Raw genomic sequence first — 70616 nt, 5'->3', positions numbered from 1 at the left:
GGATGGCTTTTGGCACGGGAGCCAAATCAATGAATGGAAACATCCTCCCTGCAAGCTGCAGTGACATCCTGCTATTGTTGGCACCCCTTGGCAGGTTTGTTCAGCTGCTTTGTACCAGTTGACATCTCCGGGCTTTCATCAGTGCATCGGTATTACCATAAGGCACATGGGCTTCCTGACCTAGTGCCCAAGGAAAGCCCTCTTCTCCTGTTTACGGTCAGGATGCGAAAGTAAAGGAAGTTGAAATGCTACTCAGGAATCCACTCCAGGCTTTAATCATGACTGTCACTGCTAAGAAGACGTGGGGAATGTTGAAAAATAATCACCGTGCTGTGTAATAGGATGCAGATGTTCAGGTTGCGATCTATCCAGACACCATGACCTCCTGGCTACTGGAAGACAAGCCCTAATCAAAACTCTGAAGCTGAAAAAAAATGCTCCCACAAGCCTCCAAGAAATCAGGAAGAGCTTTGTGTGTGAATAGTAGATGCACAGTGGCTCCAGCCAGGACTTTGGTTGGGGCAGGACAGATCTCCCTCTTGACAGCACAGGAGAGCTGTGGTGGCCTCTCCTTGTTGTGGCATCGCTGCCTGGGGGGACAGGAGTGAATCACTGCCCGGTGCTGGGGTTCACCCCTGATCTCAGCCATAAACATGCGCTGACGCTATTTAGGGGACAAAGGGGAATGTGTTTGCGTGCAGCTGGGGTGCCCCCAGTTGGAAACGAAGGGGTGGAGGTGACATACCCACAGTGGCAGCTCCTTTCTCCCCCAACCAGCCCACCTCCGGGCACAGCGTAGGGCAGCCCAGGTTAACGATGGATGGAGCTGTTTTGGAAAGGCTCCCAGCAAGACAAGAAAATTAAAATTATATGTGTCTTGTAAGCTGTAGGGTGTCAAGGTCCATACACACGCATGTAGGTGTTAAGGTACATACACACATAGGCATACACCCACATCTCCCCACGGAGGGGAGTGGGTTCCTTTCTGTGCGGTGGTGGCTGCGCTTGTCCCATCCTGCTCTTTCCCACGCTGGAGCCAGCTGTCCGAGAGTCACCAGGGCAGCTTTGGGAAGAGCAGAGGAGGAAACCGCCTTCTCCTACGGACCATTGCGGTCCTGCCATGCCCCTGGGAGGCAGAATTGTGCAGACCTCCTTCAGCTGCCGCAGTGACCCTTCCTGCAGCCACAAGAAAGCTGGGGTGGGGAGAGGAGGTCGGGAAGGCACCTCCACAGCCAGTCGTGCCATCTGACTCGGCCTCCTTCTCCCCTCTGCGTTAGCCCTTGGCATTCCCAATGGCATCTGCACCAGCTGGCTTGGCCGGCAACTGCTGAGCCATGGTGAGGAGGTGGGCAGGGCAGCGCTGATCTCCGAGGAGGAAGAGGAGGCAGAGACAGGGGATCAGGACTCCCCTCTGCATCTTCCCGCAGTGCCGGAGCCTCACTGACGCTCTGGGTAAAAACTGATGCACCGGCCAAAAATACCAGCAAAGCAGCAGAGACGCTCTCCCCTCCGTACGCACATCCTGGGCGCGCGCAGCTATGGCAAATCCAAAAATAGCAAAGTTAGATAAATACAGAGAAAAGAGTTTACAAATTTCTGAGAGGGTGACAAACAGCAGTGCTCGCTAAGGAGGGGAGCTTTTTTTAACCAGACGGCTTTTTCTTTCTGCAGATTCTTTCCCAGCACAGAATCAAAGATAATGTACTTTTAAAGCAAAATGACCTGAAACATGAAGACTGTTCGACTGACGGAAAGAGAGAAAAGAGAGAAAATTTGTGGCAAATACATGCCTACAAGACAGAGAACAGCCCGAGCCTCAAGTTTTCTTTTTCACCTCTCCATCGCTTTCTGCCTGCTGAAAGCCTGAGTGAGTAGCTATTTAGGAAGCATATAGGAAAAGAAACATGGAATCTCACTGGAACAGGGAACTGAGATGCCTGCTTATTCTCCCAGGTCTGCTGAAAGCTTTCTGCCTGTGCTGGACAAATCGCCTTGCTTTGACAGATCACACCACCAACTTCCCTGGAGTCAGCGAGGCACACGTTCACCTGCCCTTAAAAGTCATCAGCACCTGGAAAATCTTCACACACTGCAAACAGACTATTTTTAAATCATTATTTTTCGTCATGGCTGATCCTCATGCTGTATTTGATGAGCATGAAGGAAACGCAGGGCCATACGTTGCCTGCTGGGGATGCACCATCTTCTGCTGGTGCTCCCAGAAGGTGCAGGACTGCAGCTGAGGTCGGGCCGAAGGCGGGGAGAGGGGCAGGACCCCATCCTCGTTTTGCTGACAAACTGGGTGCTTGCGAACAACCCAGCGGAGAAGCCAAAACTCCTTCCGAGCTCCTGTGCTTTCGGTGCCGGGCCCACTGGGACAGCCAGCTGCTGCACCGGGTACAGGGCAGCCCTGGGGACACTCGCCCGGCTGAGCCGCGGCTCGGCTTTCAAACCAGACCGGGCGCACTGGGTGTACCGGAGACCCTGCCGGTGCCCCTTTCTGAAAGGAGCATTGTTATTTCACGGAAATGACCTTTGGAGTCCAAATGTCTTTATTTAAAATGAAACAAAACCAACCCTAACCGCTCTTTAAGCAAAAACAAATTAGCTGTTATTGCTGCACAGCTCTAAATATGCCGCGGTAATCTTCCACGCTTCCCTCGCTGACAGGTCGGTCAATACGTGGTGCTGCCTTAACTCATCGCTGCCGCCGCTCCCACGCAGGTGAGAATGGCAGGGAAACCGGCAGGTTTCCTCCCGCGCCTCGTATTTATTTCCCCCTCAGAAAAAAAAAAAAAAAAGATCTTAAAATGACCAGAAGAGGAGGAAAACAGTTGTGTTGGTTTCACACTGTTGAGCAGGAAGCAAAAAAAACACTGCGAGTCTGAAGTATATTATTTTATGTTTAAAAAAACCCCACTGCTGGCTCACTGGGTCTCTCCTCTTTCTTCTTTTCCTGCCATGAGTTTCTGGCTCCTTTCAAGCATCCCTTTTTGCTGTCACTCCCGCGGAAGGTTGTGGGAGCTCTGCTTCAACCACCTCTTGGCTGGGTGGTGAAAATGAACTGTAAAATTTGGAAATCAAACGGTTTGGCTGCGCTGCTTGTTCACTTGCTTTTTAGAGCATCTAACTCTTTGCTTGGACCTTTATGTCCAGAGAGAGCGAAGCACAAAGAGTTTCCCAGCCAAGCTTTGCGGTACCAAAAAAGGTGTGTGCTCCTGTTCCTTCTCTGCCTCCCGCCTGTTGTAGAGCCCTGGCCAAACACGGTTCGTGTTAAAAGTTTGTGACCCTTGCACAGTATTTTTTTGAGCCTTTCCAAGCCAAACCCCGAGACTTGTTTCCAAACAAAATCGAATTTTCCACTGGGGGCCGGATAATCGCAGTGCAGAGGAGGACACTAAAACCAGAGCTTGTGCCTCGGGATTGCGTATGTCTGCAGCATCCCTCATCCAGGAAAATCCCAAAAGCCTGACGAAGGGCGCATTGCCGGCCACCAGAGGCAAGCAGTCAAGTAACCCGCTTGCCTTGAAGACTTGGTATTTGAGCAGCTGTTTTGGGAGGGAGGAGGGGGCTGCCCAGGGCAGCCAGGAGAGGAGAGCTGACCTGGGGAGGGGGCTCTGGTGTGGCCATGCAGCCACAATGGTGGGCACGAAGCATCGCCGGGCACCTTGTCCCGGCGCTGGAGAGCAAAGCCCCCTGAACCTCGGAGGAAATCTCTGCTGGTACCACCAGCAACTGCCCTCGGCGCTGTTGGCCCCCTCAGGGTGTGAGGGGAAGAGGGTCTGTGCGGAGGGGCAGGGAGCAGGGGGCATGTTTCTGTACCAGCCCCTGCCTGAGCCTGCGTCCCCGGCAGAAGGAGACTTCCCAGCCCCGGCAGACACACTGTCTCCTCTCTCTAATTGCAGCCTTGCGCAGGGCTCATGTGTCCCGGAGCGGGAGACAGCTCCTTCCCCTCCATCGCATTGTCTCTTCCCACAGCCCGGCTCCCGCGGGGCTCACAGCTTTTCCTCTCCAACTCCCAGCCCGGCTCTGTGTCGCCCCTCGCTTCTCAGCGTCGTCTCCTCACCTTTCCCCTTCCTCTTCATTCGGATTTTCCTTTATTTACCTCCTACCCTAGTGTCCTCCCTTACACCGCCTTTTGCATCAAAGTCTAAAAAGCAGTGGGGCTGCGTCAGGGAGACGCAAAGGTGGGCTGCCCGCTCTGGAGGCTTTCCTCCATCGCCTTCACCATGTTGGCTGTGCTGCTGGGCCAACGAGGTCCCAACCGTGCCTGCCTGGTGGGGATGAGAGGTGCCTTGTGCGGCCCCAGAGCCCGGTCAGACAATAGCGGCACTGTGCTGGAGAAAGCAGCTCTGTCTGGCTGCCACCGCACTCCACATCCACCAAGCACGTGGGAGGGGAATGGCGTCCCTCTGCTCCCCTGCGCGCTGCTCACTGGGCAAAATCATGGAGAAGAGGGAGGGATCAAAGCCCATGACCAGCATCAACCCGCTCCTCCGTACGCTGCGAAGGTGCTTTGCAGGGGAGTAGGGTGGCTCTGCGTTTGCTGGGCACTGTCTGGGTCAGAGCTTGGACCTTGCTACAGGCTCCCCGGGGAACCTCGGGCAGGTTCCTTGTGCCACGCTGGTGCTTCATGATCCCTGCAAGATGTTGAGACTGCCTGGGCCAGCTGCACAGCTGTGTCCCTGCAGCTCTGCACCTGAGGTACAGGCAAGGGAGCCCCAGCACAGAGCCATGCCTGTGTGCCACAGCCCTGGGCTGTCACCGCACACAAGGCCATGAGATACACCAGCTTAGGGGTCTCTGAGGTAGCCCCATGCTGTGCAGGGCTGGGGGACCCACAGACTCTCCCTGTGTCCTTTGCCTGGGTGGCAGTGGAGGGGACAGCAGCACAGCCCCACTTCACGGGGGCCATCAGACAGACGTTCTCCAAATCCCGTCCGCGCTTCTGAGATGGTATAATGGGTAGCTTTCTTAGCCCTCTCCACATCCATTAGCACCTCACAAAGCAATGAGTTACCATAAAGGAGTGATTGCAGCCTCAAAATAACATTGCTGCCACTTGCAAAGCTGCAGTTGCACCCAGAGCCCCTGAAGAGGGCAGGAGGAGGGAGGCTCCTGCTGCAAGCCCAGGAGGAGAGCTGCCGGTGGAGACATGATGGCTGAGCTGGGTGGGCAGTAGGGGCTGGCTGCTTTGCTCCATGGCCTTTCAGCAGCTCTGGGAGGGACAGAAATCAGGAGTGATGTGGGGGCTTCCCCCCACACGTAGGCATTCCCAGCTGTGTACCTCACCTGGAGAAAGAAAAGGCAGCTTTTTCCAGGCTTGCTGGTGCTTTGCCTGCCATCGTCACGCAGAAGAAATCACAACTTGCTTCCTTCTGAGCTGTCCCTAAGATGTAGTTTGTGCTGAGGCAGAGGCAACCTTGAAAGGAGACTTTCCCATCAGAGCTATAAACTCCCTTTGAACCTTGACTCAGAAAACACTCAGATTTCTTTTCTTTCCCCTAAGGTTCCGACGGTAAAAAACGTTTGCAGAGCTCACTGCTTCACAGCTCAGGGCTGTAACACAGTACAGACGTTTTAGACCCGCGAGGGTTGGTGCCACGCTTTGCTAAGCTGGGGCCCTTCCTAAGTGCTGGCCCTCTCCTTTGGGTTGGCCAGGGAAGCAGTGGGCTGCTCTGGTGGTGCCTGGGAGAAGATATGCTGCTTGGTTATTGTAGGGCAGCTCGAGATCCTGCAGATGGCTAGGTGCAGGTTTATTATTGCAGGCTTGCTCTCAAGCATCGCTCTGTGCCCACTTGTTTAGTGCATGACGGTGATGGTCTGATGACGGCTGAATCACTGATGCTGATCTCCCACATCTTCCTCTTTTCTTCCCACCTCCTGAAGGCCACTGCAAGTGTCTTCTGGAGAAGGAGGAAACACAAGGGGCCCCGCAAGCCCACAGCAAGGAACAAAGGGTGTGTTTGGGTTTCCCTGCATGCCCCGACTTCTTCCATGCACATGTGTGCACATACATGCCAAGGGCACCATCCCTATTAAAAAGTCTCCTCTGCAAGCTTCCTTTTAGTTCTTAGAGAAAGAGAACATCTCCTGTGCTTCAGTTCGTGCGCTGAATTGAAACTGGGTCTTCCTGCTTCTCCCCTGTGGGGACTAGAAGACCAGGCTGGGAGTTAGGGACCAGGAGGAAGGGTGAGTCCCGGGTGTCCTGTCCCATCCCCAGGGCTGCGATGGAGCCACCCCCTTGCCACAGCAGGCATGCAGGGAAGCTCTCTCACATGGGGCCAGCACGGCTCATACTGGGACATCCCGGAGCCAGTCCTTCCTACATCCTCATCAGACAGATCCAAGTCCAGTTGTCTTCCCGGCAGCAGAGCTAGGAAGGGCCTGAGCCAGGCTGCAAGCCAGTCACTTTGTGACAATGTGATGCCGGCAAAGCCGGGTTCCTCAGCTCCAGCAAACCCTCTGTCTGGGACAAAAGCCCCAAAACAATGGCCCAGCTTCCCAGCGGCCAGAGTCCTGAAGGATGCCGCGTGCTGGGGCAGTCAAGCACGCAAGGATTAATGACAGCTAGAGGAAGCCGCTCTCCAGCTGCACCGCCGTGGGATTCAGCAATACAATAGCCAGAAGGAGTGCACGGGCTCCTCGGCGTTTTCTCAGAGCCTAGGTAAATAATCCCCTTCCACGGGAGCCGTATGGATTGCCATAAAGCTGAATAGCAAAAGCAGTTCCCAGGCTTATGGGTAGTTATCGTTGTTTCGCAGGCCACGTAATTATTATTTTGACTGTCAGGAACCCGAGAGAGAGCGGGAGACACAATATTTTCCCAATCAGCTCAGGGAGCGCAATTTAATTCCACTTAAAAGGAGCCAGCTGTGGAACAATAAGCACCCCTCGACCTTCGAGAGAGGAGAAGGGCCGGTGCCTGTGCCCAGTGCAGCCCCCACAGACCCCCTGCCCCCCGCACCAGCGAGGACTCGGGGTTAATGGCACGTGAGGGAAAACCACATCTCCACATCTCATGAATTTGTCTCCGGGTCTGGGATGCCACAAAAATGCTTTGGAAATCACTGCAGGGCAGAGCGAAGTGAGGAAGGAGGGAGGGAGGAAGGAATGTGCTCAACCCGGCAGCTTCTGTGCAAGGGTAAGGAAGGAGCAGGGTGCGGGGCTTTCTGCAGCCACGGCCCAAATATTTTGCATGGCTCCCGCAGCAGAAAGCAGCTGATGGGCGTTCATTTGTGGGCGAGCTGGCAGCATGGGAAGCCAGGTGTCTCCTGGCAGCTATGTGGATCTGGCAGCTCGGGGTTTTGAGCAGGAAGAAGAGGAGGACAGGAATCCCCATGTGTAGAAGGTGCAGAACACCGGTTAGATCACGCTTCTTGGTTACCGGCAAATTAATTTGCATGGCTGGAGAAAAAACGATGCTGTGGGCAAAATCCTGCCTCTACAGGTCATAGCAATTCCCCTGGCAGCAGGGGTGGGACCAGCCTCAAGGAGACTCCAGCCAGTACTGTCCCACCGCACAGCGATGCACATGCTGGCGAGCCCGTGCAAAGAAAGCGGATACATGCCCTGCTGCTCACGTGTGCCAGAGCCGGCCTGCTGCAGCCAAACCCTGCCCTTGGGAGCAGCAGGGATCCGGCTGGTGGAGGAGCCAGCTCTGCGGAACGGCATAGCAAAGCATGGCACAGGACACTTGCCGGAGCAGTGAGGTTTGCAGGCTGCCCATCTGCCCCGCACCTTTCTCCTCTGCATCTGCTCACTCCCCACAGCCGGGGTAGCATCAAAAGAGGGAAGACACGATACAATTTGGGGAACACAGGGCTGACTTGACAACTTTGGACACCAAAAAGGCGATGCTTGAAACATGTGCAGGGTGAACGGCGTCTGTGCAGGTCTCTGGTCCGGTGGCTTTTCAGACTGGCTTGCCCCATTTACGGGCTGTGCCATCACCCGGTTGTCCAGATCTGTCCACGCTTCGTGGCAGAGATGGTTCTGGAAACCAACAGCCAGGAGGGAGACAGTCGCTGGAGTGCATTCGTCCATCCCCTCCCTCCAGAGCTCCTCGGGGGGATGTGTGGGTGTTGGTCCCAGGGTTGGGAGCCTCCTGCCTGAATCTCCTTTCCAAAAGGCTTTCACCTCCCGGGTATTGTGTAACTGCTTTCCAGTGCCAGCACCAATTTTGGCTGCTCAGGTTACAGGAGGATTGCAAGAGCCATTTGAAATAAAGGAGCAGCATTTAAAGGGGCACGGCCACAGCCCCGAGGGTCTGTCTGCTTGTAGCAGCACAGCTGCAAAATCTGCCGTGCTGGGCTGGCAGGGGAATCCACGTTCTTGGACAGTTAAAGCAAGACCAGGGAAGGCTGCTTTTAGCAGGTTTGAGGCGTGGGCAACCCAGACAGTAATTTGCCTGAGGTTACAGGCAGCAGCAAGGTGCAAACACGGCCTCCTCCCCGGCGTTAGGACCAGTGTGCTTTTGGCTGCAGCCGGGTTTCAAGGCAGTTCGTGGTTACTGATGTTCTCAGAGCCATGCTACGGAGGGAAGAAATGCTGGCTTGTCTGCTTCCAGGTCTGGGTAAAGGGTTCTCAAGCTTCAAGACTTGTCTTGCAAGCAGGCACACGATTGCTCTGAGGCTTGTGGAAGCTGCGATTCCCTCAGCCTCTGCAGCTCTGCCAGCGAAGGGGGAGCCAAGTTCAGGGGTCCGCCTTGTGCCCGTTGCCCAGGCGGTAACACTGCCAGCCAAATGGAGCAAAATAAATGCCTTTTCCCTGAATCCAGTTCTAGGGCAGATGGGTCATCATGGGGCCCGTGGGTGAGATTCTGGCACAAAATGGGCAGTTGAAGTTGATGGACTGTTGGAGTGGAGCACAGATAACCCATGTGCTGTAGCTCTCCTGATGCGTGGGGATGGAGGGGGGCAGGGGGGCAGGGAAGGGCAAAGCAGGTTGCCTGATGGACCTATCATGTCCCTGTGCCCCACACTGCATGTGTAGCCCTCATGAAGGTAGGGCACAGTCTAGGTGGTGGCAAAGCAACCCTCCCCCATGCGTGCTCCTTTGCAAGACTGGACCTGTCTGGACCAATCGCTCTTTGGCCACTTAGCTGAGCGAGCCATAAGCGTCACGTTGGACCAGTTGGCAAGGGCTGGGTTTCTTTTGGGGAGGTGGATGCTGATGACATTCGGCTTCTGCCAAGGATGGTTTGGAGGTAGGTGCCACAGGAGACGGGCACCTTCTATATGGTTTGATCTTTGAGCAATGGGCTTGTCGATGCTCCACAAAGATGCCCACCCCCTCAGAGCAGCCAGAAGCTGCTCCCAGTAACACAGACGACAATAAAATTCCTGTTGCCTTCAATTGCTGTCGTATTTGAGCCATTGTATCTGTTGACAATACACTGTGGTGAGAGCTGAGACACTTCCAAAAATGTCTCTTCAGAGTCAGCTTGTGAGTGATATAATTCTTTGGTACCCTGTTGAGGCACCAGTGCAAACATCAGCTCAGCACCTGAGTGGCAGCAGCGGTGGGATGCTGGAGAGAAAGTGAGTCCAGGGGGGATGAAAGACAGAAGAGGGGGTGAGTGGAAGGATGGAGACTATAATCCAGACCTCTTGCTTTCTTCTCTCTGACAGTGCTCCCCTCCTGTAGTACTTACGGTGAGACAACCTGTTTACATTTTGTTTCTGTTCTGTTTCTCTCTTTGGGCTTGATAGAAAAAAAAAAAAAGCGGCGGATGCAATGGAAAAATGAAGTGAGAACAGCAATGCTCCTAGGTCACCCTCTTTTTCCTTTCCACTACGCTTGCCAAGCACAACCCATTTTGGTCTCCGCTAACAATGCTCCGTGCTGCACTACAGCCTGCTCCAGCCCCATGGGGCATGAGCTGAAGCAGAAACTCCTGGCAGCCCCCGGGGGAAATGCAGCAGTGAGGAACTCACCATGAGGCTTTTACCCTAGATTCAAAGCCGTGGGGTGTCGCCGCCATGAGATATGTGTGTCAGGGTACTCTGCGAGGGTTGCAAATGGCCCAGGAAGACACCACGTCCAGCATCTGAGCGAAGGGCCAGCTCCATCTCTGAGTGCGTGAGAAAAGGCATGGAAGTTATGATGAGGCTGTTGATGAGCCCCCGGGGGTTTATAGACCAGTCTGTTGTTGTTAATCAAAAAGATATTTTTTTTTTCCCCTCTGCCTGTCCACAGTCCTCTCGACTCTGAACAGCTTGGGTTTTGGTCTGTCCTGAAGAAGAGCTTCAAAATACAAATTGCTTCCTAGGAGAGTAATCCAAGGTAGAGCCCAGGCAATATCACATTCAGATGTCTGATCCCTTGCACTGGGTTTTAAAGAGCTTAAATCTTAACTTTCTTCACCAAAGTGACCTTTGGCCTGTGGTCTGCAGACCCCTTGTTTCTGAAAGGTCTGTGAAAGGTAATTAAGGAGAGCAAGCCTTTTGCTGCCAGTCTAAGTTCACTGTATGGGCTCTGTGTCTTTAAAGGGAGAAAATACTGTGAAGACCTACAATCAGAAAGATTCAAAGCCACCGGTCCAAGAAACTGGAGGCACTTACGGGAGAGACGGCTGTGCTGGCTGTGGTGTATCTTTTTGTTCCTGAAGAAGCTTTGCCTGCTTTTAGAAAGCACTGCAGGACCTGGTTCCTCTCACAGTCGTCCCTTAAACATTGGCTGCAGAGTAAATGGAGGATGTTTTCCTTCCCTGAATATCTATTTCCTTCCTAAATAAACCATGGGTGAGTCTGTTGGGGTTTTTTTTTATGGAAGGAACACAAACCAGTAGGGATCTTACAAAGCTTTTATTAGCTGCATTTGGTCCCTGGGTACTATGAGGACTGGTGAAATCACTGAACACAACAGGAAAGGGCCTTGGGATCAGCTAACTCATTCTCCTCTCCAAGGCAGGCTTAACTAAACCTAGCCCATGCCTGACAGATGTTTTTTTGACATGCCTTTAACAGCCCTCCAGCCTACTCAGGAAGTGATTCACTCACCTTATTATTTAGAGATGGTTCATGGTATTGACCTGGATCTTCTCACTGCGTTTTAGGCACGTGAGTTTGACTTTTCCCCTGTGGGCAAAGAGAACGGGTTATTCCCTTCCCTTCTGCAGTGACCTTTCACATGTTTGAAGCCTATTACTGTGGCTCCTCTCAGTCTCCCTGAAGATTGGATGAAAACACAAGCCGTGCTTTCTAGACCTCCCATCGCAGTTTGGGGGGGGTGTGATGGGAAAGCAGCTGGGCAACCCTTTGTGCAATTCTGCCACCGTCCGTGATGGTGATGATACAGAGGGAGTGGATAAAACTAGGATAGGTCGAATGCCACCCCTGCTCTGTGCTCCCGGAGCTCAGCTGAGAGCAATTCACGTGCATCAGCACCAAGGCGCCTTTTCGCAAACCATCCAAAGGCCTGGAGCTGTGATTCTGCAAAACTCCCCTTGTCCTCATGAGTCACAGAATAAAAGAGCTGCTGGATTTGGACTCTGTTACCTGGCCTGTACCCTCTACTGATATGAACCCTGTGATCTCTTCTGCTCTGACTCTTACCTCTTACACCACTAAGCTTCCAGGAGGGCTTGGACTGAGACTCAAACACCCGCTCTGCGTGGGCAAGTTCAGACACAGGTTTTTGCAAGCAGGTCTTTGCTTCACCTGTGGACATTTTTCATCAGGATGGTCTGTCTCCAGCCCCATCTGTTGTTGTGGGCTCACAGACACAGCTCATGGCTTGTTCTTGCCTCTTACTCCTTGGCCTGCTGAAGTCCCATCCTTGTTGCAAATACCATAGCCCTGAAGCAGCCAGGTACAGTGCTGCTTATCACAGAATCACACAGAATCACAGAATGGTTTGGGTTGGAAAGGACCTTAAAGATCATCTAGGTCCAACCCCCCTGCCCTAGGCAGGGACACCTTCCACTAGACCAGGCTGCTCAAAGCCCCATCCAGCCTGGCCTTGAACACTTCCAGGGATGGGGCATCCACAGCTTCCCTGGGCAGCCTGTTCCAGTCCCTCACCACCCTGACAGTAAAGAATTTCTTCCTGATATCCAATCTAAATCTACCCTCTTTCAGTTTGAAGCCATTACCCCTTGTCCTATCATTACACTCCCTGATAAAAAGTCCCTCCCCATCCTTCCTGTAGGCCCCCTTTAGGTACAGGATTATCATATTACAGGAAAATGGATCTTTTTCATCCACAGAGAACTAAAACTGCATTTAATTATTTTCTGAGTCAGCACCACTCTCGAAGCTAATGAAATGTTAGGATGTGGTCCATGGTTTCTGCAAGGCTGTGATATGGTAAACCTAGGTTGATCCCTTCTACATAGGTGAGGCCAAACTTTGTTTATGACAGGACATTGCTCCATATCTAACCTATTGCATGGACACACTTTCTATCTCTAGTGTTATTGTCTAGTCCTCCCACACTTAAGATGGTGTCATCCCCATCAATATTGCAGTGGGGTGCAATATAGTCTCGCTGTATTCAGCAAGACACAATCATGTTTGCAGGTAACATTTCAACAGCTCTCTTTAGCCAGGCTGAAGCACGGGGCATGTCCAAGGTGTTTGGCTGACTAAGTGCAGATTGGCACGCTGACAATCTTCATTGTGGCATGCTCACAGGACCTTACACTGTGGCCCTGTTCGCCAGAGGTTTCCCCTTAGCTGCAGTGCAGCATCACTGCATCCTTTCTGTGACCACACGGACATACCGAATGGCATGCCTTGTGCTGCTTCTGCAGCCAGGACTGTGGCCTGTATCACCTACGCGTGCTTGTACTGGTATCATCCTCTTCATGCACTCAGAAAGAGAAGCTTCTGACCCACCAACAGTGTGGTAATGAAATGGTGGGTTTGGTCATACGGGTGGCCTGGGAAATGCCCAGCTATAGGGTTCCCTCTGCCAGGTGTTCCTTGCCTCTACCAGAAAAGATTTTGCTGGTGCAGCTAGATATGGCACCCATGCTAGCATGGAATGCTACTGTCTGGGAGATTCTGTCTGTAGAAGGCCCTGAAAAGCCACTGTGAGGCCCCTGCACTGGGGCTTTTGCTGGGATACAGTTGTCATTGCACAGTGGACCTTTTAAATTCCCCCCAGTATGTACCCGTACAAGCTTTCAAGGGCAGGTAAGTGCTTTTCATAACCAATGCGAACAATTGCACGCTGCAAATCAGGGTGCACTCTGTGTTGGCGGTTGGGTGCCCCCTCACAATGTCAGTTTTTGGTTGGTCGCTGACACATGTGGGGACCACACCATGTCCTCAGCAAACGGCAGAGCAGTGCCTCTCTGTGCTCTGTCCTGAACAGCTTTGCCTCCATCGCCAGAGCAGCTGTTTCACTGGCCCTGGAGCTTTGGTCAACCTCACAGGTCCTTGCTCAGGTTGCATGGAAAAGAAACATCCTTGAAACCAGAAATGATGACATATTACTTCTATTGAGGGCACAACTGGGAGTCCCTGCCCTGAGATGAAAGTTTTCCAGTGGAGATCCGTGCAAGATCTGTGCAAACAGACATGCTCTGTGCAAACTCCCGTACCGGTCTGCTTTCCACTTGGGATCTGAACAAGTCACATCTCTACTGCGGAAATGCAGTTGCAAATACAAACTCTCCTCATGCATGCAGACCAAACACTGCCTGTCTTTTTGGGTTCCCAGCTCCAAATGATCGCTTTTAAAGTTTCTGGCAAAAATTATTGTGAATCAATATTCTAAAAGGGCAGAATTTCCTTGTTCCAGAAAAGGCAGAAAAGCTTTGATGACAACCTATCCTTTAGCATGCTGCTTTTGTTCAGAGGGTTTCTTGCTCTGAAAGCCAGGTCTGATGCTTGCTTAGCTGCTCTGAGCAGTGTGAAAATACCGTATTATGTGGTCATGAGAAAACCATGATGGGGCTTGTCCACTTGGGAAATTTTACTGACATAATTTCTTTGACTGTATGAATTATGCTGGCATAGCTAAACAGATGATAGATATGACCACATATTATATGTCATTCCTTAGCTAACAATACCGTGCAAAGAACATGTTGTGGGCAATACCCTGTTTTGATGTCTCTGGCCTGTGTAGACAGCGGCTTCCTCAGACTGCAATCAATTCCCAAGATTGCACAAAGGTTGTGGACTGCCTCCAAGCTTCCAGTTGGGGACCACTGGTGTGAATAAGGGTATAGTAATAACTAAACTATATAATTACTTCTGATCACATTCACATCAGGGACTTTAGGACAGGCCTTTGCTACATCTGCTATCAGTTAAGGATGCATGATCTTTTGCTTACTGAGCTTGTCAGCAAGTCTCTGCTGTCTTGTACGTGGAGGAGTTAAAATAAACGACAACTGGTAGGTAGCGTAAAGCCCTGCCTGTGTTGCTGCGCAATATAGCAGTGAGCTGCCTTGAGAAGGAGTTTCTTAAGAGAGTGGCCAGTCAAGAGAGTTTTGCATCTAGCAGCCTGCAATCAGCCTCACCAAGCACCTGCATGAAGAAAGGAGAAGGGTTTTGTGGTGTGAAGGGCAGCAGAGGCAGATCCCAAAGCAACCGAGTCCTGCAAAGTCCAAGCAGGGCTCAGACCCACGCAGTGAACTGTTTGACAGCAAAGCCTAACAACTCTTCGCGTCTTGCCCTGTCCTCCCTGCCCACGGACGCCTCGCCAGCTTCACCAGCTGATGGGAGAAGTGGGTTCCCAGTAAAGAGAACCCAGATAGCCCTCTTCCACACTGCTCTGTCCCAGGTCACTCAGCCTGACCAGCTCCATCTGGACACCGTCAGCTCCAGAGATGGGCAAGACACAAACACAACTAAAGTAGAAATGTAAGACATCTTTTTTTTTGGCTGAAGGGAACAAGTAGACTCTGGTCTTTTATGTGCCCTTATGCGAGAGGGCTGATTAGGAAAGGGCAAAGCGGGGAGGCTGAGCGTGTAACTGAGATCCGTGTTATGCTAACGAGGAGCTTTGCTACACACGGTGCCATTTGTTATGCCGCTGTTTGGCCAGGCTCCTGCTGCTCAGCCGGTCACACAACAACCTCTTGCTCTCATTAATGCCAGATTAGGTTCCTGCCGCCGCTCTCCCGCTGCTTTTAATCATGTGGCCACCGACCAAGGACTGCTGGGGAAAACCCTACCCCTTAGTTTGGGTGTCAGCTGATCCTAACTAAACCACGGAGCTCTTGGTATGGGGGGCCATAAAGGAAAACAGCTGAAATGGGGACAATTCACAAGGGAAAAAGAATGAAGGTCAGAAGGTTAAAAGTAGAAGAACAGGGAGCCAGGAGGGAACACAGAGAAGAACCCCACCATTCATGCCCACCTCTCCCTGCGGGTATCCAAAGTGTGGGGAGAGAAATAGTCACTGCGGTCCCCCCTCTTCATCCTCCTCCTCCTGAAGCTGCATATGATCAGCCTGACCAAGGCCAAGAGGAGGCTGCCAAGGTCTTGTGACATGGTGGGGCCGCAGGTGGAGATGGTGTGAGTAGAAAGGTGTGGAGAAAACCACCTAGCCCCTGGGGGAGCTGGGAGAGGGGCCAGGCCATGCCAAGTGCATGTGTGCCACGGTCTCTCTCATGCCGCAGAAGGGATTTGTGTCTGGGGACCCCATAAACCATGCTATGACTATGCCTGTGACTGCTGCTTCTGTGGGGTGTGGAGTTGGCTCATGGAGCAAGCAGTCCTGCTGGTGTCCTTCCACATCTTCTGAGGGCAAGGGCTGACTCCATTTAGGGACTGGGAAAAGGAAGCAAGTGGAGTCCAACCACTTGTAGTCCACAGAGGCTCTGATTTTGGTGACACCTGCCAGGACTGTCCTCTGGAGCACTAGGGTCTCTCCGTTATCTGCACACAAGAGGTGGAGGATACACAGTGGGGAGTCGCCAAGGACATCCCTCTCTGCCCCTTGGTGGTTGCAGGAGACCTGGTTGCTCTGAGGTGTTTGCTCTGGGCTGGAAAGGAATCAGTGGCAGAGGCAGACCCAGACAGAGCATGGAGCTGGCGTCCCTGGGGATGGCACAGAGCACAGGCGAAGGGACTCACGTGGCCAGCACTCTTGGCCCCACTAATGTGGGCAGGGGAGGCTGTCATGTAGGTGACCAGACAGTCTCCATCTGCACCAGGTCTTCTGGGTGAGGAGGAACGCTCTTCAGCATGTGCCATGAGAAACACCTACAAGACCCACTCTCAGCATGAGCCCCCTCGCCTCACTGCGCAGTGATACAAGGGTCCCTGCGATTCAGAAGGCAAAGCCAGTCCAGAGGTACTTGCTGTACGAGGGTACCGCTGTAGTGCTTCTACTGTGGTGGTATTTTTAGGGGCAATGACACTTGTGTTCCCAGGTGCACAGACACAAGGTCAGTCTCGCCCTGGTACTCCTTCCTATTCCCTGGCCCCAGGCAATTCCCCACGCAGGCCCTCTGAATTTCTCACCAGCCTCCTAAGTGTCCCTAACAATCCCCACTGTCTGCACACAGGGCCTCAGGAGGGACGCAGGCCACCTGAACAAAAGGATGGTGTGGTGGGTTGACCTTGGCTGGCTGCCAGACACCCACCCAGCGGCTCTCTCACTACCTCTGCCTCAACAGGACGGAGGGAGGAAATAAGGTGAAAAAATCCCCTTGTGGTCAAGATAGTGGCAGTTTAACAAGAAAAATAAAAGCTGCACACAGAAACAAAGCAAAAAGAGGAATTCATTCACTACTTCCCATCGACAGGCACATGTCCAGCCACGTCCTGGGAAGCAGGATCTCAGTACGCATATTGGTTGCTTGGGAAGACAAACACCATAACCACGAACACCCTCCTTCCTCCTTTTCCTGAACTTTTATTGCTGAGCAAGATATATGGTATAGTCATACAGAATACCCCTTTGGTCAGTTTGGGTCACCTGTCCCAGCTGTCCTCTTCCAACTTCTTGTCCACCCCCAGCCTACTTACTTGTGGGGTGCAGGGAGGAGACAAAGCCTCGACACTGTGCAAGCATCATTCAGCAGCAGCCAAAACACTGGTGTGTTATCAACGCTGTTTTAGTGACAAATGCAAAGCACGGCACCATAGGGGCTGCTGTGAAGAAAGTTAGCTTCCTAACTCCATCCCAGACAGACCCAGTACAGATAGTAGGCATGTCTTGTCTCTTTTGTACGCGTACTTGTAATTGCCCACCTTTTTTTTTTTGCACATTCTTGACATCTCACTTGGACCTGGGTCTGCCTCCCTAGTGATACCCATTTCTTAAATTCCATCATATCAGTTCTATCGTGGATACAATGAGCTGTTCTCTGATGTCCTCAACAACCTCACGAGTGCTCCCGCTCAGAGGCGTCCATCTCTTCACCCATGCTACCACGAACACCTGCAAATGAGCCATTACACACATTTGTACTCATACACACCCATTTATTCCTACCATAAATACAGCTCGAACATGATTTGAACCTCTGCACTGGCAAGCTACTTAGCAACCAGAACTCTTAATATAAACTAGACTGACTGCACTGGTGAGCAGCACTTACAATAAAAATCACGTTAGTTTCCCTTATGGCTTCCCATCCAGACAATGTGGCAGCCTGGGAGTCATGTTAGGTCAAGAGATGTAAAAGTCTGAACTAGCTGCGGCTGCCTGGAACAGCTCTGGAAGAATCTTTGTCTTTTTTCAGTTTTGATCCTGCTTTAATAGGCAAGAGTAACTGGTTTAAGGCAGCACGCAGAGTCCCTGGGAAACCACTGCTAGAGCAGACGCTTGGCTTTGTCCTGTGCCTGAGCACCTCATGCAGAATGGGGACTTTGTGTTTGCGTTTAGAAGATAACTAATTCATGTTGGACGTTCATGAATATTCAGCTTGTGCTTATGTTGAGGAGAAAAGTCCCTAAAACAAAGAGGCAAATTCTTTTACCCTTCATTTTGGGGGAATGCGGTTCTCAGCCTATGGGCTGCGAGTAGCCTGCGGTCCCTGTCTGTCACAGTAGGATCCATTAATGACCCGTGTTTTTCCAAGCCTGAGCATGCATTGCTTGTGAAAAAGGGATGCAGTCAGTGAGGGCTTGGAGTTAATGTTTCCGGATGAAGGAGAGTTTGGAGGTGAGTCCAGGAGCATAAGGAGCCAGGCTGAAGTCAGTCTATCTAGCTGTTGTACCCTCACTGGTTTTGTCCCCTTTCTGTGGCTGTACCTGTCTTGGCAAGCTGTAGCAGAGTAGTCTCACAGCAGCGTGGACATGGCTTTTTCTGCACGGCCACTGTAGCTATTCCTCCTTGCAGTGAAAAACAACTTTGTCTTCACCAAAGAGGTTTGTCAGTAACATGCTAGTCCCAAAGCTGTATATGGCCTCCCCCCCTACATTTCTTGCACAGCACACGTTTTAAAGCTTAGACAGACTGTCAAGGTATTGATGCTAACAAACTGCTACTAAATAATGATTGTGCCTTGTTTGTCTATGTTCAATGACCCTGCAAGTGCTGTGAACTCAGAATTCTTTCCCAGGCAATATGCAGCTGATGAGCAGGAGTTTGCTACGCCACAGCGACCTGGGTACATATCCAGGCTCTTGTATACATACTTCTCCATACACAGAAGTTGTTGACGTTGTTTGCAGGAATTCCCAAGTGAAATAAGGTTTCCTGGTAAAAGTGCTCTTTTGCAGCATAACTCTACCTACACTTGGGTTCTTACTATTCTGACAAAGTGCTGTCTTCCCTCCTCTTCCCAGCCCCCTTCCAAAATGATTACACTGGTAACACTTTTAAATACAGCCTTGTTTTCCTTGTCTTCTCCCTCACAGGAACTCTCCAGGCTCCTGTAACTGTTCAGTGTTGTCCTACCAAAGCAGTAGAACAAGTTGGGTGACGACTGTGTGACTGATTGCCACCCCGCAGCAGGGAAGGCAAACAGTCAGGGCTGGAGCTGGGTGAAGTGGGCACTGCTTGCGCGTTACTTTCGTGGAGCCAAATGAAAGCGGTGTTACTTTTGTGGAGCCAAATGAAAGCGGTGTTACTTTTGTGGATCTCTGGTCTGGCCCCAAAACTCTTCTCCAGTGGTGGCAGGTGAAGGTGTCAACGGTGCTACCTCCTGGGTGTGCAAGGCACCTGCCCGGAGATGCGTGTGCTGGGAAGGAGGCTCTATGTGACCTCTTGTCTCTGCAATATTTTCCCACTTGCCAGGAAACGTGTGCAACGCCAGCTCCCATCACTAGACACTCCTCCATACTCGCACCCATTGCCTTCCTTTTGCGAGGGTGTCTGTGTGCTCCTTTCTCCCCTTCCCTCTTTTACCCCAGGATCTCCACTTTCTCCTTCTGCTTAGCTCCAGCTTTTCCATCCCACCCCATGCTGCAGCCCACCATTCCCCCTGCCTTCCTCCAACCTTGTCTTCCCCCTCCACCACCATTCCTCTTTTTGTTTTCCAAGGAGAGGGGTCACTCAGGCTATCCACCTGCTGACCAAGGAAGAGGAACAGGGATGAAGGAGAGACGTGGTCGATTCCATGGGCAGCAGGACCTGGTGCAGCATAACCGCATGCTGCTTTTGCCCTGAGTGGTGATGGAGAGGGCTGTCACACCGCTATTGTGTTGGCATGGCAAAGGTGGGAGGCAGAAGGCAGGGGATGGAGGGGAAGGGACTTGAAACGTCAGCTGCCCCTTTGTTTTTTCACCTCCTCCAGTTTATCTAGTGCCCTGTGGAATTTATGATCCTCCCCCCTGCAAAGGGCTTTTGTATTTCAAGTCACATAAGTGCCTTCCAGCCGGGTGATAGACCCCACATCGTTTGGCCAGCTACTCTGCCTTTTAACAACCTCGAAAGGCTTAACAAGCAATAACAAACTTTCTCCCAGCAACAGATTTGGGAAGACTGATTATCTCTCTTTTACAAGTGGGGACACAGTGTCAATCCAGTCCAAGTCTCTGTGGCGGAGCGGAGTGATGGATACAGCCCATGATTTCTCATACATTACTCTGAGGCTGCTAACGATTCCTTGTCCTTTCTCCCTCTCCATTTTCAGCTGGATATTTGCCCGGCTTAGGGAGACTAAGGACATTAACTCTTGCCACTTGAAGAGGCAGAGAACAGGTAAAGCAGAGGAGAACGGGAGCGAGTCCAGCAGGAGTCAGGTGGAAAAATCCCATCTCAGCAGCAGGAGTTGTCATCTAGGTATTGCTTTTCAGGTAACCCAGGTGAAGGACCTTAGGAGTGTCAACCTTATCTGTTTCTCATGTCATTGCTATACTGTGTTGTGAAGGGGACAAGAGGCTTGGTTTGAGAGGATGTAGCCCCTGCAACCTGTAATTGGAAAACCACACCTTTCAGAGCAGTTCTGCTAGCACTGGTTTTGACAAACAGAGCAGCCCCTCAGTGAAGTCCCAACACCAGCAAGCACGAGGGGCAGCCCCCCACCCCACCATGCTGTGTCAGATCACTGACCAGGGTCCATCTTCCCCTCCCCAGGCAAGGTCACGCATGGGGTGGGCCCCAGCAGCACCAGGGCAGCCCTGGCAGCAGACTCTTCCCAAGCACCGTGCCTTTTTCTGATTAACAGGACACACCTGAGAGCCATTGGGAATTAGAGATCGGCCCTAGCACTGGGAGCATGTCTCCTGCCAGCCCTGTAGCATGGTGGGAGAGGCAAATGAATGTGAGAGATGTGGATTTTAAACCCTTTGTACAGTGTTTGAAGCATCGCCAGCTCCAGAGGAGGGACGTGAGCCCTGAGCACCTGGGGATGTGGCAGGCTGACCAGAAGCCCTCTGAGGACATGGGTAGGTGCTGATACAGCCACCTGCATGCTGGGTGAAGCACCACGTGCCCCAGCTCCTGAGGCAGGTGCAGGGCTGCAAGTGTTGCTGGTGGCTCTGTGCCCCTTGCCAGCTGAGCTGGGAGCTGGAAGGACACACAGACCTCAGGAGAGCACAGCTTCTGGAAGGTATGGCTGCGCATTACCAGCCCGGCCTGCTTTGCCTGGGGACCTGGGGTGGCTTTGCTGCGCTGGTACAAAATGCAGCTGCACCAGAGCACAGGGCATCACCCCGCAACCCACCCTTTCCCTATGTACACAGCAGCCTGAGGGCCTGTCAATCCACCCCTCCTCTCTGTCTAGGCAGGTACAGTGCCTTCAGGCTGCAGGAGGTAGCTGTGAGACTGTTAACTCCTTCCTCCCCTTCCCAAAAGGGAAATGCACAGATGCAGTCGTGACGGGCAGAGCTCCCGTGCAGCCAAGACCTGGGCTGTTGGCTTGAGAGGGGTGCCCTGCGCTGTGTACCACTCCAGATGTGCCAGTCTTCCCCCTGGATGTTGAGTTTCAGAGGTCAAGCTGATACCTGTGACATTCAGCTCTCTCGCCATCGCTTTCCTACACGTGCTTTCTCAGATTCTCAGTGCCTGAGACAGGGACACATAAGCTGCCAGCTTGTTGGGTTTGCATCTATTTTTATTTTTATATTAATAAAATGTGAAAGGCCTGTTCTTCAATAATCTCTGATACTGCTGTACTGACATCTTCTCAGTGGGATTTGCAACAGGATAGTTGGTGGGCTACACATTTCTTGGATCGATTTCAGCTTGCCTTCCTCATGGCTCTGCCGTGGCTTCTCTGGTTACCACATGTAGGGGTGCATGAAACCCCAGATCAGTAACACACACCGTGCCCTCTGCTGCCCGCGCTTGTGGGACAGTGAGAAGGAAAGCCACCTGCAAAGGCTCCTCCACCTCTGCCACCACAGAGGGGTCATGTAAGCCTTGGTGCGAAGAGCTGCAACTCAATCCATGCGCACGGCCTTTTTGGTAAATCAAGCCAAGTGTCCCAGGTTTCTAATTCTCCTGCATTATTAATGTTTTGCTCAGGAATTAATGTGGGTCGGGCTCTGTTTATGGGCCCATGTGCTCATTTCAAGTGTAAGCTTATCCAGAGTTTGGAGATGCTAAAGGCATGCTAAATCCTGCTAAAGGCAGGATTTTGGTTCAGTCTTTTAAAAAAAGACCATATGAAGTTATGTCCCAGGAACATGTATCCTCCACAAATGGATGGGACCCACGTTTCAGTTCTGTTTCTATTTCCATGCCAGGGAAATTGTTCACTTAGGGCCATGGGGAATTTTATATTGGGGTCAGAATCCAGACTAAGTTTGCATTACATCGGGTTAAAGACTCAGAGAGGTGAGCAAAAACTTTAAAAGAAAGCAGCAAGCTCAGAAAAGACGACCTCTGAGGAACACGTGATGGTGGTGTGTTTTTCTCCAGACATAACACCTGGTGAGAGACAAAAAAACACTGCCCTTTCATAAAAGTTGTGATGCATTATTCTCCATGTCCACAGAGGCAAGGGCAGGCATGGCTTGATTTACAATAGGGATGATTTATGGTAGGCATTGGGGAAATATTTTCAAGTTTTTGAGGGTCACTAGTCCTCCAATAAGTACCCACAGCTGCTTCTGCTCAGCTACCACCCATCAGTTCTTAAAAGTGTCCGCAGTTCGGGCAGGGTGGGGTAGGTATCCTTGATCCTGTCTCAGAGCAACGGGTGGGTTAGATCAGCATGAGCTAATCGGTGAGGCAATTGGGTACAGCCCACAGCCTTCCTTGGAAGAAGACTTTTGGGATATGCATTCAATCAGCACCCCTTTCATTCAGCTGTGTGGGGCTGGTTGATGAGAGCCAGAGATGTCCCCACTGTACCACTGTAGGAGAAAGTATGGGGGCACCTTGTGTACAAGCACATGGCCCAGTAAGGAACTACAGTTTTCCATTTATGTTGTACCTGGAGGTTCCTAGGCTCTGCGGCAAATCCTCACCAATTAGTATATCGTGTCTTAGACTTAAGTATGGCTAGAAGCAGGGCAATGCCTGTGCAGTGAAGCTTACAGCTTGATCTTCTTCATGGTTCAGCTCTAAACCCTACCTTTTAGATCAAATCTTTCTTTCTTTTTCAGCTTTAAGGTAGAAATGTAGTCTCACAGTCAGAGTGGTGTAAAGGTCTAGTAAGAGTGAGTAACATCTCAGCCACACAGTGCTAAGTGCAGAATTAGGTGCAGTGCTTTGATTACCTTTTTTATTACACTACAATCTTCCTTCAAGGCATTCCCTTTTATAATGGCAATGACCCAGTTCATACACATTAACTTGGGTGGACTGACAGCAAGGAGCTTGGCTTTCCTGCCCCAACCACATCAAACAAACAAAAAAAATCCTGCATCAACAGAGGCACAAGGACTACTTGCCAGCAGGAACCAGGGGTGTAACCTGCATCCACTTGCACGGTTGTTTTCCACCTCAGCCTTCTCTGACCATTACATTTGCTAATGGCCTTGCATCTGCAAGAGACCTTTCGCAGCCACTGTTCCTGCGTAGAGGAAATGAGGCTCCACATGGCACAACAGGAGAGTGGAAACTAAAAAAGTTAACAGCCCAAGGTGGAACATCAGATATGCCCAGGGCCCTCTGCAGTCCTGAAGACCTTCAGGTGAAGAAGAGGAACTGACATCTTTGTACTGCCCTCCAGCTTGCCACAGCTGCCTCATGGCACCCTGCCTGGAGTCCTCATCTCTGATCACACACCAGTGCTTGTTGTGCTGTGATTATTTCTCACCATCTTAGAAGCTGATTTCAGGATTGCTTGATGGCCTCGGATCATGAAGGTGCCCGTGTTTTGCTACAGGGGACTCAGGAAGTGGTGCCAGAATCTAGCCAGCTCCCAATACACTGCTACCTGTGTTGGCAACACAGACAAAAAGTATTTCCAAAACTGAAATGCAGAGCAGACTCCCTCTTTGGAAGAGCAGTAAACAAATTTCCCCTCCTCTTTTATGGAAACAACCCTTTCTTTTTTCTGTTCTATTTTTTTCCTCCTACTTCTCAGGGGGTTGTGCCCTTTTATCACCCTGTCTGTTCCCTGTTGCCTGGGAGAGGCAGAAAACCCAACATGACAGACCCATCTTTCTGAGGGTGGAAGCTCTCACAAAAGCCTCAGCATATTCATGAAACACAATACTTCAGAGAATCACCCACTACACTCATGCTAAAACCATTTCTTGAAAGATCGCATGAGACAGTTTGTTGCGCAATTCTCAGAACATCAAACAACCCCCATATTTATAGTATATACACTTACAACAATAAACCTCCCTTTTGAACTGCATTGGCCAATACAGATTTAAAAGGCTCTTTTCCTATTAATCAACATCTCAATTTGTTGTTTAAGCATTCAGTGCTTTGGCTTGAGAGGAGCTGGTCTCATGACTTCCCGTAGGACTAGTTGATTAGGTTTGCAAAACCGTCTGTTTCCTGCGCTGTGGTTCTCCAGGAGAAGACGGTACCACTCCAGTTTAGTAATGTCAGCTTCTTGCTCAATACACTTAGCTTGCATCAGGAAGCCTGTGTTTTGAGTTTGGAGGTATACCTGGGAAACGTTGCCCCAAAAATGAAGGAAGAGGGAAAGGATATTTCCTCAAGCTGTTAAGAAAGATTTGAAAATATCTATAAAATTTGACAGGCCCTTTCTGAAATAGTTCCAGCCTGTAAAGGCCAGCAGCAGAGCATCAGCCAGTTGCAAGTGGTCCCCTCCGTGCCCACCACAGCTCCTTTGGTCAGTCAGCTGAAATAACGTATTTCTGCCAGTGCCTGGGGCACTAAGTCAGGCCCCAGAAGACACATACTTCTCTTAGCTCCAAGCTGGTGGCCTTGGCCAAGGCCAGCTGTCCCTTGCCCAGATGAAGTCCCCTGTGATGGCCAAGAGAGCCAGGCTAACTCAGGTGGCAGGTCCTGGCCAGGCGGGGCACCTGAGCCACCCTGGTCCTGCCAGATCGGCAGCACCTTAAGCCCAGACGAGAGCCACAGCAGCTGATCAGCTCGGGGTGCACTGAGCCAGGAGGGCAGCCCTCTGTCCCACTCCCCGGTCCTGCTGGCCAGCATGGTGGGTTTGGCTTCCCCGTCACCCAGCTTCTTCCAGCTCCAGACCCCCTGTTATTTCAGCTAGAGAACAGCCGACCCCCTCCACTTCTTCCCCAGTCTTTTCCATCTCTCCATTGCAGGTGACTTCCTCAGGGCAAGGAAATAGTTTCTTTTACATGTTGGTACAGTACTTAGGGAATGATTTGCATGCTTCAATGGGAGGTGCGTGCCCTTGCCTGGAGATGCAGGAAAAGAGGATTGCATGGGCGTGACGTGCATTAGCTCTTCAGAACATACCTCGGGGAGGCCGCCTGGTGAGTTTGGCAATGCCCTTGGAGAGGCTTGTGCGCACACTGGGAGGGTAATAAGCTGCTAAGAATGAAGACAAGGCTGGTGGTGTTTGTTACTGCTGTCTTCCCACTCATCGGGGCGTAAATAACAGAGAGGAAGCTCCCACTGTTTATGTAGCAACCGAAAGCAAGGCACAGCTTTCTCACCTGCCCATTGGGGTAGACTGGAGATGACTCAGGCTGTTTTCCTCACTGGCTCTTTGCAATATATATATATATGTTTGTGCATCTTTACTTCAGCGAGGTCTTATTCTTAACATTACCAGGTGTAAGTGTTCCAGAAGAGCTATCCCAGCAAACATTCCTTGTGGGAGTACTGCTTTTGCTGTCACAAGAGAGCTCCATTGGTTTAGCTGATTTCGATAAGTGAAACAAAAATGACTATATATTAGCAAAAAGACTTATAAGTGGATTCAACAGCATTTGCACTAAGGTTTTTGCCATTATGGAAATTTCAACTCTGCTGCCAAAAAAAGGGTGGGGGAGGAAAAAAGATGTTCCTTAACAATATTGCTATTCTGGCACAAAAAAAAGACCTTTACAGACCTGCCTTAAAATTAATTTTCCTGGGTATTGACTCACCTCATGATTAGCCTCTCCCCGCTAAACACTTTCAATGTAACTAGAGACCAGGCTTGAAGCAAGCTAGCACATCCAGCAGTGCTCCGGAACACTAATGCATAGGAACAAGATCTGAACTCTGACACTGAGCCCTCAAACCAAAATAAAATCCTCAGGATCTTCAGAACTGGGAAAATTCAGCTTTGGAAATGCTGGGTCTGGTGGTTTTTTTGCTTTGATCTGCAACAGAGAAATCTGCTGGATTTCAGCATTAGATCAGAACATCTTGAGGCCTAAGGGCGGATCTCAATTATACAGCTCAGGTCTATCACTAACCACAATGGGCTTTCTGCATTGTTTCTTGAGGACATGCCCATGCAGACAATAGCTATGTGCTGGCAAGCCAAGGTCTAAACCTATCTAAACAGTATATAATCATTAAAAAAACCCCACACTGGGGGATAGGGAGCTGGGCTGCTGTACTGCATGTACTTGGCAAATACCTGTGCACTGTAATGTCATTGGAGGAGCAAAGCCTGCTCTCCTGGGACATGCTATTCCCACTGTCTCCACTGTAATTGCCTCTTGGAGTGCTAGATGTTAACGCTATGGCCCCAGGGAACACTGCTTTTTCAGCAGCCTGTGGGAAAGAACAAAGAGAGCGACAGGAGAGCGCCGGGAGCAAAGCACCTCGCTTTTCATCGGGAAAAACCCAAGCCACAAGTCAGCAGATTTACCACAATTTCAAGCACTGCTAAAATTTCATTACAGTCCTGATACAAGTATGTGTTGCATGAAAGTAAAGCTGCATTTGCCCCAGAACAGCCAAAACACTGGAAAGAACCATTAGTATCCTGGTGAAGAGCTAGTACCCACCTAAGCAGAGGCTGTGCTCTCAGGTTAACTTGGAAGTGGGATCCCAGCAGAATATGGGCAGCTCTTACCTCTGCTGTGAAATTTCCAAGAAGCTCAGGCAAGACAAATTTTGGTGCAATTCACTGCCCCTAACTTTAGTTTATTCAAAAGCTTAGGTCTTTGAGCAGGGCCAAAGGCAGTGGAGAAACATGGGGACTTCCACAGTGACTCACCTCGCCTTTGGTTTGGTGGTGGATGTCAGTAGAACAAATTGGTCTTCCGAGAGGTGCTCTCTAGTGAGTATGGAAACAACACAAATCCCACCCTTGCCCCTCTCTGCTGTGTTTCTTTCTCCCTCCTGTACAATGTAGATAATGGCACGATGAGGCTCTTATTGTGGGACTACACTTGGAGATACGGTTTGCCAGCTGGGAGAATCCACAAGTGGCTAACGCAAGTGCATCAAAGGGGCTATCAGAGCACAAGCGAGCTCTCAGAAGGGTGTACCACGCGCACCTCTTGGTACTCGTGGCAAATGGACATGGACGGCATCCTCCCCTTAGCAGGCATTGCCTTGGGCAGCCAAGGGAATTGATGCATTATAAATCCATGCGACCTTCCCCACCAATAACTTGTTCCCACAAGCATGGTCTGCGCTGCTCTCGGCTGCCAGCTGGTACTTCCGACTTTTGCTAATTTGATTAAACTCAGGACCACATTTTCTTAATCTGGGTGTAATCCCTCAGACAGCTGATCACAGCCTCTGGCCCATGTGCAACTTTTTTATCTTAGACAGCCAGAGGGGCTGCTCAAGAGTGTGATGGCTGCATGATAGTCTGCCTGGTACAGCAGGGTGGAGGCGGGCGGCCCCCATCGGGAGGAAAGGACCTGCCATCCTGTTCCCCTCAGCAGCATGGAGGGACTGCCGAGGTGCCTTGCTGGTACAGGGGAGTGCCTGGGGCAGCCCAGAAGTTATAACTCAGAAGCACATATGGACAGATAACTCAGAGCAGCCTTTTGGCCACCACAGAGCAGGCTGTAAATGCCCTCAGCCTGCAGAAGCCCAGGGTAAGAGAAGGTGGAGGAAGAAATGGAGCAGCACCGTCCCCAGAGCTTCTCCTTGGTGGCTGGCTCTGCCCTGCCAACAAGGACCGCGTGACTTGCATGCCTGGAGGAGACAACATGGGTCCTTCCCTGGTTTGAGTCTGAGCCACCACTGCTCTGCACTAACTTTCAGAAAGAGGATGAGCTCCCTGCTGCTGTGGTCTGACTGTGGCTATGCTCAGCATACAGTCTCGCAGGGGTGCGAGGCTGGCAGTGTCCAGGTGCGTTCCTGTGGGTATATTGTACGTCTGTGCCCACTCAGACCCTTTCTTTGCAACGCATGCTGAATCTGATTAAAGTACGAGAGCCTCCCTGTCCTCTGGTCTTTACACAGAGTAAGCAGCAATATAGATAACACTTGATAGGACTTCACTCTAATTTTCCCAGGTCTAACAAACTTCACCCACAGTAAAGGTGAAACTGCTTGTTTATGCAGGTTCTTTCTGAAGCTGTAGGGGAACTACATCTCATCCTGCCCATTGCAGCAAGCAGATATCCCCAGTTTATTTAAAAAATCAAGAAAACATATATGCATATATTAGTGTGAAACGCTGCTCGAAAAATCTCTGGGCTAGCACTCGTCCTTGGGGATACCAGAAACCCCAAGTAACGCCAGTGAAGGAGAGGGAGTTCAGCTGTGCTCTTGTGACAAAGGACAAAATGGATTTCTCAGCATTTGCCTTTAAAGAGATGCTATACCTCTCACCATGCAAAGGAACCCTTCTCGAGATCTCAATTACTGGTAGTCAAGGCTGGGTTTTAGGCTCTCATTTGGGTTCTGAACACATAGACACAAAACTTTTAAAAAATTACATTTTTGTGAAAGCCAGCAACCTTGTCGACTATGCCTGTTATCTGAGTTGTCTCTCTTCTCTCATCAGTCCTCTTCTTGTAATTAATTTCCTTACTTTTCCATTAGGTAATATTAGAGAGTGTTGATAAGCAGCTCTTTTCTTTTGCCCCAGAACAGTGATCAATGTGAACAGGTAGGTTTAAAAATCCTTGAAGATGTTCTGCAAACAGAACTTGTTACTGAATCAAAATTGTGTTGCAGATAAGGAGGACTCATGAACTTAAAGCAAAAATCTATAGCTGGTCAACGCTTTGCTTGCTTATGCCTATTTGAGTTGCTCTGGGCGGTAAACACTCTGGGAATACAACGCATCCTTGGGCTATAGCCCATCTGCATCGAACAATTTTGCTGCTGAATGTGCATTTCTTGCTAAGGGTAACTGCTCATCTCAAGGCTATAATGATACTGATGCACTCACGCCATGAACTGCAACCCACTGTTCTGGCAGTCCTCTTATTTCCCCGCCGCAAGAGCTGGAATGAATTGTATTTGTTGGTGAAGCTTATTTTTGCTGGCTTTCCGTCTCAGGCAGCGGAGGATTTTATGGAGCTATCCTGTCTGTTTCAAAACCTTTTTTTAATCACCCTTTTTCCCAGCAGTTGCATTGTCCTGAAATAGCCCCGTATATAAACACCAATCATGCGTATGTGCTTCAGCTTTCCCAGGGTACAAAACTCCCTCTACAAACACGGTTTAGGAGAACTACTGTGAACCTGCACCTTCTGGCCACCAGGCTGGCTGGCTGCAGCTGGTACAGATGACATCCTTGCTCTTTCCTAGACTTCTTTCGCATTGCAACTAAGATGATAAGCAATTTCTCTGCATGTAAACTCCAGGAGTCAGGAGTACTTCTGAGCATCAGGGATTTGCATCATACTCAGTCCCAAATCCAGACTGGAGTGAGACTGGGGTGTTTCCAAGCCCCTTCCCCAGCGCTGTCACTTCAGCAGGACCCCAGGGGCATCTTACTTGAGGCCCTACCTCCATGCCTCAGGGAGATGTGCATTTCCTTACTATTTGCAGGTAGGCAGGATGCTTTTCTGAACAGGTGTGAAGCATTTGGGCATTACAAGCTATGAGACCCATATAGGAACTCTACTTGATTACCAGCAAATCTGGGGGGTCCTGGCTCCACGCTGTGGTGGCAATGACAGTTTATGGCAATGCTGCCTTGTGCTGGCACTGCTGTTTGTGTGGACCTGATGTGAGAGCAGATCCCCAAATAAAAGTCTCCAAGGAAAAAAAAAAAGGGGATGTATGTTTGTTTCAAGGGGGATCAGTTCTCCAACCTGTTTCACAGTGCTTGTCCACAGCACTTGGGCCAAAACAGCTGCTGGGAGAGAGGGCAGTGGGAGGAAGGGACAGGGAATTATGGCAATGAGGCAAAGCTTTTGCCCTCCTAGTGCTGATACATGTTTTGGGACATCTAGGCATAGCCCCAGACTCCTGAATAATGAGATTACACTCTTTCATAGTGAGACATCCTTCAAATGTACCTGGGGGATATGCCTTTTTTCACTTTGGTTTCCTCTTTACCTCTCACTGCTTTTTAGACAAGTACATAAAGGAACTACTAAAATGTCCCCTCTGTAGTGCTTGCCTGATCACAATACCTGGTTTTGTTGCTTTTTGCAAAAATCTTCATGGGGGCTGGATTATCCCAAAAGTGAACCTGAACAATGACTGACTCCAATACCTTCAGTCTCTTCTCTATAGTCCTGAGGCTGTATAGAAGAATTTCCCTGGTTCAGGGCGAAAAAAAAAAAAAACAACCAAGAAATCAGTACCACTTCCAACCAACAACTATCTCCTTCCCAAAGCGCAAACACTCCCATGCCAGTTTGATAACCACCAGTTGAAAAATGCGTCTGGTGGAAGACCCAGAGTGAGAATCTGGGTGTTGAGAGCAGGGTCCTAATCCATAACCTATTACTGTGCACAGCACTTGCCAAGAGAGCCCACACAGTGAGGTAAGGTTGCACCATGCTCTCTCCTCTAATGAGAAGCAAGTCCCTGATTCAGCAAAGCACTTAAGTGTTTTGATGAACCAGGGCCAGATTGAACATCTTGTGCAGAACTCAGTTGTCTAGTGAACAATATCAAATATTTTATTGATGGATGCAGACTTAAATGAAAATTAAAGACGTGGCTATTTAAGGCTGTAGGTGCCCAAACTCATATTGTTCATTTTTTATTGTATTAAAGTAATCATTTGTACGGGAACAGAAGCAGCCACCTCCAGAAAATCCATCTTTGTCATGCTGGGAAGAATATTCTCAGTCCTCTCCCAGCGCCCTGTCCGTTTGATGGCTTATGTAGCTTGCCTAGAAACTCAGCACATTTGCACTATTTCAGATCAACAAGTTTCAGCCATATCTTCTCTTTTCCTACCAGGAACGCCCAGCCTTGGTACTTCTATTTGTTGCATAAGGTATGGGGAAGTGAGGCATGGCCTCCTGTAGGCCAGATCAGATATTAGAAGGTATGATCAACATGGTGGAGCACCACTAGACAGGTCTCCAGCCACCACCCTTACTTGGCCATCAGTCAACAGGCAGGGCGCTGAGCTCTGTGCTGACCTTGGCCTCTGAGGCTGCAGCCAGCAAAGGTCCCCATCAGCCTGCTCTCCTCTCCCTAACACCTCTTCCATCCTGCTAAAAAGGGCTCTCGAACTCAGAGAACGGTAATCTTGGAAAAATGAAGCACTACAGCAGGTGAAGAGAAATCTGGGTCTATTGAAGCTCGCTTCCTCTCATTCAATGTGCAGCGTTTCACCTGAAATGCTGAGTGCAGCAGCGCCTTGTAGCTGAAGGCCGCACCACAGTGCATGCAGGCAGGTGGAGAGAGCAGAGGTTGGACTTTGGCACATCCTGGCTTCGGGGTGTTTCTCTTTGAAAACGTATTTTTCTGACACAAAATGTTAATGCAAAGTTATCAATACCTTTGATTTGACCATATGTTTGAAAACATACCTGTAGCATAGTAAAATGTCACACAGAGCTCTTTCTCATACAGCAACACATAGGTTATTCTCTCTCCTTCTCCACCCTAGAGCAACAATCTTCAATTCCCTTTCCCTTATCAATAATACACCCATTCTCCCTCTCAGCTAGGTGAAAAAACAGTGGAGGTATGGATTAAAAAAAAAAAATCTGACACTTTTTCACCAGCTTGTATATATACTTAGATGCAATTACCTCGCTGCCACAGGATATAGGCAGGTGCAAATGGGAGGAAAAGGAAAAGAAAAAAGAGTACATGCAGACATTTATGGCTCAACTTTGTGCTCTTTTAAATAAATTCCCATACAGCCACCAACACTCAAACAATTTGCAGAGAAGGCGTTAAGTTACATGGCACTCGGTTTATCTGCTCCGGCATGGCAAAGTGCACACACAGATATAAACTGTGGTTCCAGGGAGTCTAGGGATTTCAAAGCTGCTTTATCTCCCAGATAACTCACTGGCATAGAAGGGTGAATTAAAAACGGCTTCGGTAACTAAAAATGGAACGTCAGATTATGATTATGGCCTTTAAAAAAGAAGTGTCACTTAAATGCATGTTACAGCCTTGTCCAGAGCAAGAGTTCAACATTTTTCCTGAAGACATGCAAATCCTTGAATAGTATATTTCAGCCTATTGGTGGTGGCTTTGCATTTCGTGCTCTCACAGCATTACCCCCCCCCGCCATTAGTCTTTGGGGATTTGTGAACCAGTGGTGAAAACCCGTCTCCCAGCAGTCAGACAGGAACCACGCTCTCCTAAATCCCACACATTGATCTGATTCACTACGTGGCTCTAGCAAGCCTCCACCTCCTCTCTGGTAAAACACAAAAAATCCACAGTTTTTTTTTTTTTTAAGTTCTTGGGCTAAGGCAGTTTGAGCTGACTATTGAGAAAGGCCGAGCAGCCAAAGTTCCCACCTACAGAAGTGCCAAGTGCCCAGGAATTTTGTACAGGCGTAACACCGAAGCACTTGAAATGACGGGAATGCTGCGTATTTCTGCCCTTCGCCTCTGCACCCTGCAACGCCAGCACTCTGAAGGAAGGTAATGCCATTTATGTGCAGTGGCAAAGGCTGCAGCCCTGATTTTCACAGCACCTTTGAGGACTCCTTGTCATGTTTTTGCAACAGTATTTGAATGACTGACTTGAAAGGCTTCAGAAAAATGCAAAATACTGTCAACAATGCAAAACGTTCGTATCCCTCAGCCAGGGGGAGGGAAAAAGTGCAGGAAGAAGCTTAGCCAAGCCTGACCGGGTGTAGTGGATCTTGATCTTTGCTCACCCGATGGTTAGATATTGTTTCCACCCCCCATTTAACGGATTCACAGCCTTATCTCTTAAAGTGATTTCGTTAAAGGCAAGGGACAAGCCAGCAGGGGGTGTGAGATCTGTAATTACAGCTGGAAGGTCGATAGAAATACAGTTACAGACAATCCCCTTGTCTTCTTTGGGTCCCCTCTTCAAGGAATTAATTACCCTTCAAAAAGCATGAACCCCTTTTGACCGCCTTTCTGAACCACACTGGTGGAGCACATCTCGCTTTATCTGCGCTGCTGCCGCTTCTGTTGCCTCCTTTAGTCTGCTGGAGGTAACCCCATCCTCTGGAGACTCTTGAGATAAGGTACAAGTGGATGATGGAAAATAGCTTCTTATTTGGGCCCAGCTCCGTTCTTTGTTTTGCTGAGTAAGTGGGAGCCTCTGCTGTGTGGGAGCCTCTGTACTCTCCGCAGGCAAACTGCCCCGATGTGTTTAATTGCCACTAATTGCCACTGAAGAAGCAGCTGTGGTTTTGAAGGTGAAGGCCAAAGCGTGGCTCTTGTTGCAACACATGCAAAACGCTGGTGAACACAGACGTCACAGAAAGAAAAACGAGGTGGGAGACAACATTCTTTCCTGTTCTGGGTAGTATCCACTGCTGGGATCCTAGTTTTCCCAGCAAATGCTGCCCTAGGCTGTGGCAGTTGCAAAGCAATAAAGAAGACTTTCTTCTCTCTGTTGAGCTACACACAGCCTGTCACTGGAAGCAGGAATATGTCTGAGCAGAAGCTGTTGTATCTCGCAGCAAGAGCAAAGGGCTTTCAGACCCTTGGACTCTTAACTAGAACCTGCTAAAGCTTTTCTGCATGCCTGCCTTCCCTCTCTGTGACTCAGTTTTCCCACCCCTAAAGTGGCCATAATAAAAAACCCTGCCGTAAAACACTCTCAGCTTCTTGAAGTGAAAAACGCTGCAGAAGGGCCATGTGATGTCCACAGTAGCACTCACATAACGCCCTGCACTGCTTACTTAAGACCACCCTTCTCCTTTCATCGTGATATCCCATGCTACCACCTACCCCTGGAATTCAACTGCTGTTCAGCAGCCTGCAACCGCATCGCAAACAGTGAGCAGTCCGAAGGGAAATGTGAGGTATTGCTGCAAATCTGCAAAATAATCATTCACGATTACTCCCAGAACAGGGACACACAAGCCAAAGGGCAGGAATTTTCAGGTATTAAAACTTGATTTGGATCTGACCCACTGGCAGGAGTGAAGTTCCCTGTATGTTATCTCCGCTTCTCTCAGTTGCCCTGCCAGGGTATCAAAAAGAGCTTGTAATTGCTTGTAGATACTGAAAACAAAGCCCTCCTGATATTTCTTGAGCTAATCTCCCTGGTACCTATTACTGTAGGAGAACACAAGTACTCTACCCTCCCTGCTTGTTTTGACATAATAAAATTTCCTTTGACCCGCGTGGATTTGCTCTCTGTTTAAATCACTGACAGTGACAGAACTGAGATGCATTTTTCTCCTGAAAGGGACACTGGGTCTGAGTGTGTGAGCTGGGTCTGTGAGCACCACAGCTGCAAGCTACAGTCTTAGGTCGTGAAGAAATGGCAAAGTGTCAGCTATCCCAAGGCAAAAGATGGATCAAATTGATAGTGTGCCAAATCAACTACACTGGTTAAGTGGCACTTCAAGGGGAAACGTGGCTCAGAAGTTGTCTGGAGGTCTTCTTTTAGTGTCCTATCGACGGTGCTCTGCTGCCACATTCAAAGAAACCTAAGGTTGGTACAGCGGATTGCTCTTAAGGAGTGAAATGCTGTTAAGGAGTGAAAATGAAATGAATAAGTGATTTCAGGCTCTGAAATTTCCACCCAGTTGCTAATGCCTACCCCCTTCTCCCCACCCACTGGCAAGAGCCAGGCCTTTCATGGGAAGTCTTAAAAGAAAACCTCAAAGATTGAGTAATGAGAGCAAAATGAGAGTGCTGCCTCAGGGTCAAGACAGTGCTGCTTGGAAGGGAGACGGTTGCCCAGGTGCCGTGTATTTTCTAGGTAAACTGAAAGTTCAGTCTCCAAGTCCGTCAACACAGCGCCAGACCAATAAAGACCATCAGAAGCATAAAATGGAGCTTATGCAGAAGACTAAGAAAGTGGGTCCGAAATGCTGGCCTGCTGTCTGAAATTGCATCTGATCTCACTGCTGGTTTTTACTTAACAGTTCACTATGTTCAGTCCCAGTAGCACCTCAATACTGAGCAAGTCAAGCGCTTTTTAAGTCCAGCTGGAATTGCAAAGACAAAGCATTCTGCACGTCCACAGGAGCCAGATCCATCCAAAGCTCTAAAAGCAGGTCTAGGGCACAAAGGACCACGCTCCACCAACAGTGTGATGCCTCCAGCTCCCTTGAAAAGGCTGTGATTGTTGTTGTGGCATCCCTTCCCCTTACATACACGAGTCTGTGACAGTTTGATAAGCAAGCTCTTTTGCAGGATGTTTAAGGCCTGAATTCAGTTCTCTCCTTCTACTGAGGGGAGTTTTGACCCCTGCTCACCAGGATAAGTGTGTTCTTGTGGAGCAAGAACATTCCTAATACCCCTATAGCTAATTCATGGGCCCTCGGTAAGTGAAGCCTCCTGTGGGGAAGAGGCTGTTGAAACACTTTCTCATGTCCAAGCTCATGCAGGGTCCAGGAGGTTCTTCTAAGCCGTCAAGAATGAAAAAGAGCAGGAGCCGACTTTATTTGCCAGCGCATCTAGACAGAAGTAAAAAGCAAAGTGATCAAACACAGAGTCACAACTTCTGCGTCCATCCTTCCCAGACATTGAAGCGTAAGGGAAGGATGATGGTCCCCTAGCCAGGCTCCCCGAGCAGCAGAGGGCAGAGAAAGACACCAAGTCCTTAATCACCGAGTGTAGCGACCACCTCGCTTTAAAGCGGTTTCTGGCAAGTATAAGCACACCTCCCAGCATACGGAGCGAGCTTTAGACTCGGAAGGTCTGAAGCACTGTGGGCGCCATGCCACCCACTGATGTCCCTCACAGCCCACCCATGTCCCCCTCAGAGCCCACCATCATCCCTCACAGCCCAATGTCCCCCTCACAGCCCACCAACGTCCCTCACAACCCACCAATGTCCCTCACAGCCCACCTATGCACCCCCCCACCCCCCCCAGTGGCACAGGCTCAGGTTTGGCTGTAAAGGCCCCTCCGCGGGTTTTGGGGAGGTGGGGGGGGGCAGTGCCGACAAAACCCGCGGGAAACCCACGGGGCACCCCGGGACTTCAAGCGGCCACGACGGCAGGGCTGTCTCCCCCCTCAGGGGGGCAGCGGAGGGAAAGCGCGGCCCGGCCCGGCATGGCGGCGGCGCTGCCACCCGGCCCGGCGCGGCGCCCCCCGGCGGCCTTACCCCGGGGAAGAGCGGGCGGAGCTTTGCCCGTCGCCGAAGGAACCCCCGCGCCCCGAGCCGCCTCTCCCCACCCCGACCAGGCGCGGCACGGCTGGGGCAGCCGAGGTGAGCCCCACGGTGCACCCGGGGGGGGGGCGGGGGGCGGACCCGCGGGCACCGCTACCGCCCACCGCCACCCCCAACCCCCCCGTGCCCCGGTCCCGTTCCGTCCCGTCCCCGCCGGCCCGCCGCCGGGGGAGGGGCGGGGCGGCGGGGCGGGGCGGAGCGGAGCGGTGGGGGCTCTTTATGCGGCGGGAAGCCGGCGGTTCTGCGAGCTGCGGGCGGCTGCGGCGGCAGAGAGGAGCGACCCGGACGGGGGCAGAGGCGGGGGGGCGGAGGAAGAAGAAAAGGAGGAGGAAGGAGAAGGCAAGCGGCAGCCGGGGTGCTGCCATTGTTCCGCACCTGCCGCCGGCCGGGACACGTGGCGCCGCTTGATCCCCGCTCCTCGCCCCCCGCCGCCTGACACCGCACGCAGCCGCCCGGCACCATGGGCAAGGGGGTGAGCGCCGGGGCGGAGCGCATGGGCTCGGGGTGATGTCGTGCGGCCGGGAGTGGGAAATTTAAGCAGCCGGTTACCCCGCTTTCTCCCCTCCGCTGGGGCGGGCGGGGCTCCGCTTTGTCTTGTGCCGGGCTGGGGCGGCCACGTCGTGTGTGAGGGGGCTGAGGCGGGTAACGGCCGTTGGAGGGCGGCGCCGGTGCCGCCTGCCCCCGAGCAACGTGCCCCGGCCGCCGCTGGGAGGGGAAGTAACGGGCTGAGGCGGCGGTGGGGCCGGCGGGAGACGGGCCACGGGCGGAGCGAGGCGCCGGCCGCCTCCCCACGCGTGGCCGGGCCGCCGACATGGCCGCGGCGGGACGGGGCGGGAGGGGACGGCCTGTGCCGGTGAGGCCGGGCGGGGATGGCGGCCCAAACTTTCTCCCCTCTTTGAGGCCGGGTCCCCCCCTCGAAAAGCGCCCTCCTCCGGGGCCGTGTGGGGCCCGCAGCCCCCGGGGCTGTTGTTATCTGATGCCCTTTTGGAGCTGAGCTGTGGAGCGCCGCTGCTCCCCCGTCTCCTAAGAGTACTTTAGACTTGAGACACGAGGGCCCGGGGGGAGGTTGGAAGGGGGGTTTGTTAGGATTATTAAGGCTTATTAAGGGCTAATTTGCCTGTTGGTAGCAGTGAGGGTGCGGTGGGGCTTGGTGGCAGGAGGGAGGTGATCGCCCCGACTCCATCCTCTTAATTGGGGTGATAAAAGCCTCCATCGTTGCTTTGCCCTGTACCGGCGTTGTTTCTACCTCAGAGCCCGCCAGGAGGAAAGGTCCTTAATTCAGATCCTGTCTCTCAACTAAAGAAAAGTGTCTGTGAACGCTCTGGAAAACAAGAGCAAGGACTTCTTTAAAGTTGGGTGTTGCAGTCAAACATGTAGAGCAGAAACACCTCTTGAGTTGCTCCTGTTTTATTTTATCTTGAAAAAGTAAAGGCCAGTTTCTGGGTTTTGTTGCTTGGATGTTTGCTCTCCCCCCCCTTCAAGTACTTTCTTGTGTATCTTACATAGTTGGAGGTGTGTAGATTTTTGTTTACTATTCTTCTATGCTCGTTCCTGGAAAATTCCCAGGCTTCTCTGCTTCTTGAGGAGAGCACGGGTCCTTGAGACGCAGAGGTGGTAGCGTTGTCCCTGCCTACAGGTGTTCTGTGCTTCCCCAGCCAGCGCTGTTCAAACACTGACTTGACTTTGCATTGTCCTCATCCCTGCGGTACAGCGGTGGCAATGTTGACATAACTGCAGGAATAGTCGGGGAGCTGCAAGAACATGGCAGAGCAGACAGTTAACTTGGAAAAGGGGGTTGAGGAGTGCGTGGGGTGGGTTTTGGGGATTTATTTTTTTTTTTTGGTTGGGGTTTTTATTTCCTCGGTAAAGTCCTTTTGATGTGTGGCAGCCCAGCGTGATGTTTTGCAGCCTGGTGGGCAACGAGCAGCGTGCACAATAAGAGGTCATCTAAGAGCTAAGACCATCTAAGCTGCCTTCTGGATGCTTTAAATCATCAAAGAAACCTTGGAGGTGTGTGTATGTGTGACTGCAGTGCTTCAGGGGCTGCCTTGGCTGGACTAATGGGAGGTGAAAACACTTTTTAATATAGAAGGCTGTTAGCTGTCTCGCTTCTATTTCAGATTTCATAGGTTGCCAGGATAATAAAGCAATTGGCTTGAAACTGAAGCGCCGACACAAGGGATAACTTAACAGTGTACAGCTGCCTCAGGCTTTCTGGTAGCAAGTCACAAGATTTGTTTGTTCAGTGGTGAGAATACGTGCAGGTTATTGGAGTCCCCCTGAAAAATGGGGATGTGAGATAGCAAGGCTGTAAAAAAGGTGGTGTGTGGTTGCAACACTGAACACCATGTGCCTGCCTGGAGTTAGGGTGCCCGAAAAGGAAACCTCTTTCCCATAGGAGCATGGGATGGAAGAGAAAGTAGGAGCGTAAGTGTGAGAGAACAAGTTCCTTGTCTCTGCAGCTGTGAGGAGAAGCTGAATGTCTGTTTTACTTTAAATGGTAACAGGACAAGGGGAGGGCCGTGAGCTGCCTGGGTATGTTGTTCAGCCCAAAAAGCAGACTATCCAAGGGGGTGTGCATAGTGGAGGAAAGCACACGCGATTTCATTTCTGTTCAGAGCTGTCTGCAGAAAGCAGCGTGTATCACTCAGTCTCCCTTGCTGCGCTGGCATACTGCACAGTTGCTAGTGCGTGCTTTGAGTTGCTTCTGGAGGTCAGGGCTAATGCCTGAACCCCAGTTAAGGGTTTTTTCCTGCCAGAAACTAGGAAGGCTTATTGCATAATGGACCAATTGAGGGGAAATTTTATGCAAATCAAAGCAATCCTCATCTGGTGCGATTAAGAAATCTTAATATATTACTCTTTTCCTTCCCTCATCTCTTTCATTCACACTTCTTATTACTATGGCTAGAGGATATTCCATTTGTCAAAGAAAACCCTGGGCCTAGTCAATGCACGTTTTCATGAAGTGGAGTGACAGGATGAAGGGTCTCTGGCAAGTGGCCTGTACCTGTGGTTTGCAATCCCACAGCCCAGAGGGATCCTGACCTGCTGAAAACTGCAGAAGGTCATGCTTCAGCCAGGTCATTTCAAGTGGTAGCTGAAGTTACCAGACCAGCTCCTCTAGGGGAGAATTGTCCCAAGTCCACTGATCTTCATGTGTTTGACAACTCTTAGAGACTTCTGGATTGATGGTAAAGGTGCACTAATCTTCCAGGCAAAGAGGTGTGGGAGATGACACTCTGTAGCTGGCACAGCACTGAAAACACAGGAAGGGCTGCTCAGCTGTGCAGCAGTAGTGTTTGGAAAGCTACCTTTGCACTTGGGTCTTAAAGCAGCTCCATGAGAAGTAGAGATTTTTGTCCTAATATCCAGAGTAGAGACTTAAGGTGTATGCGTGGTCATGTTTTGACCCTGATGATGAAAACCCTTGCAAAGTTGAGGTCCCTTCTCATGGCAGGAGAGCTTGTCCTTCCGTAATTTGGGAAACAGTGGTCTGATCACTAGCTGTTGAGTAAAAACTGCTCTGTACTGTCCTAGATGCTGAGTCTGTTCAATTGATGCAATTGATTAGACTTTCAATTAAAGATATGAGATTGAACACAGCTCTTAGGAGGGAGTAAGAAGGGTCCAGGGAAGGCATTTGCATCCTTTGCTTAAGATTACTTAGGGTTATGGAGTGGTGTTTCCAGTCCAATAGGCATAGTCCTTATGACTCATCTGGTTAATATATTTACTGAAGACTGTCTCATGAGGCAGCAGGACAGTAACTTTTCTGTTTTCTCTGCACAGTTGATTATAATGACATAAGTACTAGAACAGACCAGGCCTCCAGAGGCTGCGTAATTTATTTTGGCTCTTACTTGGTATTTCTTGTTGGATTAGGTGATGTTAGAATAGGGTACTTCTGAACTTGTCTGCTGATTTGCACCCCTCCTGTTTCCTGGTCAATCATGGCTTGTGTTGAGAACATCAGCCATGAATGGCTCAATTAGTCCAGGGCGGAAAAGCATAAGCTGTATCTGAAAGACAATAGGGTTTTCTGGGGGCTGTATAAATCTTCTTACACTGGTGTGTACAAATGTTGTGCTTAAGCCAATGGAAAAAAAATATCTTGCATGGAAAAAAAATAAAGGCTCTGTTGTGTTTTTTTTTCCTGTGGCAGTTTTGATGAATCAGAGTTCCTAGGCAAAGTCAAGTAACAGGGGTGACATTTCTGATGAGGCAGACCTTCCTTTGTGTTTAGGCCATGTGATTAATTCTTGATAAGATGTGAATCTGGAGTACTGTAGGCCGCCTTATCATGGTACAGCAGGAAAAGGAGGGGAGAGCAGGGAAATCACAGCGCTGAGGGGTAGGATGAACCCCTTGTCCCCTGGCAGCCCAGCCAGCATGAGCCTTTGTTGAACAGATTGGGATCATCTGTCCAGAAGAGAGGCAATGGCCTTGAAGATACAGAACAGGGGCGGGACTTTGATCTATGTCGCGAGTTCAGATTTGAGTGATGGAGCAGGAAGTTCACTGTGCATAGAATCATCCTATAGCAAGAGCTGAAACCAGTGCTGCTGACTTACCTGTTCTGTAAGGGTGGGATGTGGTACTAAAGCAACAGAGGTGAAGGTATTGTGCTTTCTTGTTTTTTTTAAGCTGAGAAATTGAGCTCCTCACTTGGGTGCTTAAAGAAACGAGTAACTCTATCCACTTTTTGTCCTGACTGCAGCTGATCGCTGGGGGTTTTGTTCAGGTTTGGGTTTTTTTTTTAAGCAAATCATGCTTGAACAAGGGCATTGTGCCTTTTCATGTTTGACCACTTATAGGTCATCTCTACAGCTGAAAGAGCTAAACACTCTTATATTCTTGGGCTGTTCGCCACTGCCCCTGATGAGCTGAGTAACCGTACTTCTCATGGAAGTTTCCAACAACCAGGAGGATTTTAGATCACCTGCAAGAGCTTGCCAGGCTTTTTGGGAGGGAAGGGGTGAAGCTGAAAGTGGTGGACTGCTAGTCAAGGCACCAGCTCCTTCACCTTCACTAGAAATCATTTCTCATCTCAAGTGGTAATCAGGAAGCATGTGTTTTGTGCAGGATGGTGTTTAGACTTGTCTGCTAGAGCTCTAGCAGAAATCAGAGTTGTTATCTTTGAGACTGAAGGAGAGAGATGCTTCATGGTGAGTTTTTGTGAATTGCCCTGTGGCAAATTCTTGTGATGCTGGAATGTGAGGACTGTGCTGGTTTAAGTTCTGTGGCTTTCGCTTTCTTAAGGAGTGAAATAGGAGTTTAGGTGCAGGGAAGAGAATGTCAGGAATGCTGATAGTCTGTAGTTCCCTGTCCAGGGAGAGGAGGCAAACAGCTCGTCTCTGCTCCACTTATTAAAAACTGTTCCTGTTGCACAGCCCTGTAGCTGCATGCAAGGATATGGGGGACGCAAAGCCTGCCTTTACTGGACAGGGCAAGGCTGGGCTTCTGTGTGTGTGAAATGTATGACTATGGCTGCAGAGTCGTGTGCACAGAGCTTTCTCAGAACAATAAAAATCCTTGTCTAGATGTGGCTGATGGCTTCTCTTCTAAAAGTCATGATTTTTCTCCCTTGCCCCCTGCCCATGTAGTTTCACTTTTGGTTTTTGTTTCTACTTCTTTTGGAGTAAATAATAAAAATTTCCTGTGCTTGCTGCTCAACAGGAAAGTTTTTGGATCCTAGCAGTAGTTTCTGTGTCCAGATCGCTCTCAGAAGTCCAGTTTGCAATTTGAGGTACTCTTGCAAAGATCAGGCAAGGCAACGCCATTGAAACCTTTTCTTAATCTCATTAACAGTTTGACTCTGGTGCCACTAGCTGCTGTTTCATCTCAAAATACCTCTAGGGGATCTTACTGAGTGAAAATCTCATTGCATAAAACTTGGCAGGGATGTAATAGGTCCCACGCAGAAGGGAAGGCAGGGAAAAGCTGCTATTGGAGGCTTGTGAGAGTCTGGAAATGTTTGGAGTACTTAATGGAGGAACTGTACTGGTGCCTGGTTTTGGTACCATACAGGGTGTCCTAACTTGTTGCAGTACACGATTATTTCTGCCTGTAACTCTAATGTACTTTTTTTCTGTCTTTCAAGTGATGTTTATACGTGGTACACCATGATTTCTTTGTCCATAGATGCTTGTTTACCCCATCATGGCAAGATCTAAATCTCGACATGATTTCACGTAGTATTAACCATAATGAAAGTGAATGAAAATCCATCTGAATAAAGAGGCTTTAAGCAAATCATCTGCTCTGTGAAGTGTAAGCGGGACTGAGCACAGATCCAATCTGCAAAAGTCTACTACTGCTTTGTATACCGTTCTTGCTGGTCAAACTGCCATAAATTGAAAGCAGATTTCTGTTGCATAACCAGCCAGCTAGAGTGCCAAACTTGAGAATGAAAGTGTTGGAGCTTATCCCCCAGATTCAACCAGTTAGAGATACCACTTCTTATTTATCTTCAGTTGATAGGCTGCTCCTTGCCAGAGGATGTGGAAGACTGAGAGGGGGGAGGAGGAGTTAATGCCTTGAAGGGAGCATAAGTATGCACTCAGGAATTGGTTTCTTCTGCTCTTTGTCACTTTTCAGCTTCAGCTAGGGCTCACACATCAAGACTGATTGAATAGCATGTAGCTTGCTTTCCTCCTAGCTAGGCTTGCACAATGTCTGTCTCTAATCTGTGTATCAGGGATGCTGCTGAGCAGACTTGTCTGCTCACTAGCTCATTAATATTTTTTTAATTTATTGAAGTGGTATAACTTTAATAAACCATAATCGTTTTGTCTGCTTGGCAGGCTCATGTGCATAGTTCATGTCTACTGCTGTAGAAGTTGACTGTAAGGTGTTTGTTACAGTACTGTGTCTTCTCTTGCAGGCTGGAAGAGACAAGTATGAGCCCACTGCTACATCAGAGCATGGCGCAAAGAAGAAAAAGGGGAAGAAGGAGAGGGACATGGATGAGCTTAAAAAGGAAGTCTCAATGGTAAGAGTGTAAGGATGGAAAAAGCAGTTTTAAGACTATTGACTGCCCCCAAAGCCCTGTGCTTCGTATGATGAAAAGAGCTGGTGTGCTGACAGCACAGTGTGACTGAAGGCACTGATCTCCCTTCTGGTCCCCTCTGTTTCCAAGTCAGACATGCTGCAAGTGTTTCAGCATCAAGATGATCATGCAGCAACCCTGAAAACATTACTTCTCAAAAGGCCCTTGATGCAGAACCCAAGTCTCTGCTTGCTTGTGTTACATGTAGCACAGCGTAGCTGTATTTCCTCACCCAGGCAAGCACTGTCTGGATAGCAGCATTGCAGGCTTTATTGTGCTGTCATGCGAGACTGCTGTTTTCATTGCAGTTGAGTCTGTACGGCTCCTTTTACTGCTAGCCTCTTCTCGGACTGACCTCAGTATTATTATTCCTTCTAATCATGTTTGAGGCTGTGGGGAGTGTCTCCCAGCCCCATCTGTGAATGTTGGATGATGCTATACATCTGTCTGTGCACACCACCCATCTTAGATCTGATCTCCTTGATGTTGGTACATGTTTTGTTTCTGTGCTTTCGTGGTTTTGGCCCTCTCTGTTAGGGAGAGGGGATGCTAAAGCTTGCTCCAAGATGAGATTTTGTGTTCAGTAGCAATGCTAACTTAAAGTATCTGCTCCCTCCTCTCTTTGGGGGAAGAAACACTGCTTAAGCTGGCAGCATTACTTAAAAATGTGTGAAATTACAGGATTAATCTGTACTTTCCTACGTTCCTTCCCAACTCCTTTCCCCTTCTCCCTCACCACCACCACCACCTTCCCGTTCTTCCCCCCAGAAAACCGACCAAGGCTTCACAGAATCTGCCGGGAGCGTAAAGACTGCACTGAGATGTAGTCAGAGTTTGTTTAAAAAGCTGTCCTGTCGTACCCAGATAATCACAAGAATGCTAAAGATGAGACCACTTTGAATTGCGGAATGAGGTTGAGATTCTCTTCACAAAGATCATGAGCTAGAGTCTTGCTATCTAACCAAACTGTTAGATAGGAAACTGGGGTGGGTGGGTGGGGGGTATGTGTGGAATTGCTGAGCTCTTGCTGATCTGCCTGCAGGGACTGATCTCTTCCCCCCTAACAATTTCTTGCCTTTCAGGATGACCATAAGCTGAGCCTTGATGAACTTCATCGCAAATATGGAACAGACTTGAGTCGGGTAGGTAGACTTTGTTTTCCCTCCCTCCTTGCCATGATCTAAAAGGGAACAGTCTTGGCTCACAGCACTTCACAGAGGGAGATCTGGGTGGTCTGGTTTTTTTCTTTTTTGTTTAATCTGCCCTCATGCAGTTAAGTTTCCCAGGCTTTGGGAGAATTGTTGAGCGCACAAATACTTTTCTTCGTCCTCCCCCTGTACAGCCTGGCTGCAATACTTTAGTGACTTAGTTTCTAACAAAGTCACTGTTATCTGCCTCTGAACTGTTCCAAGGTCAAGTTGATTCTTGGATTTATTTTTTTTCCCCCCGAGGAGCTTTTAATAAAGGCAAATGTTTGTTATATTGCAGATGTAGTCTAGTGAGATAGCACATGCCTAGAGACTTAATGGTGGCTGGTAGCAGTTAAAATTTTACCCTTTTATAGTAAGAGGTGTGCAAATGTCCTAGCTAGCCTCAAAGTCCAGTGCGGAAGCACTGCAGTAGTTTTGCACCTTTGCTCTTGTTTGTTTTGCTTCATGCATTTTTTTTTTTGCATGACTGCATACAGAAACAAGTCTGCCCTTACTCTATAACAGCAGAGATTTGCATATTTCTGTCAAAGACCTAGGTTTCTGAAAGCTGAACTTCCTGAAAGGCCAATCCAAAGTGTTGTCATCTTTATGGTCCTGAACTTTCACTTGTTCCATAATTTGATAGATTACACTGATGGATTGCACTGGGCTGTTTCTTGGAGCTCAAAGTCTGCTGTAGCCTTCTTGTTGTGCCCTTCTTCAGTGTTTGTAGCCCCATGGCCTGCAGGCTCCTCAAGGAGCATCCAGCATCCTGTGTCTCCTCTTCTGGCATTCAGCTGTCACATCCTGCACTTGTGTTGCAGAGCCCTGGCTGCAGTGGAGATCTCCAATATCTGTTGGCATCTCCCTATTGCTGTGGTGGGACTCTGCCTGCCTTTTTGAGCAGAAGATGAGCAAATTCAGAGCCACCTTCCCCAGTCAGTCTTGCCACAGTGTCTATAAAAGGAACCTCTCTTCTAGGGTTTGACTACTGCACGTGCAGCTGAGATTTTGGCTCGTGATGGCCCAAATTCCCTCACACCCCCACCCACCACTCCTGAATGGGTCAAGTTCTGTCGGCAGCTCTTTGGAGGATTCTCGCTCCTGTTGTGGATTGGTGCTATTCTATGTTTTCTGGCTTATGGCATACAAAGTGTCATGGAGGAGGAGCCCAACAATGATAATGTAAGTAAAAAATGTCTGTTTTACCTCAGAGGCAGGCTGAGCAGCCTGTTTGGCTCAAAGCAAATTAACTTCCTCTAAGCATTCAGCTCAAAAGCTTTTCCCATAAGCACGGGAAATTCAGTGGGTGAGCTTAACACATCTTGGAGTGCTTCCACATAATGAAATGAACAGCCAACTTCCTTCATGTTGTGTTAACAACACTAGCTTGTGGACAGCCTTTGTGTACAAAATGTATAGAGTCTGCAAGTACCTCCATGCTTTGTTAATGGGGCACTTAAATTTCAAGCAATTTATCTGGACAAAACTGGAAATCTTTCAGGCAGATCATCCTCTGACTCACTTTCTCTGCTCCTTGTAGCTGTACCTGGGTGTTGTGTTGGCAGCTGTGGTTATCATTACTGGCTGTTTCTCTTATTACCAAGAAGCAAAAAGTTCCAAGATCATGGAGTCCTTCAAGAACATGGTGCCTCAGGTAGGGAATACCTCATTTCCTTGAGATCTGCCAAGCTGTAGCTTGCTCAAGGTTATTAACTGTTTTAAACATGGGCGTCAATTGTAAAAGGCCTGGCTGTGAATGGTATCTATTGGTGTTTAGCAGACAAGATGTCCCTTGTGCCAAGCTGTTAGCATGGGTTACTAGCTCTTAATGTTGAGGGATATATGAGACTCCTTCTTTATACTCTAAGTAACTATGCTAATAGTGCAGGGCACTTCCTGTCGCCCTGTGAGTTCCACCAATTTGCTAATGCTTATAGGACACTTTCTTGATAGTCTAGGAAGTTCAGTAACTGGTGTGATAAGTACTAAAACTCACATTCCTTCATGGTCAGGGTCTGTATCATACCTAACAATCTTACTGCTACCTTGGCAACAAGGAACTTTAATGTCAAGAAAACATAAATTACTGTTTTTCTTAAATAACATATGTATTGGAGATAAACATCTTGGTACAAGTAGAGATGTTGTAGAACCATAGCACAACTATTTTAAGATATTCACATCTCTTAAACCTGTTCTTAAGAGTTGTTTTTGACACAGGCTGTTTCTTTTCTGTTTTTCAGCAAGCTCTTGTAGTCAGAAATGGTGAGAAGATGAGCATAAATGCTGAAGGAGTTGTAGTTGGAGATCTAGTGGAGGTGAAAGGAGGAGACAGAATTCCAGCTGACCTTCGGATCATATCTGCACATGGTTGCAAGGTACAAGAGTGATGGGCTGCCTGAAAACTTCATTATGAAGGATAATGAATTCGTCTGGTTTCAAAGAATGTCTTCTGTTGAATGGGTGGTGGAGTGGAGGAGGAGGGTGTGCAGGGGTTGCCTGGTATTTTTTCTGCTTTCATTGCTGAAGGTATCTGCCTCCTTGTGTATGACAAAGTACTCTCTTCCATGTAGGTGGATAACTCCTCACTTACTGGTGAATCAGAGCCTCAGACCAGGTCTCCAGACTTCTCCAATGAGAACCCACTGGAGACCAGGAACATTGCCTTCTTTTCCACTAACTGTGTGGAAGGTATGGGACTCCCCTACTTCCCAAAATTATTAACAATGCTAGGGATTGAACTGCATGGGTAAGCAACAGAAGTGCTGTGTGAGTTCAGTGTATTAGTTGGTAACCTACTCCTACCATGCAAGAGCAGGCTGGAATTTCCCAGCAAAGGCTTTGCCCATTCCAACTGCAATAGTGTATGATGGGCAAAGAAGACTCTGCAGCACTAACTGTGGACAGGCTGTACAAGATCATGTCCAGGCAGGTTTTGAATATCTCCAGAAAGGAGACTCCACAACCTCTCTGGGCAGCCTGTTCCAGTGCTCTGCCAACCTCAAAGTAAAGACGTTTTTCCTCATGTTGAGGTGGAACTTCCTGTGTTCCAGTTTGTGCCCATTGCCCCTTGTCTTGTCATTGGGCACCACTCAAAAGAGTCTGGCCCCATCCTCTTGACACCCACCCTTTAGATACTTGTACGCATTCTTCTTTCTCCATGCTAAACAGATGGAGGTCTCTCACTCTTTCCTTATAAGAGAGGTGCTCCATTCCCTTGATCATCTTCATAGCCCTCTGCTGGACTCTCTCCAGTAGTTCCTTGTCTACCTTGAACTAGGGAGCCCAGAACTGGACACAGTACTCCAGATGTGGCCTCACTAGGGCAGAGTAGAGGGAGAGGATAGCCTCCCTCAACTGACTGGCCATGCTCCTTTTAATGCACCCCAGGAGACCACTGGCCACCTTGGCCACAAGGGCATGTTGCCGGCTCATGGTCAACTTGGTGTCAACCATGACTCCCAGGTCCTTAGCAGAGCTGTTTTCCAGCAGGTGAGCCCCTAACCTGCACTGGTGAATGAGGTTATTTATCCCTAGGTGCAGGACACTACTCTTGCCCTTGTTGAACTTCATTAAGTTTCTCTCTGCCCAACTCTCCAGCCTGTCCAGGTCTTGCTGAATGGCGGCACAACCTTCCGGTGCATCACCACTCCTCCCAGTATTGTATCGTCACCAAAGGCCTGAGGGTACACTCTGTGTACAGCAGCATTAAAGTGCAGATAAATAATGTGAACTGAGATGGTTAAGCAGAGCTATAAGAAATAATACAGCTGCTTCAGAAAGCAGGAATTTCAAATATCTGACAGAACTTCTGTTGCTGCTCAGAGTATGGTGGTAGGTACTCTTTGTGCTGAAGCCCAGAGCATCTTTTCCATACCCACAGGGTTTGTAACTGTTCAGTGATGGTGGAGAATTTTGCCTGACTCCTATTGTGTCTTCTGCTGACAGATTCTGAGCAGCAAACTGCACCATGTTTGTTCTTCCCCCAAAAAATCCCAACCCTGCAGTACTGAGGGATATTCTTGGTCTTTCTCAAGAGCCTTGGGGGAGAGAAATGGACCTCCCCTGAAAGGAGGGAAAAGGACACTGTCTACTGCGTAAAGATGGCTTCCTCTAATTCCCTATGCAATTGGCACTTGATTCTCTGGGGTAGAAGGGAGAGAGCATACAGGTTGGCCAGTCACACAGGAATCGTGTACAGCACGTATCTCCATTTATTTCTTAGGCTGCTAGAAAGTAAAAAAAAAAAAAAAAAAAAGTTGTGATGGGAGACCTTGCCATGGGAATGCCTACCTGCATTGTATTGGGCAAAGCGTGCTAAACTTTAGGACAATCTGAACAAACTCGTTTAGTGTGTTTAGGGAAGGGTTTTTGTTCTCTAAAACGTGTGTCTCGCTCTCTTCTAGGTACTGCCCGTGGCATTGTCATTAGCACTGGGGATCGCACTGTGATGGGCCGTATTGCCAGTCTGGCTTCTGGACTGGAAGGGGGAAAAACTCCAATTGCCATGGAGATCGAGCACTTTATCCACCTCATCACTGGAGTGGCTGTTTTCCTGGGTGTCACCTTCTTCATTCTCTCACTCATCCTTGAGTACACATGGCTGGAGGCTGTAATCTTCCTCATCGGGATCATTGTTGCCAATGTCCCAGAGGGGTTGCTTGCAACAGTCACGGTGAGCAAAGTTGGAAAAAAAAGATTGAAGGAGTTACATATATGGCTCTTAAGGAAGTGGAGTGCTTCATGTTCAGGGTGCAGAGGTGTTAAAGTAATGGAAGGTACTCTGTGTGGTGAGTGTGTAGGGATAGATTTTTATAAATTCAGTGTAGTCAGACTAGTTGTCCAAATCGATGTCAAGTTATGCAGCTGTTCTTCTAATGAAGATGGGTTCCTAAGCTAGATCTGCTCAGAGGCTTGGCAGTGTAGAAGTGAAATGAGCAAGACTAGGAGTTCCGGAGTTGTCTTGCCTTTTTTTTGTGGCAAAAAGTGGCCTTCATGTCAAAACTGTTAAGGATTTCTACATCCCCCTGCACACCAACCCTTCCAGCCCTGTGGGGCTGGCAGAGCATCCAGCAAGCTTCACTCTAGTCTCAGCTCTTGATCTGGCACCTGGCAGAGGTTCTTATGAGTTTGGTTTCCCAAGGAGATGGTGGGAGTATCTGGGTGTGCTCAGCTGTGTAGAAGGTGGTGGTGGACAGGGCTAGAAGTGTCCATGCAGCCTTAAGAAGCAGAACAGCAACTGAGCCAGGGAATGAACAGTTGGGAGCTGGAAGCAGATAACAGCCTCTGGCAAGAAAGGGTAGCTGGGGCTTGTCACTTCCTACACCAGTAAGTTGCAGCCCTATCACCAGAACTATTTGCGGCCTTTTCATGTGTGGCCTGCCTCCACCTATTTTGAGAGTTTCTATGATTAGCGAGCTGCAACTTTAACTAAAATGTTAAGCCGGGGCATGTTATTCCCTTCCTAATGCACTGTGAATCAGGAGAATGAAGCCTTGTTGAGTCCTTTTCTGGAGGTTTTGTGATGAGGAAAATGTCATTTAAAGCTAGCAGCTGGGCCTAAACATAGCTGTTCATTTTGCACTGACAGGGTGAGCATGGAGTTAGGGAATCGCTGCAGGGCATGGAAGCTGGCTGTCATTCCACGCCCACAATAAGTTGGGTAGCAATGTATTAGTACACAAGTGCATCTAACCTGTCATCATCTGTGTCTCCAGGTATGTCTGACACTAACAGCCAAACGTATGGCGCGTAAGAACTGTTTGGTGAAGAACCTGGAAGCTGTGGAAACCCTGGGCTCCACATCCACTATCTGTTCTGACAAAACAGGCACTCTGACACAGAATCGCATGACGGTTGCACACATGTGGTTTGACAATCAGATTCATGAGGCTGATACTACAGAGAACCAGAGTGGTAAGACCATCTTTTGTGCTTGAGGCATCTCATTAAAACATGGCTTTTTCTGAGGCTTCCTGTGCTTCTAAGAACCCATGTTTCTAGCTCTCCAGTCCAGTTCACTGTTCAAGGACATGTAACATATGATCTACAATGAGTATTAAAGGACTTGGGGTGACCGATAGAAAGCTTTTCACTGTAGTACAGTTCTGTTTAATCCATAAACTCCATATAGGCTGCTTTTGCCCAGCATGGCTCCGTCAGAATTTGAGCCTCTTTAATGTTCAGCCCCTTACATCTGTCCCGTATGTAGAAATATTTGCTGTTCTGTACTTCAGAGTACATGATTATTTTTGCCAAAATGTGATGAAATTGGCCCATCTTAAGCCTGCTGAAAGTGTGGACAGCAGAGGTGTTGACCCTGATAATAAATTCCTTGAGACTAAACACAGACGGAAATTTCCCATATTGAACTAGATGGCTGCCCTTGAACAGGGGGTTTCCCAGAACATCCTAGGTGTGTTTGCAGAGTGGTAGCAATGAAGGAAGTGACTGGCAGGAAGTTTCTTCTAGATGTTGATAAGAATCTGAAATCTCAGGAGCGCTGTGCAACTGAGAGAGAGGTACTTCTCTCCAGAACTGTTTAGTACTACCAAATTCAGGAGTTCATGAGCTGTCATCTACCTTGTGAAATGTTGTTGTTGCAACATGTTATTAGCATAAACTTTTCTCAGTGGTGCTGCTACACCCTGCTCCCTGTCCCCAGCCACTCCAAAATATTGTGCTTGTCTGAACCACTTTAAAAAGCTGCTTTGCTGTTCTTGGTGTCTAACACTAGTGCAAAGTAACAAGCTATAAATAAAGTGTTACTTGGAACCAGTTGGTTTTGGCCTGGCAATGGTTGGCTTGGCTGCAGTAGAAGTAAACCTAGAAGATTTTTCTTCACAGAAAATACATTAGCTTATCAGTTAACTGTCTGTTCAATTCATCTCCCCTGAAGCTAGCTTAAGAGCCAGCATGGGAGAAGCAGTATCTCTTTTTTGTTTGAGTATTGTTCCTTTGGGAGCTATTTCATCCAGTTCCTGGGTGATGGATAAAGTGAAACAACCTGGAAATGGAACCCAGCGTCCCTTCCTCAAGCCTCTCTGAAGGAGTGTTATCTGTCTGGAATTCCTTGGCTTTGTCAGCCTTGCCTCTGCTGCTGCTGTTTGCAGCTGTTATTGGAATCTTGAAAGCAGAGGTGTTTTTTTGCATTGTTGCTATTTCACCCTTGTGTCTTAAAATAATCAGTTGCTCATCAAGTATCTGGGAAGGCAGGAGGAGTAAAAGAGGTATAGTGTGCTAACAGGCTCTAAGTTTTTCCTATTTCTGAGGTAACGGCTTCTTGCTGTTAAGCCTGTGTGATTTTTGGGCTTATGTGATTCTACTTTGTGTGTGTGTGTGGGGTGCATGGCGTGGGGAGACTTTTTGACATTGTTCCTCTGCTTTCAGGTGCTTCCTTTGACAAGAGCTCAGCTACTTGGACTGCTTTGTCCAGAGTTGCAGGTCTCTGCAACCGTGCTGTGTTTCAGGCCAATCAGGAAAATGTACCAATTCTTAAGGTGAGTTCCTAAAAGAAGCATTTGTCCAGTTTGCCTTCACTGTTCTCCCATAATGGTAGTGAGATTACATCCCATAACTGCAAAGCAGAGGTATCTGACACTCTTAATCTTCTCTACACTAGTCTAGCACTGTTACAGATGTGCTACGGGCAGAGGAGATGGGACTTGGGAAGATACATTTCCCACAGCAGATTCCTTGCCATCCACTAGCATCTACAGTCTGTCTAGGAGGTCAGATACTTCAGACAGGGCTAAGAAAGAACAGAAAGCTTTCCTAGGCATTTCCCAATGTCTGGCTGTTCCAAGAATCACTATCTCTGGCATTTGTCCACTTAAAAGATACAAGCACCCAGTTCTGGGAGCTGGGAGAAGTAGACACCAGAGCCGGGGGAGCAGCAGTTGTGGGAGACTGTTTGTCTTTAGCCAGTCTGTTCTCACTGGCCAGTCTTAGCTTTTTAAGCCTTTGCTGGTTTAGCGCTGGTGCAAATGCTGGCATAACATGAATTCAGATTCCTGCTTCTGAACTGTGACCTAGCCAAGGGCTGAAACTAACTGTACAGTGCTTATAATCTGTCAAATATTAGTCATATTGCTTAGTAAACTTCTTCCCAAGGGTGTTCTGATGCTGTGGTAATAGAGATGATAGAACAAACTATTTTTTCCCTAGCACTCCTCTGACTATAGCTTCAGGTCATGTTTTTTAGAACTAAGATAAAGAGCTGGAGTTCTTCCCATTTAAGGATGACTTGGGAGGAATGAGTTTTTTAAAGTCTTTAGATACCAAAAAGCAGTACAAAAATGAAAAAAAAAAAAAAAAATTTCTTCAGGGACACAGACCAGAAGGGCAAGAAATACTTGGTTTAAATTGCAGCAGAGGAAACTCAAGTAGGATATTGAGCACACACAGATCTCCAGGGCTGAGAACCCCCATCTACAATTTACCACTGCTAACCTTACAGGGGAGGAGGGACAGACAGATTAAATCTTCTCTGCCAGAGGCTTGATAAGTTGATCTTATATTGGGGTGGGAGAGCACATACAAGTGTTTCTGTGTGCATGTCACTTGTCGTCTTCTCACATTTGCTGCTTTTGATGGCAAGCAACTTACAGCAGTTCTCAAAGTTTACCCTTCAGCCTCTCTTTCTCTGATGGCACCTGGTTATCTGACTTTCTCTGCCCTTTAAAAGGGCTTCTTGACTTTGGCAGCAGAAGTCTGCTGCTCTCTCAGGCTAGGAGGCCTGACATTCTGAAATGCAGTATTTGTCAGTACTAGATAATAGAATTATTTATTCTTTGCTCTTATATCGTGTTATGTAGAAGCTGGGAGACTGGTCTGAGATGAATACACTTGGGTTTTTTTTGAATGTCTGATACTCTGTGGTGAGTCTACTGGGATGTACGCTTTGATAGTTGTCTCTTTCCTCAGAGAGCAGTGGCAGGAGACGCCTCTGAGTCTGCACTTCTGAAATGCATTGAATTGTGCTGTGGTTCTGTCAAGGAGATGAGAGATAGATATCCCAAAGTGGTGGAAATACCATTTAACTCTACTAACAAGTATCAGGTAAGCACATGCCTGCTTGAGGGGGAGTTGCTGTGTGAAGCACTTATGTAAATTTGCACACAGTGTGCCTCAAAACTTGTTTTGGTACCAAAATCTTGCCCAGCCATTACTTTCTTGTAGACTGCACAAGGCTATAAATTTAAGTTAATGGACCATACTTAGTTAAACTGTGCAAGAGCTTCTGGAGTTGCCTTGACATTAAGGTGTCAGCTGCTGAGAAAAGACCAGACACACTTCTTGCCTGTGCAGCAGCGGTGCACAGAGAATGGAAGAACTCAAATCTGGGAAATGACCTCAGCAAGTCGAACTTGGATGCAAAAAAAAAAAAAGGCTGTATGTTAATGTTAAGGAATATGTAGTAATTCCTTAGTTTGTGAACCTCTTTAAAGTGCAGTTAAATGAAAACTAGAACCAAATATTGCAAATTGTCCTGAGCTACTGTAGTCACAAAACAGAGTGATGGTGTTACTCATGACCCTCACAGTACATGTCTATAAAATGGTTTCATTTCTTCCACCCTAGCTGTCTATCCACAAAAATGCAAATACATCAGAATCCCGTTACTTGCTGGTGATGAAGGGAGCTCCAGAGAGGATCTTGGATCGCTGCAGCACCATTCTTATTCATGGCAAAGAGCAACCACTGGATGAGGAAATGAAAGATGCTTTTCAGAATGCTTACCTTGAGTTGGGAGGCCTTGGGGAGAGAGTGTTAGGTAAGGAAAAGCAGCCTTAATAAATTGGAAAAGATTTGTCCCTCATGCTCCCATGCAGAGTTCCCACAGATTAAGTGTAGGGTTGTACACAGTTCCTGCAATGTAACTGTAGTGTTGAGTCAAGGTCACTTCAGCAATTCATGTGGGAACAGTCCTGCCTTTAGCCTTTAATCTAAAAAGCGACCTGCAGGGTCTTACCTTGCCCAGCAGCTGGGTTGCCTAGATCAAAATGAAGCAAAGCATCTGGGACCTTTAGTCTCCATGGGGCCACATGGTATTAGATTTGCTCCACTGCATGTGAACCAAGCTGCGTCTGGGCACCTAGCAACAGCTACTGGTTATCAGAATCTGAGCGTGACTCCTGCCTCAATAGCCCTGGCTAAACCTCTGATGCTGTCCTGTTATTCTTGTGTGGCTGTTTGCAGAAGCAATAAGTGTTTGTGCGCTCTCTGCCTCCTGATATGTTGGAACAGAGTAAACACGGGTTTGATGTGTTACAGGATTCTGTCACTTGGCTCTGCCTGATGATCAGTTCCCTGAAGGCTTCCAGTTCGATACAGACGAGGTGAACTTCCCTGTAGACAAGCTCTGCTTTGTAGGACTGATGTCTATGATTGACCCTCCTCGTGCTGCTGTGCCAGATGCTGTTGGCAAATGCAGAAGCGCTGGGATCAAGGTACTTTATTCCTGTGTTCAAAATCACGTCGCTCTATACCTGTGGCTATAAAGGGCTTCCCTCACTCTGTGTGTTTGCTGTAATGTGGGTGAAGAGAAGTATTGATCAGGATTTAATTAGTACCGCTTCAGGCTTCACTTCTTACTTAAATACAAAAGTTTCTATGTTAATGGCCTGAAAAATGAGTTGGACTCCAAACTGCTAGGGCACTGGCAGGCACTGATGGTATGGTGTGCCTGAGCATGTGATTTGTCTCAGGTGTGTTCTGCATGTCCCACAGTACTGACTGAGGTGAAAGAGCGAAGCACAGGTTGGAAACGGAACTGGATCTGTTGACTCAGGATTAACAGTTTTCTTTGTCTTCCATCCACCTCAATCCCTTGCATACTGGTAACAGGTTACTACTGCCTGTACCTCAGGCTTGCTCTGTGCCAGGGCTGGCTGTTAGAACAAAAGCCACGTGGCCTTTTCAGCCTCAAGGGACCCTGCCTCTTGGGCAGTGTTGCTCTGCAGTACAGGCAAGGCTTTCACAGTAGTCTGCTTGCATTTCAGGTTATCATGGTTACTGGAGACCATCCAATCACAGCCAAAGCCATTGCCAAGGGTGTCGGCATCATCTCTGAGGGCAATGAAACAGTAGAAGATATTGCTGCTCGACTCAACATTCCCGTCAGCCAGGTCAACCCTAGGTACCGACTGGTGGGGAAGGCCGAAACTGTTCAAAGAATTAAGCATTTGTCTCTCTCCTTGCCTCGGATAATCTTTCAGCATCTCTCTAGACATGAAAAGCTTGGCATTTGCTTAGCTCAGCATGTTGTGGCTCCTCAATGGGTATCATGAGTTATGTGAGGAATGCACAAGTCTTTCTTGAATGTGCATGGGAAGTAGTTAGAAGTAAGCCCTATACAGAAAACCTGGGCAGTTTCTTCTGTCCTTTCTCTGCCCCATAGCTGTGTGTCCTGATGGTCTGTCCCCAAGGTGGGGGAAAGAAACAGATGGCTGGGTGGAGTCTCTTTGGGGGGCAACTTTTTCCTCCTGAGCTAAGCATTTGCCCCACCTGGTTCATGTCGCTGCACAAGCACCATGTACTGCCCACTGTAGGGGGCAGGTAAAAGTATCTGAAGTGACACGGGGGAGGGAGGTGGATGTCTGGGGGCTTTTTTGAGCAATGCTGCTGCAGAGCCTGAAAACCATGTACTCCTGCAATTCCAGATCTTTAAATAGAGGCTAGGTCTAGTTTTGTCCCTAAACATATACTTAGTCAAGTTTGTTTAGTTAGGTAACTTACAGGTTCGTGGGGAAAACTCTAGTAAAAAGAAAATGCCTAGTTTGTTAGTCACAATCCAGGTTGAATGGGCTACCAAAAGTAAACTTTGTATAACTGTTTTATACTGTTTACAGAAAAGAACTGACATGCCATCTATAAACTTGATCGCGCAAAGCCCAGTTCTGCCCCTCTTGCTTTCAGACTCTATTCTGGGTCTGATTGCAGATGGGCAAAGTGAGCAGGACTTGGGCTGGGCGAAGCAGTTGACACTAGTCATTGTCTAGAGGCAGAATAAATGTGAAAATGTAATTCCTTCCTCTTAGGGGTTAATGTTTGCCTTTAGCCTAGTACAGAACTGAGGCATCCTCAGAAAATGTGCTTTGGCATACATGGGCTGTTTGCAGAATGGCTGGGCTGTCTGCATTGCTTAGCTTGACCCAGCCTGTGTTTGGGCTGGAGGGTAGCCATGTAGCTTATGAACTGTGAATAGAGACACCCTGTGGAATGAATTGTATGGGGGAAGACAAGTATTGTGGCTGAATTATTCTCTTTTTCTTTTTTTAATTTTTTTTTTTTGAGGGTAACTTCACAGCCTAGCAGTGCAGACTGGGGATCACTGGGCTGTGTGACTGAGCAGGTCAGCAGCTGGCTGTAAGGGTGGGGAAGGAATTTCCCTGTCTAAACTGGGTGATGTCATGAGCTGCGTGGATAGTCTCCTAGACCTATAAGGGATGGTATGCTGGCTTACAGAGGTGGTATTTTCCTGTAGCGTGCAGGGTACCAAAGCAGTCTAAATATAACGTTGCATGCTTTTGTTGCTGAAGAGTGTAAAAGTCTGAACTGACATTGCATGAGCTCTCTGAAGAGCCACGTGTAGATCATCAGTCTGTTGCAAAAAGATTGCCTGTGTAAGACCACAGCGTCTCTTGTGATGTTGGAAGCTAACTTGCCTGAGCCAGGGGTTCCTTTCGTGCAGAGGCCAGGAGCTGTGGAAACAACTAGCTTTTGCCTTGATGCATTTTTAAAAAGCCATAGAAAGCATTAGTCTGCTCATGGGGCTCTTTGTCTGTTGCTTAGTGCTGTCTTGTTGTCTCTTTCCTTGTGTTTCCCATCTATGTTTAAACTCGGAGCATCAAACTTGTATACAGAGGCAGCCTGGATTAGTATTTAGTCACAGCAGGAGCTGGTCTTTGCCTAGAGCACTGAAGAGCCACAGCTTTATGGAGAAAATACAACTAATGGGAAACTTACTTTAACTTGTGAAGTAAAACACTTTATTGTCTCTTGATTGCAGGGATGCCAAAGCTTGTGTTGTTCATGGCTCAGATTTGAAGGACATGACTAGTGAGCAGCTGGATGACATCCTGATGCATCATACTGAAATTGTCTTTGCCAGGACATCTCCTCAGCAGAAGCTTATAATTGTGGAAGGCTGTCAGCGACAGGTAAAGAGATGGAGTCAAAGGGCTTCATATTGAAGAAGGCCCCAGACATATATAAAACTACCGATCAGTGCTGCCTTCCGAAGTGGTAGGGCTTGGTCTTCTCAGTGCCCTCAGGTAAAGGGAGAGACTAGATCTGTCCGCCAGCAGCCTTCAGCTGCTGATGTCGGACTGCTCTACAATACCTAAATATAAGGGTCTTGCAGGAAAACATCTTCAGTTTGTGCTGAAGCTTTCTTCTAATCCTAGGATGTGTTAACATGCTTAATTCCTAAATGGTCTGGAGATCCTTGTGAGAGGAGGATTCAACATGTTTATATATTGTCTAACATCTATTTTGGAGAGAGCAGCGTGGTTCTCTGATAAGCCTGATGAGAATGGGGAAAGGGGTGAGGGGAGGACAAGGGGAAACTGAGGTCTCTTTACAGCAAAGTGAAATAGCTTCTTATGCTTCACGTCCTGAAAGACAGGAGAAAACTTTTCTGCCCAAAACATCTTATAAGATTATTTCAGTCTTTCTGTTGTTCCCTTTGTGACTAGGGTGCCATTGTAGCAGTGACAGGTGACGGTGTGAATGATTCCCCAGCCCTGAAGAAGGCCGACATTGGTGTTGCTATGGGTATTGCTGGCTCAGACGTCTCCAAGCAGGCAGCCGACATGATTCTGCTGGATGATAACTTTGCCTCCATTGTCACTGGCGTTGAAGAAGGTGAGTTTATAACTTGTGCACAGTGGTGGTGAAGTGTGGTGTGCTTCAGCAGTGTTACTTACTGATTCCCTCTGAAATAAAGGTGTCTGGAGGGTTGTTCCTCACTTGAGCATGTCTCCTTGAAAAGTGTTTTCAAGGAGGGTGGCACTTTCCTCCTCCCTTAAAGTCTCTTTCCATTGGACCAGCATGATCCTTTGGGCTGGAAGCAGTAGGAAGCAGATGAGTAACAAAAGCTACTTTGTCTTTTTGCCTAACACTGACCCTACAGTCATCTTTGCCAGCTGAGTCTGACACAGTTTCCTCCCTGATGGAGCAATAGCTCTCAAACAGAAGCAGAACAGGGGGTACCCTAGGGGCTCTTGATCCTCAGAAGCCAGAGCTTAGTATCCTGCTGCTGTATGCAGTGAACCCTGATTGCTGTGACCAAAAACGGACTTTGTATAGGTGATGCTGTGCACAGAGCACGCTGTCTCACCCTTACATGCAAAAGAACTCTTAAATTTGTTGCACGAGCATTTTCCTTTTCAGTGTTACCACTGAAGCTGCCTATGAGCTACTTGGCTGCCTTTTGCTGATAAGTGAGAGTTATGTTGTTCTTTCCCTCTTGCCCCAGGGCGTCTGATCTTTGATAACCTAAAGAAGTCTATTGCTTACACCTTGACCAGTAACATTCCTGAAATCACGCCGTTCCTGATCTTCATCATTGCGAACATACCCCTTCCACTGGGAACAGTCACCATCCTCTGCATTGACTTGGGAACTGACATGGTGAATGTCCTTTTTTTTTTGTTGTTGTTGTTTCCAGAAGAAATGTGGGTATTGTTAGGTACCCTAGAGAGAGGACAGGTGGAAGGAAAATGCTTAAATATAGTTTTCTCTATAGTGTTCTGATTTAAAATAAGTGACCATTTGATACTCCCTGTCTTGTGGCTCTCTTGAGTCTGAGGACCCTTCAATTCCATGCAAGGACAAACTGGGGATGGGATAATGTTCTTCCTGAATACTACAGCTAGAGCTTTTAGGCAGTGCTGTGCCTCAGGCTGAAAACATGGGGCAGGGAAGGCTGTATACAGTGGAAAATTGAAACAGTTCTAACAGTGGTCCTACCACCTCCAAAGGTCCCTGCTATCTCCCTGGCATATGAGCAAGCAGAGAGTGACATCATGAAGAGGCAGCCCAGAAATCCCAAAACAGACAAGCTGGTGAATGAACGGCTGATCAGCATGGCCTATGGGCAGATTGGTAAGCTGGTCTGTTTTCTGTGGCACTGGTTTGAACTTGGTGGTGGCAGGGGTTATATGCCATCCTGAATCAGTGACTGTTCTGCTTATTTTGGTGGGGTTGAGGTTTGGTATGTCTGAACCAGAACGTCAGGCTGTTAAGAATTTGCCATGGTTCTGCCCCATGGCATATAGCGGTGGCTTGTGCAGCTTGATCCATTGAATCGCTTTCACAGTAATTTTTTTTAATTGCATAGTGCTGTAAAGGAACTGGCCGACAACCAGCTCTCCTCTGGTTCAGACTTGTTCAGCAAGAACATAGATCCCATTGTTAGTTTAATTAGAAGAAAGGATTCTCTCCAGCATGTCCCTAAACACACAGTATTAGGAGCCTTGATTAAAGGCAGCTACAGAGATGTGCCCAGTTCACAGGACGGGAGCTCATGCTTAATTGCAGCAGACCTTGGGAACCTTCTTGACTGTATTTTGCAAGGATTGGGGGTGGGCAAGGCTTAATGGGAATACAAAGGGAGTTTTATCTTGTGTCCTTGAGTACCATGCCATTGCAGCATAGGGTGGAACAGAAGTAATTCTGTACAAAGTTGGGAGCAGAAGCTGCTCAGCAAAAGGGTTGCAGCTGAGTTTGATGTTAGTGTGAACTATTTCTATAGCTGCTGCTTGGGAGACTGAGCCCCACAAGGGGTAATTTTTTTTAGGTGGTTGGGTTCTCCTGAAACTACTCTCAGTCGTAATTGCTCTTCACAGTACCGTTGTCACTTTTATCGTCTTTTCTTACCTGTTTAGGTATGATCCAGGCCCTTGGAGGTTTCTTCACCTATTTTGTAATCATGGCGGAGAATGGGTTCTGGCCTTCTGGCTTGCTAGGGATCAGAGTTCAGTGGGATGACCGGTGGGTTAATGATGTGGAAGACAGCTATGGGCAGCAATGGGTAAGTTTTGAGGCACAGCTGAACTGAATGAACGCTGAACAAACAGCAGCATATCTGAACGAACGCTCTCTGCTCTGTCTGTTTCCTAGACCTACGAACAGAGGAAAATAGTGGAGTTCACTTGCCATACAGCCTTCTTTGTCAGCATTGTGGTTGTGCAGTGGGCAGACTTGATCATTTGTAAGACCCGAAGAAACTCTGTCTTCCAGCAGGGAATGAAGTAAGTCAGGCTGTCCATGGAGGATTTAGAATTGGACTCTACACATTTTCCAACATACGGCTTTCTAGTTCTTTGTCCCAGCAGTGTCTGGGCATCTTGGCTTAAATCTTGAACAGTCTAGTGCCTTGGTAGTGGATAAAAGAGGGACTGGGTGCCCTCTTGTAGTACCTACTACAGTTGTCAGGCTGAGACAGAGTGAAATGCTGACTTCCGCTGCCATTGTGCGTGGGAGCTGCCCACCTCAAAGGACAGTGACATATTCCAGCACACAGCCTTGTGCAGCAGCAGAGCAGCTGATGTCTTGGGAGATCTGGTGGTATGAACCCCAGGCTCCTTCTGAATTTGTGATGAAGGCAATTGCCGGTTGACTTAGTTGTGAACTGGATTATCTTTGTCTAGAGACATAAAAGACCGTTGTGACAACTCTGCCATCCTCTCTGATGGCCTGGTAGTCCGCACCTGATGGACTTCTGGGCTAGACCAGAATATCTGTTTCCATTGACTACCATGTGGCAACTAGCTGTTTTCTAGGATGTCATCCGTGAAGGTACTCTGTCCCTGACTGCTTTCCTGTTTCTTCTAGGAACAAGATCTTAATATTTGGTCTCTTTGAGGAGACTGCTCTGGCTGCCTTCCTTTCCTACTGCCCTGGGATGGATGTTGCTCTAAGGATGTACCCTCTCAAGTAAGTTGCATTATGCTTTTTATACAGCAGGCTGTACCACAGAACAATAGTGCTTGGGTGGGGAGATGGATAAAAGTAGTTGTGGGCTTGTGGAGCATGAAACCTCTAGTCTTAAAAGAGCTCAGGCTAGAGGGGGCAAGTGATCCTTTGTTGTAGCGTGGCACACTGCGGGTTTGCTTTGCTTTACTGTTAGTGGGAATGCTTATGGGGAGCCTACAGTTCAGTGCTGTACTAAAAAATCAGCTACGCAACTTCAGTTGTACCAGTGTACTGTAGTGCAGTTGCTCCTGTACTTGCCTGGGGTATTTTTATGGATAGGGGACTGCACCTCCAAAGAAAGCCAGTTGAACTGCTCTGAAACATAGATCAGATGACTTGTCTTTGCTAAAGACATCTTGTGCCTTTTTTTACCTTTCAAAAGACGTTATTACTTGTGCTATTTCCATGGAAGATGCTACGTAGATGCAGATGACCAGTTGGTTGGTGCATGGTAACTTTCCTAACAGTTGGGAGGGTGCCAGCATCTTAAGCATTGCCCAATAGCATTGCAACACTTCATGGCAGGGTTTACTCTCAGGCTTTGAACAATCCTCTGGCTTAAGTGCTATAAAACTTCTCATGGCAAAAAAAAAAAAAAAATACATCTTGTGTTTCGTTCAGAAGTGTTGTCTGGAATTCGGCGCTGAAGTGTGTTTCCTAACAAGAAGGCTAGCATCTGCCCAGTGCCTGCAGCAGCTAGATGTTAGCATGTGTAAATCACGAGGGAAACCAACGCAGTTCAAGTGAGCAAGGCTCTGGGCACAAAGGTTATGTGTACTTAGAGGAAATATTGCTAGATTGATAGGTGGGGAGGTGCTGTAACGGAGATGAACAAAGGTGCTATGGCACACCTCACGTTGGAATTAATATCCAAAAGTGGATTAACCTACTGCAGCAGAAAAATTGGTGGTAATTCTTGGCTTGGAGGATTCTCAGCTGAACCACAGCCTTGAGGGAGCTGGCACACTGGCAAGCTGGGACATGACAGCCTTCCTGCACTCTTCTGTGCCATCAAGTCAGAGCTCTGCTAGGCAAAGAGTGTCGCCGCTGCCTGTGTTCTCACTGTCTCCCCTCCCTAACAGGCCGACCTGGTGGTTCTGTGCTTTCCCATACTCCCTCCTCATATTCCTGTATGATGAAGTCAGAAAGCTCATTATCAGACGCAACCCTGGTGGTAAGAATATGTTGCTTATCTATGTGTTTTCTTCCCCACCTCTTCATGCTGCTGAGCTCGGTAGAAGTTCTGACAATGCCCCAGGACCCCCAGTGCCGAGCGCTATGCAGGGCTGTATTTTGCTGTGTTTTCCCTTCAACATTAACAGTGCTGTTAGTCCAAATTAAGGACTGTTCCTCTCCCTGCATTCTCCCACAGTATATGAAAGTACCAATACGCTGAAGTAGATGGAAAAGATGGATTAATGCTTGGGTCGTTCTAGAAAGCTGGAACAGGGCCTGAAAGCTGCAGCACATCAAAAATTTGGCAAGATTTTTCCATTGTGACGGGTCGCTTACTAGTTCAGATGTTACCGTGCAAGTTTTCAGAGCCTAAAATGAGCTCTAGTGAACCTTATACTTGGTCTGCCTTAACACTAACTCTTTCTCCCTCTTTTTCCTTTAGGTTGGGTGGAAAAAGAGACCTACTACTAAAAAGCGCCTGTAAAACATTCCACGCACAGCCCATGCCACCTCTCCACCATCTCCCCTGTGTGCGTACTTCATCTTTGCAAGCGCAGAACCGTGCCTGGGCAGGAGTAAGCTGAAACTGAAGGAAACGTGAAGAAACATGGACTGGAGGAGAAAGCAAGGGGAAGGTTGGGGTGGGGGGAAAGTCCGACCATCAGTCCATGGGGATGAGAGTTTGAGTAGTTTTATGTGCCTTTTTGTTTTTGTAAAAGGAAACTGAAGATTTTATATGTGGATTTTTACAAATAAAGATGGATTATAAGAGGATGCCCCCACATGGTCTTAGATGGATGTTTTTCTCAAGGCAAAACCTGGTTCAAGGCAGCCTCTCCTCCCTGCTTAGGGTGTGGTGATGACAGCAGGGGTTAGCCCCTGGCTTCCCATTTTTGTAGCAGGGAAGGGGAGCTGCTTGACCCGGAGATAACAGCATATGTAGTTCTTAAAAGCTCTGGTGCATCACACTCTCTAGCTCAGTGCCTAATGTGGCAAACTGCTTGCAAGCTCAGGAAGCTTGCTGGCCTCTAACTATGCATCTTGGCTACTTTCTGCAAAGGTAGCACCGAGTGGAGAGAAGAGCTGGTTGCTGGATGTCTGCTCTGGCCTCATTTAAGAGGCTGTGACTTGCTTGCTGGGTTCAGGATGAGAACAGGCTTCCACTAAATGACACTTGGATCCAAGCATCCTTGTTCTCAAAATTCTGAGGCTGATTTTCCTGCTTGCTTTGCCAAGCAAGGGGTAGAGTTTCCTAGTGTCCTCTTTGCATGCACACACCTGTTCCAGCATGGCACTTGCCCTGTACTGACAGTGGCTTGTGCCTGCTGTGAGTGAGAGCAGAGGCTCGTCATGGGTACAGGGTCCCACATCTTCTACTCTTGAGGAAGGCATCACTGTTTTCTGGACTCCAAGTTGGCTCTGTGGGCTGAAGTTGGTTGTGCTGCTTCCCTCTCAGTATGTAGCCGTTTTCCATATGTTTTGATTTACTGTTTAATGCCTGCATGGCTCACTTCTGAGAACTCAGTGGGGGAGATGGCCTTCTGCATGTGGACAGTCACCATGGAGTCCTAACTTTGTACTCTTAGTGCTATTGTGCTAAAGCTACCTGGAGATGCTTCAAGCCCTTGGTCCTATTCCTGAACTGCTGGTCTGTGCCCCTCTTAGACATGTCTACCTCTGCAAAGGATCCCTCTAAAACACAGCATGGAAAGTTAAAACTACATGTTGTCATCTCTCCTTCCTTGTTCCTTTTTATTTTAAAGGCATGTCACTTCTCTCATCTACTGAACAACATAAACAGCAAAGGGAGCGCTAGGGAGGGAAAAAAGGGGAGACTGAGTGTGGCAACTGCTTTAAAATGTCTTGGATGCTCTAATGTTGAACCCCCAGCTGGACATCATTAAAAAAATAATAATTACGTCTTCCAATTGTTGGAGTCTGCCCATGCTAACAGCTGAGTTGATGCAAGTGGGCTTGAGGTGATCCCAGCTGTGAAGGGAAGATGAGTAGTTGCACTAAGGGAGGAAGGAAGAAGGTGGGATGGTTTTTACTGGATCTGATGATGATGGAGCAGTGATGCAGAAATCACACTTGTTCCACCCAGGCATGACACTTGCTTGAACTTTTTGATTAGTGCCTGGAACTTCCTTAGAATGGCATTGTAAAATCAGTGTTGCTTGTCTGATGCAGGCACACAAAAAAAACAAAAACACTTGTTCTTCCCCCTGGCATTTCACCTTTAAATAGCCTTAGCCTCTCACTAGAATAAAAGATGGAGGTGAGGAGGGACCCCTAAAGGTCCAGCTTCCTTCTCAAAATGCAGCCACTGTTAAAATGTGGTCAGGTTGGTGATGGCCTTGTTGAATGGAGATCTGAGTATTCGCAGGGAGGATGGGGGTCCCACACCTTTGAGCATCTGTGCCGGAGCTGAACCTGTGCCCTGCAAGCTCGCATGGTTCCTTGCTAGGCTGTCCTTGTGCTGTAGTGAAGGTGAGGTTCCTTTGCAGCCACGTCCTGCAGGAGTGCATCTCGGCTACACTTGCTGCCCTGGAGTAACATCTCGCACCAGTTCAGGAGCGTCTCTTGCATTTTGTGTGGTCACTCACCAGTCTAGTTGCCATCTCCCAAGAGAAAACTGTTCTGAAGCCAAGCCCAGAGCAAGCATAGGCTAACGTTAAAGGAAAGCTTCACCTCACTGAGACTCTTTAACGTGGTTGCCTGGATAAGGGCGGGACTGAGGGAGCTGGGACTGAGGCAAACGGGGCTCTGATGCTTGGGGAAGGGAGCAGGTACCAAGGGGTAATGGAGAAGGCGGCAGAAGATGTTTTATGTTGGCCCTAGATGTTTGTCAATATTTACAAGCTAAGCAATATGTAGTAATTAGAGACTAAAATTATTAAAGTTCACTGAACACGGAGTATAAGGTTTGGCCTAAAACAGTTACAGGATTTTATAATGAGTGACCCACATACTACTTTGGAGAGCTGGTCATGGAAGGTCATGAAACTGTGTGAACAAGGCCAGGCAAAGCTCTTCCTTCCCGTCATGGTGCAGAAGTGAAATGACTATTTCATCTTAAGTTCATTTCAGCAGTTTTCCCAGCGCTGAGATTGCCCCTGTAACCGTATTTGCTCTGTTCCACTCGTGTTTATAGAGTTAGCATCAACTACATGGGACTGCGTAGCTCAACTGATGAGCTGCATAGCTCAACTGATGTTGAGGCTACTGTGGATGGGTCATTGAATCGTTATGGTTGGAAAAGGTCATCAAGTCCAACCATTAACCTAGCACTGCCAAGTTACTACTAAACCATGTCCCTCAGCACTACGTCTACAGGTCTTTTAAACACCTCCAGGGATGGTGATTCTACCGCTTCCCTGGGCAGCCCGTTCCAATGCTTGACAACCCTTTTGGTGAAGGAGTTTTTCCCAATAACCAGTCTAAACCTCCTCTGGTGCAACTTGAGGCCATTTCCTCTTGTCCTATCGCCTGTTACTTGGGAAAAGAGACCAATCCCCACCTCACTGCAACCTTGCCTCAGAGGGATAAGTCTGGCCCAGAGCCAGTCCCAGCCAGAGCAGCAGGCATGGACCATCAGCTCGACTTATGATCATGAAGGTGATGAGCCCCAGCTGTGCCACAAGGTACTGGGCACAGCCTGGAGATCACCTGGGCATTGTGCTTGCGTTTGGCTTGAAATCCCAATGTGGAGAGCAAGAGCAGCCCATCAGCAAAGGTGTGCAGGGTCCTTTGGCCCTTTATGCTTGCAGGGGTGGCGGCACGGTGCTGTGGCTACACCATCCCCACCGCTTGGCCCATGGTCATGGTTGAACCAAGCCACTCTCCGTCTCCACCCCTGCTGCTGGACTTGGAGCACCAGAGGACAACATGCCACACGGCCGCCCTGCTGGAGGGTATTTCCACTGCACTCAGTCACCCCACGCAGAGGTGGGGGGGTGGCAAGGCGGGACTTTGACTCAGTGGCCTGTGACAGAGGGGGCTCAGCACCTGCCTCCGGGTGTCTTCAGCGGCGATGGCATTGCCTGGTCACCACCCTCCCGTGTGCCCCTGACAAATCGACTGCGTGTGGCCCCCCCCCCCGCCATGCCCACAGGCTGAGTCATCGCCTGCAAAGCCCGTCTCAGGCCTCGCAGCCCTCCTGCTTTTTTTGGGAAGCCAGCTTGGCTGCCCCATGGCACGGGGCTGGCCACGGGGCTGGCCATATCTGCGGCAGTGGCACGCTCCGCCTGCGCCAGCAGAAGGGAGGTGAAAAAGCCCAACTGGAAACCACCTGAATTCGCTACACCGGTGCCAGACATGGAGGTTTAATTGCTGCCCTGCGGGGCTTGGCAAGCCAAGCACGAGCAGCAGGCGCCTTGCACAAAGAGAACGGGGCGGGGGGGAAGCTGGAGCAGCTCCGGTCCCCTGACCTTGGCTTCAGCAAGCAGCTCCTTCCCCAGCCCGGACGAGTTAGGCTTCGTGGACAGCCCTTTTTGCAAGAGCATGCAGAGCCCCACCATCCCCACTGACACATGGGCAGGTTGGGAAACCCATGGAGGGTCCCTGCTGGGTCCCACTGCAGCCCCCCGGCGGGGAGGGGAGGCAGGGCTGAGCTGGGGGGCTGTGGGACGGCCAGGGGCGAGCTAGCGCAAGGATGGATTTGAGTAACTGTAAGGTTGCGTCTGCCATGATTAAACAGCACCGGACCTTGAGCGTCTGTCGCCAGTCGTCCTCACACCGCCGGCATTGTTTTGCCTGTGGTTTTGTCACCGTGCTGGGGAGAGCACGTGCAAGCAGCCCCGAAGGCAGACCGGGTTTTGTTCTCCCCCGTTTTGTGCGACTTACAAGTTCTGAATAAGGCTCTGGGCTCCCTTTTTTTACCCACCCAGCAACCGAGAGCTTTCTGAGACCCTCTACGTGTTGTCTCCTTTGAGAGACTTGCAGGCTGGGTGTTGCAGTGGTTCTCTAGGGGAACAAAGGTTTTTTTAGGAACCAGTTTGGAAACCACGTCATGTGGCATGCTGAAGGCGTCAGACCCATCCTCAACCTGCAAGCACAAAGGCATTAAGGCAAATATCTGTTTGACAAGCCTTGAGCCTTGAGCTCAGGAGGTCCAAAGTGGTGGAACAGCCACCGCTGGCATGTCCCATGGGTACCTCACACGTAGCAGCACTTTAGGCGTGGGTCTGGCAGGAGGGACAGCATTTATAGCTGCTTCCCCTTAGTGCAATGGGCTCTTGCTACACTGCTGAGCTCATCCTCCTGACTCTTTTTCCACCCTCAGAGGGTGGGATGTGCTTCTGGTGACAACAGCATTTCCTTTAACCTAAAGCGACACAGAAGACTTTGCATGAGATGCCCGTGACTCATGCCCCTCCCCAGCAGACGGGCACAGAGGGGCTCCCAGAAGACAAAGGTCACAGGGGACAGAGGGCCAGCAGAGGCGTGTGCCTGATCCACTCACCTCCTTTGCTCGAGGTGGGGCCCTGAGGCAGAAGGGTGAGGGCAGGGCATGGGGCCAGCTGTGGATGGTACCCACCAGGATTTGGGAGCCTCCGTGGACCCCTACAGAGCAGTTGCCTCGCTTAGTGCCAGGCTCTTGCCGAGGTGGTTTTTTTTTTCCCCCAGTAATCCTTCGTTTTCATGAGACCCATTAATTAGGGAGAAGAAAGGCACCAGTCCCTCCCAGGGACCTGCTACCCAGCACCGTTCCTCAAGGGATAAAGCACTTTTCCGCCAGACCTGACAGCAGGCAGCTCTGAGCCCCTCCGCAGCAGCCGCTCTCCCCTGACTCCATGGGCTGAAAACAGGAGGAGGGCAAAACACCCCCCTCCAACCTATTAGGCCTCTGAACAAGCCGATTAACCAAAACATGAAGCAGATTAACCCCAATTAGGTGGAAATGTATAAACAAACATACTCAGGAAAGCATTTTGGATAGGCTCCCCAGGAGCCTGGCTTTGAACACACCTCCCAGGGACCTCCCATAGCTCCTGCTCGCAGCTTCATGCTCCCGCCGTCAGCTCCCAAACAGAACTGATACCTGGGGCCCTTTCTGCACTCTCCTATAGCTCCCTGCTGCAAGCTTTCCCAGACCTTACCTGCACTTGCTTCAGATATTATTGTCCCTCTCTGCTCCGCTCCGCTCCTCTCCTCTCCTCCCTCTGCAGCCCTCCTCCCTCTCTCCCCCTTACTCCATGTGCCACCCCAAGAACCTCTGGACCCCTGGGCTTTGCTGATGAAAGGTATGGTGAAGGGTCTGTACCTATGGGAAGTTTTACTTCCCATAGGGAGGGATCGAAATCATAGAATCATAGAATCATTTAGGTTGGAAAGGCCTGTTGGGAGCACCAAGTCCAACCATCAACTCCACTCTACAAAGTTCTCCCTTACACCATATCCCTTAACACCACATCTAAACGACTCTTAAACGCATTCAGGGATGGTGACTCCACCACCTCCCTGGGCAGCCCATTCCAGTGTCTGACCACTCTTTCTGTGAAGAATTTGTTCCTAATGTCCAGTCTAAACCTACCCTGCTGCAGCTTGAAGCCTCTTGTTCTTTCGCTAATTACCTGTGAGAAGAGACCAGCACCAACCTCTTTAAAATGTCCTTTCAAGTAGTTGTAGAGAGTGATGAGGTCTCCCCTCAGCCTCCGCTTCCTCAAACTAAACAGTCCCAGCTCCTTCAATCGCTCCTCATAAGACCCCTCTCATCACACTCATTTTTCCTCCCATGACATCATCTGTCTCCCTGCTTCTTTCATCTGGCTTCCCAAACACGGTAACATCTTCACTTGCGTGAACCTTTGAGCCCTCTGACTCTTCAGAAGGCTGGAAAGCAAATAGGGCCAGTTTGCCCAGCTCTGGTAACAACAGTAATGGGATCTTGCATTTCTGTGCTTCCTTTCACTTTAAAAGGCCCCAAATTTCCTGCATGGTACACAAAAAATTCCCTCTGCCTCTGGGAGGCTTGTGCTGCTGTCAGGCAAACAGCCAGTTCAAACAGCCCAGAGGGGAGATCTGATCGGGAAGGAGATACCGAAAAAATTCTCCAGTGAAATGCCACCGGAACTTTCCTACTATAGCTGGAAAAAAGCTGTACTTCCTAAGGAGCACGAGACTCTGGTCACCATGCCTGGGAAAGTTAGTGTCACCCCCGCAGAGGCTTGCCCAGTCAGCACCCCCCCATGCCCAGTGCGCTCGCCAAACTGGATTCCCGATGTGCAGAAACAAGCCAGAAAGTGAGGGCTGGTTTGAAAACAGTCAGCCGTGAGGAATGGGAAAACTCTCCACAGGCAGCTCCTCCCAGTACTGTTGCGGAGAGGAGGTTGAACAGCTAGCAGAAAAAAATCACAGCAGTTTTTTAAATGTTAAAGGAAAAAAAAAAAAAAAGGATTCTTGACAGCGTGTCATGTGCATGAACTGGGACCCACAGCTGACGGGAATCAGGGTTAAAAATAAACATCAGCACTAACGGGCTCAGCAGCCTCTGGTGAATGAATCCCAAGGTGAATTATGAAATCTAACCCGCATTCTCTCCCTAATAAGTGTGGTTTCTATTGAGGGTTATTTACCTTGGTCTCCATACCTGCTGGACATAGGATACTACTCTCAGGTTTCACAGCTAAACAGATCTGGGCCTGGAGATGGCCAAGAAGCGCTGTTACGGAGGACACAGCTCCACACAGTTTCTCAGCAACAGCGCTGGCCAAAGGAGCTTCTGGTTGTGGGCCCTCGCCCAGACAAACTAACCCAACTAAGCTGTGGTACCACTTGGTGAACCTGGCTTTCAAATACCCTTCTGAAACCCTTCATTTGCACAACACCTACCTGTCTATCCACGCATATATTTGGTGATATATATTAGATGGTGAGGA

The 70616-nt window shown here is 48.9% G+C and overlaps 1 protein-coding gene across 1 annotated transcript; it reads left to right on the top strand.

Annotated features, from left to right (window-relative positions):
- The first annotated feature begins 36507 nt into the window (after window positions 1–36507).
- Window positions 36508–63518, top strand: ATP1A1 (ATPase Na+/K+ transporting subunit alpha 1). The gene is made up of 23 exons (XM_074593968.1): window positions 36508–36805; window positions 43220–43327; window positions 44467–44526; window positions 45556–45759; window positions 46118–46231; window positions 46821–46955; window positions 47151–47268; window positions 48984–49252; window positions 50295–50493; window positions 51967–52076; window positions 53503–53637; window positions 54160–54352; window positions 54853–55028; window positions 55581–55717; window positions 57590–57740; window positions 58278–58446; window positions 59060–59214; window positions 59565–59688; window positions 60471–60616; window positions 60706–60836; window positions 61420–61521; window positions 62643–62734; window positions 63179–63518. Exons 1-23 carry the CDS (start codon window positions 36794–36796, stop codon window positions 63205–63207), a joined length of 3069 nt encoding a protein of 1022 aa, XP_074450069.1. The 5' UTR covers window positions 36508–36793; the 3' UTR covers window positions 63208–63518.
- The last annotated feature ends 7098 nt before the right edge of the window (window positions 63519–70616 follow it).

This window comes from Larus michahellis, chromosome 1 (assembly GCF_964199755.1).
Source record: "Larus michahellis chromosome 1, bLarMic1.1, whole genome shotgun sequence".
Classification (NCBI taxonomy): domain Eukaryota; kingdom Metazoa; phylum Chordata; class Aves; order Charadriiformes; family Laridae; genus Larus; species Larus michahellis.
The sequence above is the reverse complement of the archived record's forward strand: the minus strand, read 5'-3'. Positions and strand labels throughout refer to the sequence as shown.

Coding starts and splice junctions, on each gene's coding strand:
- ATP1A1 (XM_074593968.1), top strand. Junction 52,077..53,502: donor AAAATGTACCAATTCTTAAG/GTGAGTTCCTAA, acceptor CTCTTTCCTCAG/AGAGCAGTGGCAGGAGACGC. Junction 58,447..59,059: donor TGTCACTGGCGTTGAAGAAG/GTGAGTTTATAA, acceptor CTCTTGCCCCAG/GGCGTCTGATCTTTGATAAC.